Genomic DNA, 66,875 nt, shown 5'->3' on the forward strand with positions numbered 1-66,875 from the left:
TCACTCAAATAAGGCAACACGCCCAACATCAGTCTCAACAACAACGTAAACATAAATAACGGAAAACATAAACAGCATCCATAACCAGTCATGGCAGCAAACAGCGTAATATCATCAACTAAGCTCTGGCCTCCTGTCGCCAGAGGCATCAGTCACCAAACTACCGGAACCTGAAATAAGCATTCCCCAAACGTGGGGTGAGATCTCTAAATAAGAAATCTTAGTAAGACAAGGGGTCCTCAAGGATCTTCCACCTCAAGCTCACTTACATGTGCAATAAAAGTTTAAAAGCAGATATCATCTTCAGTTCTAAAATAATGCAATGCAGCAGATAATCATGTCATGTGTGTCAATTCTATTCTACTGGCCAGAGAAATGCAGGATTTACATACGCCAAATACCCACACTAGTGCAAGACGCTACTTGCATTCACCCCGGATCACCATATCGTATGACGCTACATACTCAGGCTTACCGTCAAGATGAAATAACACATGCATATTAAAAGCCATTACACATAAAGCTCAACAACATTTCAAATATTCAAAGCATGTAACACAGCATGCATACAACCACACCCCCATGGGACATGGTGGAACCACAACATGGCTAAACCAAGGACACGAAAGCTTACCTTGCAAGCTAACACCCAAGGCCAAGAGTCCATAGCTCAAAGTCCAAACATAGCAGATTCACAATCTGTTATGGACCAATACTATATCAATAATAATGCGACACAAGCATATAAATTAAAGACAACGTCTTTCCTTACGTTTTACGTCTTAAGGCTCCATACCAAGCCATAAGTCCTTAATCACAACGATTCTGACTTCGTTCATTAATTACAGAAGTTCCACTTCATCAATCTAGGGTCCACAAACCCCCAATAGCCTACTGTACACATAGCACAGCCACTGTTCTTCGAAATCCCAGAATATCCGGATATTCCTCGGGACCATATCCGGATATCACATATCCGGATATCTCACTGGAAATATCCGGATATCCAGAATCCCATATCCGGATATCCAATATCCGGATTTCCAAATCCCATATCCGGATATCACATATCCGGATATTCATCGGGCAGATATCCAGATATTTCACGACAGAATGCAGAAACTGCATTTCATGAAGATATCCATCAAGGCTAGGTTTTTACCGATTTTAAGCACCTAAACATGCATTTCTAGGTGTGTTCAACATTACCCAACAAAAAGTTATCATCTTTCAGCCTTTAGATGCATCAAGCTTTCATTTTTAAAGCATGGAACTCAAGTTCAAAGGTTGGTACACATACCCCAACTCAAAACAGAAGAAGATGTTGCTCTTTGGAGCTCACAATCAGCCCCTCAAGACTGACTCAACAAGGTGCACGAAAATGGATCAACAAGCTTGGACCTTTCAACATAAAGGAAGCTTCTTGGACCTCACAATGCCAAAACAAAGGCTCCCACAAACAACCAACCCAAGTCAGCCTCAAAACCTCACACACAGCAGCTCTCTCAACTCAGAAAAGACCAGCAATGGAGTCTCAAAGCTAGCTTTCACCCTCACCAAGTGTTTCCCAAGTGAAAGTGTGAAGAAAATCAAGAAAGGAAGTGTCTTGGACCCAAAATGGAGAAGAAACCCCAAGGAGCAGCCAAGCTGATCAGCCACCCTCACGCAATCACGTTCAAATCTGTTTTCTAGGGCATTGTGCCCTTAGAAATAGGTATGTATAGTCACTTACCCGATTAACACATAGTATTAACTTTAATTGCTACGCTTAGTATTTTATTCCCAAACTTATGAATCTGAAACTACACATTTTTCCAAGAATTATCATATTTTTCTTATAATTTTCTTAGCACTTTTCCGGTACGCGCTTTTCCAAGCCAGTACCGGTTTCTAGCACCAATTCTCATTATTTGGACTTGAAACTCGTTTTACAAGTCCTACATATTATTCTAGTAATTATCATGCACTTATTATAAATTTCCGGGATACTTTTTCAGTACTCATTTATACCGACTAGCAGAACCGGTATCTGCACTTTTCTTCCGAAAAATGACTTTCAGCATTATTACTCACTTACTATAATTATTAAAGCCTCATAATAATTATTAGGGTCAATTATGGAATCATTTCCTATTTTGGTGTCTCACTTAGAGGGTGCAGTCGCCCAAGGGACAGGAAGGAAGGAGGGTTGGCAATGACTGGTCAGCAAGGCTGACGTAGAAAGGGTAAAGGGGGGTTTGGGCCCAAGTCATTGTTGGGTCACCCAGATGTAGACCATCCGGAACAACAAGAAACTCTAATATCAATAATGACTCACTCGTAAGACATGCTATCTATATATATATATATATATATATATATATATATATATATATATATATATATATATATATATATATATAGATATACCATAAAGATGTATGCTCATATAGCATGTGTTAAAAGTAATTAATGGTTATTCCCTCTACCAGCAGACGATAGTAGAGAAGGATCGAGAGTGGTCACTGATATTTAGAGCCGTGCATGTGTTGGATAATTTGGAAGGCTAGGAAAATGCCTTTGCTTTCCAAAACCAATCTTTGGGTCATTTGGGAGAATGTGCAGGCTGCGAGGAACATGCTCCAAAAGGCCGGATTGTTGGACCAAAGTCATTTTGTAGTTGACTGATTGGTGAAACAAACATTAAATCTGCAGGAAACTGAGGAGTCCACAAGTACATGGAAGCGCCTGCATAACGATATAGTAGGAGTGGAGCTCCCCCGTCTGTTTAGCACTTAGCTACCTTGACTTTCTCTTGGTTTTAATTTCTCTTCATGTCAAAAAAAAAACACATGCCATATATGGTCTTTAATAATTAAGCAGTGGCATTTGAAGAAAAAAAATTTATACCAAATTTAGCAAGGAAAGTTTTAATTTGTAATTTGGGCAGAGATTTGTGTGAATTCTAATATATAGAGCCCAACAACCTCTTTTAAGTTTGAAGATTGTAAGATATCATGTATGCATTGTAAAATTAGTTAAAACTATGTATATTATATCGAATCATTATAATTAATATCTATATGTGTAGAGAGAGATTAAGTGTGGACTTTCACCCACATAATTCTTTTTACATTTATTTTCTAAATTTCAAGTTGATACAGGAGCAAGTTTTGTCATGTTTCTCCCAACAAAACCCTAAACTTATTGCTTGGCTCAATTTCAAGTTGTCATGAGAGCGAGTTTTGTTATCTTTCTCCCAACAAAACCCTCAACTTATTGCTTAGTTCTTGTGTCCACTATGCCACGGTCTCTGGTTTCTTTTTTCTTATCGCGCCTTAATACTCAAATTCATTTCTTTAACAGGTAATCCATCCATTTTATATTTTTCTTTAGCTATGACAATATTTTTTTTACTTCATCTTACCTTTGTTTTTGAATCTTTCTTATGTGTCTATTCTTTTAAGTCCAAAGCCAAAGCATCGTTGTCCCATCAAGATTCACAACTATTGGGCAGCAACCAAGGGAAGCCCAATTAAGGGAGACTAAATTCACACATGAAATGGGCCTACGAACCAGTGTTTAAAAATTCGGAGTCACGGGATCACTATGCTGACGCAGTTTTATATATTAAAAAATATAAATATATATATCCTATATGAAAATATTAAAAAGAAAATCACCAATCATCAAAGATTCAAAATATCCTTAACATAATTCACCAATTATAACCACAAGTCAATATTACACCACCTAATTAAAGTATCAAGATACCAAAGTACAAAACTCATATTCTAATGATATCAAATTATCAAGATACCGCAAGTCTAGGTCGTTTGGAGAGAAGAGAACAATTAGATTTAGGTTTGCAAGCATTTTTATTTTTATTTTTTAATAAAACGACGTTGTTTCATGGAATTTTCTTTTTAAAAAAAAACATGCAGTGACCTGACCCCCTTTGACCCGGGAGTCGCTGAAACTCGGCCGAGTTTTGGGGATCGATGTGCATATAGGGTCCAACTTGTGACCCCAACCCTCAGAGGGGAGGGTCAGGGTTGACCTGGGTCAACCCAGGAGGTGAGGTGGGGTTTTAAAACATTGCTACAAACCCACAATAAAAAGTCTAACACCACATCTTAACCCAAAATCATAAGGGATTGGAGTTATGAGTGCTTTCACTTATATGTGTTATACTTAGCCTGTTCCTTTCCAATGTGAGAATTTTATCTCTCACACTTGAGTTTTCAACAATATCCCCCTCAAGTGTTGAAAGCTTTTTCGAGTATTAATGTGATTTTACCAACCAAAAGTGGGTCAATCTCTTGATGCAGTATATGGGTTTGTCCAACCTACAAACCCGAAAATCAATCATCATCTCCAAATACTAAGTACGCTCATCTAATTTTAATAACTATAAATGCTTTTAATAATATTTTTCCTTTTGTGAACCTAGCTCAATTCATTTCGTTGCTAGTTATTTTATATCTTTTTTATTATTATTTGACACAAAAAATAAATGATGAAAATAATCTGACTGTCATATTAATGACATCGCTAGAAGTAGAAAAAACTCAACAGAAAAATTACAATAAAGCCCCAAAACTTTATTTATGATAATCTGAACTGTCATATTAATGACACCGCTAGAAGTAGAAAAAACTCAACAGAAAAATTACAATAAAGCCCCAAAACTTTATTTATTTTTATCATTATATTGTGGGTAAAATATATTTGTTGTCTATACATATGATGATTATTTCCAATTTGGCTTATATGTATTTTATTTTATTTTTGGTGAAATATATGTAATTTTTTTAAATTCAATTTTCTATGCAATAGTATTTTTATTTGATTTTTATCGTTTATCGATATTACAAAATTATCTATTAAAATTACAACATATTAAAATATAAAAATTAAATTAAATTAAAAAATGAGTGTTACATATAAAGACAAGGAATAATATTTTTTTCTGTAACCCTTATTTTTAATTTAATTTTTTAAATTTACAATAATTCTATGTCAACTTTTTAATATTAGAACAGGTTGAACAACGATAATATAATAAAGATAAAATTGAGAAAAAAAGACATATGGAAATTGAATTAAATATTTATTTATATAAATATTAAATTAATAAAAGTAAGGTGAAAAATATCTTAAAATATATTTTATTCTAAAAATACTCTGACACAAAAGGCTAAATATATGCCCATAGTACAATTTCACTAGTTGCGGTGTAAATGTTTTTCATCTAAGTGAAGATTTGAAACCAATTTGTACATGTACCTTGTTTAACCTACCTAGGTTTTTAATTACCTTGAACTAAATCGTCAAATCGTCTATTGGGCATAATTGGTACCCATTCTACAAATTGGTAGATACTCTCTCGTTGAAAATTGTCAATGGTGTAATTTGACATATTAGGCTCAAATTTATAAGCCTAATAAATCTTTTCAATTAGACAACTAACGCTAACCTAATACAAGAAATAAAATAAAAAATTCAAACAACGGCTATAAAATGACTGATCATCTTTATTACAATGCACCCTTTAACAGAGAAGAAGTCTTTCAATACCATCAGCTTTCACCCCATGTCAAAATTTTCAATGGCAAACCACTTTATTGTTGGATAAGTGACTTTTTTATTTAGGATGGGGAAGAACACCTAGAGGGAGGTGAGTAGGTATTTCCAAATTTTTCAAATGTTTTTTACAAGTAGATCTATAAAATTTGTAAAGTATAGACAAAGTTGAACTTATCAATTCAGTCAGCACACTATCACAATTAGATTGACTGTTCTCAAATAGTTTTGTTAATTCAATTCAAATAACAGTCACACAGTTATAATACTTTTGCTATTTTTACTTTGGTCTCGATATGCCATATTAATTTCTATATGATGTTTAACAATAGAAAATGTACCTGGCCTTTTTATAGGCAGAATATATGTGCAGTTAAGCTTTCTTAGAAAAAATGTAAACAATTAATTTCCAAATATCATAAAGATTAATAAACTATTACAGCAGTTTATAATACCAGAAATCAGTGTTACTTTAAGTCTCTAAACATAAAATTCAGAATTTAAACCAAAGAGATAAAAGACACACAATATATCTTGGTTCACACCCCTTAGTGCAATGGGATGCTACGTTCAGACTAGTAGCCGCAGATATTTGATTGATCACAACAATAGCGTTTGACAAGCACACAACACACATGCAATCAATCAAAATATCTAAAATCTTCCTAGTGCCTGCAATGCTCCAAGCTCTAAGAATTCTCTTAAGTCAAACTTAGGAGTTCACCAACTCCTCTCACGCAAGAACTCCACACGCCCTAGTGGATTCTTGAATCTCCGGGCCTTGAGAATTAGTCTTAAGCCAAGCAAGAGTTGTCAACCCACTTGGTTGCACCTAACACACCTAGGACAAATTTTCACACACACAAACATTTAACTTTAATAACCAATACAAAATTTTAAATTTGTCACAAGTGAATTAACCTAAAAATACAATGTCCTATCACACTAATTATATCAAATAAGGCACAAACCAAACTCCAAGATAATATGATATATGCAGAAAATTAGAACAAGGATATATGTATCACAATCTCTAAAATTTTAGTATCAAGGAACTTGGATATATCAATATCAAACTTCTAATCATTGGATACTAAGTAAATCTTATTTAAACAGAATATGCCATACTGAAAACAGAAAATCAGATTTGAGATCCTCAATCAAGATTCCTCAAAATTCAAAAATATTCTAGATTAAGCTTCTAAACAATGAACCATAAGAAAATATGAATTAAACAGAATATGCCTCAATGAAAATACAAATACAAATTCAAATTCAAAATGCTGAATCAAAATTCCTAAAACATATGACTCAAAGAATCTGGAATTTTCAGAATAGAGGATTCAAGTCAAAGATTAACAAGAGGATTAAGTTGTTCAAAATATATCTCAATGAAACTCTAGAATCTTTGTAACAAAGAACTTGAATGTGTCGCAACTAAATTTCAAAACAAAGAAACAATGAAAGAGGTTCAAGTTTCTAGAATATACCAAGAAAGCTTCAAAAGTCAAGTTTAGGATGTTACCGCAAGAGGCTTCAAATTTTCAGCAGAGAAAACATATTAGAATTGATAGGTTCTTGATCTTTGATGCCAAGAGAAAGTGCTTCCAATACCCAAACTTGAAGAACAACGAACAAAACTCCAAATCACACAAGCTTGACTCAAAAATCGATCAAGAAACTCACCAACAATGGTACTAAAGATTTAAGGTTCAAGAGAGGAAAATTGTTGATGAAGATTTGGGGTTTCTTTGAAAGGACTATGAAGAAAACAATAGGAATCACTCTCAATTGCAAATTCAGATCTTACACACAATGTAGCTTCAAAGGTTTGGTCTCAATAATGATTTTCGTTCATAGGAATGGTTCAATTTTATAGAGAATGTTTAGAGAGAGAGATTTTTTCGGAGTGAGAGAAGTGTGGTTTGGAATTATTAAAACAGAGAGCAGAGAAACATACTTTTAAACAAACTTTCATGACTGCTCGCGGGTATGCTCGCTTGAGAGAGCAAGCACACTACTCACGAAGTATGTTCGTTGATTCGAGAGTTGCAGTGAGGAGCAACATAATTTTGCCTCTGCTCGCGGTTGAGCTCACAGAAAATGTTTGCTGATGCGAGCTTCACAACAAGGAACACCATAAAATCATACTTCAAAATTTCACATTTTAAATCATACTTTTCAAAACAAATTCAATGCATGTTCATCAATATCAACACTCAAAGTTATCAAACAACAAATTCACATAAATATAAGATGCATGACATGTTATGCAATGGAGCTTGGGATAATGCTTAGTGATATAACTAAGTGAGTTACAAAAGTATCTAAAGACATCTAACCCAAGGTTGCTTCACATCTTCAATTTGAGTTCTTCATTAGGCTATAACATCTTTAAAACCTTCTTTAACATGTAGGAAGTCCTTCAAGCACTACCCTATTTTCTCAATTTCTAGGATCGGGTTCTCAGAATCTAATGAATCTTTGTCCACCATTGATGGATCAGGCTAACTTGACCTGAATCGAAGGGTGACTGAGTAGAGAAAAAGCTCAGTGGCCATGTTGCGACTTCGGCAAGTGCACCGGTTGAAAAAGTAATAAAAGTGTATGTGAGTACGAGATCGTTCCCACGAAGATTAGAATTCAAGCACTAGTTCACTATTCACGCTTTATTTAGACAAACAATTACAAGAATCTTTAAAGTAAAAATAAAAATAAGCACTACCCTCTTTTCTCAATTTCTAGGAGCGGGTTCTCAAAATCCCACCACTAATGAATCCTTGTCCTTCATTAATGGATCAGGCTAACTTGACCTGAACCAAAGGCTGACTGAGTTGAGAAAAAGCTCAGTGGCCATGTTGCGACTTCGGCAAGTGCATCGGTAGTAAAAATAATAAAAGTGTACGTGAGTACGAGATCATTCTCATGAAGATTAAAATTCAAGCACTAGTTCATTATTCACGCTTTATTTGGACAAACAATTACGAGAATCTTTGAATTTAAAATTAAAACTAAGCAATAGCATAAAATTTCAGAATTAAAAGCAAGTAATTAAATGAAAAGTTCTTTTGACAATCAAGAAAAAACGTAGTTAGGGTTTCAATTTCTCTCAATTTTCTCTTTATGTTATGAATTAAATCTTTATGTAACTGCCCTTAATATAAACATAAAGTATCAATTGGGTTCCATCTATTCCTAAATACATAAAAATCTAGCCTAGCATAGCTAAATCAAAGACAAGAGAAAGCAATAAAGATTCCCCAAACTCCATTGGCGTGATGGTGTTGTGAATCCTCAATGCTCCCAGCGTGTTCTTGAAATCAACCCGCTCCTGATGTTCCACAGCATGAAGGACGCGCTTCTATGACCAAAGTAGGATTCAATATTCAGAATTGTCAAAAGCTATTTAATGGTTCTGAAATTCTCCTTTTATAGGTGTCAACTTCGTGCCCTAAATGAATTCCACAATTTGGGCCTTAAATTGGACCGTGTTAGCGCACTAAAGCGCTGGTTAGCGCGCTAAACAAACATTGAAGCACTGCATGAGCGCACTTTAGCGTGCATTTTGAAAGGAGAATTCTTCATGATAGAACGTGTTAGCGCGCTGGAGTGCGCTCTTTCAGTGACATTTCAATGTTTCTTCAGCATTTGCGCGCTTTCGCGCACTGTAGAGCGCTTAAACACACTCTCCTAGTGGTATTTGGCTGATTTTGCTTCATTTGCTCGCTATAGGGAACTAAAGTGAACTCTTCCATTCTTTACATTTGCTTCTGGAACGCGCTTTATGGACTCTTTTCATCTTCAATCTTCCATAAGTCCTTTACTTCATTATTGCTCAAATTTATGTCAATTTACCTTCAAAATCAATAAGAACAAGTTATGTTAGATAATTATCCAACTTTCATGCTTTTTCACGATAAAACCTAAGAATTCATGCTTTTGACTATGTAATTTATATAATATTAACCCTAAAAACATGATAAACTAAAGGTTTATCAGCCACAACAAAAGGGTGTGGTTTCGAAACCATTTACCAACTTCTCTTGGCTATAATGATGAGGCAAGGGTCACCGAAAAAGTGATGAAACTTCAATTGTCCATGTATCATCATCATCATCACGACCTAACAAAGGTTGGTAGCACACTAATCAGTGCTAAAATGAGAGAGCTATTGAATGCTCAAGTAGAACATGTTGAATCCATCAGGGGCCTCCTTATGAAGCCCTATTATCTCGACTATTCACATCAAACAAGACCCACCATTAATCAACCTAGACCTAAAACCTTTAGTCCTTTTCCATTAATGCCTGCTTATTTAGCCAATGGCATCAGTAAAAAAAATTGAGTGAAATCATAAATCAAACCAACAAAAACATTAATGATTACCCTGTTCCTTATGATGCTAAAATTGATGGTGATGATCGAATCCGCAACATTTCCTATAAGAAAAACAGGCCATACACATGCTCAAAGTGCAAGCAAGTGTTCCCAATCTCATAATTCTTTGCAGGACGTGTGATTTCTAGTCACTACAAATATGAAACCAAAGCTCAGAGAAGAAGGAGACTCAATACTGAAATCTAGGCTTGCAACAGGTTAATATCTTACTATGACATTCTACTTCAGCATTTTGATATTTAAAAAATTAATGAGTATTGCACGTTTGGAGTCGCGTTCCTGTTCATCCCCAGTGGAAATTCCTAATGATACCAAACGAGTGAAAAGGATTTTGTATGAACTCAAATTGGTCGGGCCAAGTAATAAGAAGCCTGTGACCTCAAACACCCGACATGTGTTTAAATTCTGTTGGAGCCATTATGTTGAGAATGACTTCTCTTAAGCCCAATCCAGTCCTAGAAGATTAGGCTTCATTTGCCTTATCTTTTTCTTCCCACTGTTCTAGATTCTTTTGTCTTTCAACCGGTCCCCACATGCACTGTTGTGAAACAAGTACTTTCAAGTTTCAACAATGTTGAGATTAAGAGGCCTTTCTAACAATTGGCTATTATAGGGTTTGAATTTTTGTCTTCCCTCTGTATCAACGATGCAGCACAATATTTCATTGACTAAAGAGATGCAGCTACACACCAAAATAAACTTTTTTAAAAAAAGGATTAGGTAATGAAACTTCAGGATTTTTTCTATCTGTATTAAAGTTGTTTTGATTTATCTCCCTTTATATCTATATTCCAAGGAATTGTAATGATGTTACTCATAGGACATCAATTAGGCCGAAAGCATAGCAATAAGATGCGAGTATTTTTTTTTCACCTTATCAACAATATTAAGTTCCTAAAAAGTCTTTTGGCATGCTTTTTAAAAACAAGGTTTAGTGACAACTTGAAACCAAGTTGAAACATCAACATACCGTAATCCCTTTTACTAACTTGAGCTATAGTAATACTTTCCGTCTTCATAACTCCACTATTTTAAGAGGATTTGGTGTCTTCTATTGCACTCTTATTTTTTCTTAATAAATTATTATTTTGCCCAAAACTCAAAATGTAGCGTTTTGATATCCTGTCAACAATGTAATGTTTTAGGAAACGCAGCCGATGCCAATCATGAGCTTTCACATTTTGCTTCCTTGTAAACCAATTCAACATCTTTCTCTGCTCCTTCAGAACTAAAATTATCACTGACGAGAACAGAATGACGGGATTCTCCCAAAAATATATGTAATATATGATTGAAGGAATATAACCAAAAAAAAAAAAGGAAGGAAAATTTATGAAAGCATACTCTTCCAACGCCCCAAATTTCACCACGAATATTACATTCCAATTAAAAAAAATCACCTAAATCAGGAGAAACCTCAAGAGTCACATTTGCCTTCAAGAGGAATCCCCAGTTTCTTCTATGTTGGGTGAAGAATCTGATTCTTCGGCCAAAGATTCTAGCATGTTTATTACTTCAGACGTATCATCCAGATAATACTTAGCTTTGCTTGGTTTTTGTCCAACTGTGCAAGCAAATACAGAAGCATTGGTGGAAAGAATATTTCTTGAGATTGCACCACGAACTATTTCAAACATGTCCTCATCTGATCTGTCATCACCAACACACAGCACAAAGTCAGCTTGTTTGTCAGTCTCAGCCATTGACGAAAATATCTTTTCAGCAACTAAGCCTTTGCTCACATCCTGCAAAACAACAGACAGGCCAATGGTATCAGATGAACCAATCCCTTCCCGAAAGGGTGCCAAAATTATATCTTTTGGTTATATCTTTTCAGGCTCTGAGAGTCTGACCTCCTGACTTACGATAGCAGTTATAATAAAGTTCATGATGCAAAGCACGATTATTTAGCATATTCATTGTGAAGTTCATGCCAAGATTAAATAGTAATAAACCAGCCGCCATAAATGGCAGCGAGAATTAATAGTGAGTTGAAAATTATAACCACCAAACTATTCCAAATAACTCCTCCAACAGCATCAATAGTATGCAAAAGAACAGGAGGCTTCTCAAATCAGAGGAACATCAGAGGAATGAAAGAGAGAAATTCCAAGGCCCTGTCAGATACATCAGATATTTTCTAGAATAAAATAGTTCAGATTCCGGGGTCCAGTGGATGAAAAGTTCTTTTATTATATGCTTGTAGTATTCCCAAGTAAAGTTGTCAGAACGCAATATTTTGTCTAAGTTCCACTATATCTTTTTCCTTTTTTGTAACAAAGTTCAGCCTTACCTATAGTTCTACATCAAAATATTTCCAAGCTTTATGGTTGCGCTTACCACTATTTCTTGAACAAATTATTGGCAGTAGTAAATAACACTACAATAATAAATAAGAAAATATAATATATATATATATACGAGAGAAGTTATACTTACTATCTCTTTTTCTTACTACCTCTTACTATCAAATAATAACAGTTGATTTATGTCAATTTAACGATTATAATTTATTGAAAATTAATAATTAATTAATAAGTATGACCCAATAAATTACAACCGTTAGATTAACAGAAATCAACGGTTAAGATTTAGTAGTAAGAGGTACTAAGAAAAAGAGGTATCTATAACCTTCCCTTATATATATATATATATATATATATATATATAGAGAGAGAGAGAGAGAGAGAGAGAATCCTTTGACACCAATGTCAAATTTTAAATTTGACACTTCATCTGATAGCCGTTAGATAAAAAAAGATCAATGGTGTCACATGCTTGCAAATCAAAGTCCTTGATCTTTTTTTATCTAATGGTTCTCAGATGAGGTGTCAAATTTGAAATTTGACACTAATGTCATTTTAATTAAAACTAATGTCTTTCATTTAAAATTTAAATTAAAAAAAAAAAATCACTCACTTTCTCCCACATGATTTCCATTGTGTATATCTTTCTCTTACTTAAAAGGACACAATTATATTTCCTTTAAAAGGAAAAACACCAAATCCTATGTATATATATATATATATATATGATAATAAAAATTATAAATAAATAAATTTAATGTGGAAGGGTAGAATGTGTGATTAACTTTTGTTAATAGTTTTTCTCCACTGCATCCTAAGATGAAGCGCTAGTCAATCTATTTCACATTCCATTAAATTGTTTTACCACTTCCCTAAGTATAAGTTTTGATTGATCCCTTTCTTTATTTTAAGGGAGGGAGGGAGGGAACCAACTTAACCCTTACTCCAAGTATTATATTTGGTTAATTATTAAAATCACAGTAACAATTTTTTTCTCACCAGAGTCTAAGAGTCTTCGAAAAACATGCCCAAACCATCTCAATCTATATTTTCTCATAATTTCTTCCACTAGTATTACTTCAACTTTTTGTCGAATACCTTCCTTTCTTATTTTATCCATCCTTGTATGACCATACATCCACCTTAATATCCTCATTTCCACTACTCCCCCATTTTATGCTCATGTTATTCCTTTGTCGGACCACTCAGCTCCGTATAACATTGGAGACGTTACTAATATTCTATAAATTTTCCTTTTAGCCTAAGAACTTTAGGATCATTCAAAAATCCCGATGCATTTCATCATTTCATCCAAGCTGCTTTGATTTAATGGCTAAAATCCCCATCAATCTCCCCTCTCCCTTTTTGCAAGATTGATCCAAGATATATAAATGCATCTTTCTTGGGTACCTCCTGTCCCAACATATTCACAAATTCTTAATTTCCGTATCTAGTCATAATGAGATCGCACTCCATGTATTCAGTCTTACTCCTACTTATCATAAATCCTTTAGACTACTTAATAATATCAAAGTACTGAAAGAGAAATTTCAAGCCCCTGTTAGGTACGTCAGATTTCTAAGACTACGATAAAATAGGTCAGGTTCTTGCGTCCAGAGGACAGAAAGTTTGCCGATTATATGCTCATAGTAAAATCAAATAGAATTGTAAGAATACAATATTCAATGTAAGTTCCTCGATATTTTTTTCCCCTTTTTTTGCAACAAAAATTTCCGCCGTACCTATAGTTCCACATCAAAACATGTCCAACCTTTATAGTTGCGGTTTCCGCTATTATCTGAAGAAAATAATAAAGTTGCAGAAGCATTAACGAGCTCTCTGCAGCTCACACAAACCCTCTTCTTATTGAGTGCATTCGGATGGACTTTTTTGTGAAAGAAGTTGCTTTTTTCCAAAAAAAATTCCTTTTATGTCATTTTATGCCTTTGGATATAACTTAAAAAAAAGGAGAATTTAAAAAAAATTAAAATAGTATTTTTTTTTTTTTGTAGAAGTCATGATTCCTTGCTTCTGAAAAATTCAAAAAAAAAAATTGAAAATTGAATTTTATCCAACTCCACTCCAACTACTCCACCCCACTACCATCACTCATATACTCTTTTCAGTAATTTTATATATAAAAAGTGTTTATTAATTTTAACATCCAAATAACTTTTTTATTTAAAAGCACTTTTTATGTATTCCATCCAAACATAAAATAGCTTTAACTTTTAAAAAAGTCATTCTAAAAAAAAAGCTATAAAAAGTCCTTTTTTTTAAAAGCTCATCCAAATGAGCTGTAAGATATAATCTGTAAAGAGGCGGATTCCTACATCAGAAGTCAAATCTAGATGGTAGAGGTTATCATTGTTTATTATATGCTATCTAAATAGGATATATATTTGCCATCAGAAAAATATTAAAAGTAAAAGATTCAGATATTTACCTGCGGCTTTACTTCAACTATAAACTGGCCACTCTTCACAGCAACAGGCTCATTGGCCAAAACGCTTTCTAGATGATCTAACATTTCCTTAGCCTGAGCAGATCCAAAACCAAGGTCTGCGTCACGGTATTGCCAGACCAAAGCACTTTCCTTTCGTTCGATGCTGGAACCATCAGTTGCCTCTGTATATAGGTTCATTACAGGTTCAGCAATCTGCATCCATCCAAATTCGGAGCACTTACCGCAAACTTCCCATTCTCCACTCTGAGACCATCTGAAAAGTGCTCAAAAATTTCAAAAAAAAAAATCGCCATGTTGTAAGAGCAGATAAAACAAGACAAAATTTAAGGATTCGGTGACAAGAGAGAACATTTGAGAAGTTATATATTAGCAAAGTGCAAATATAGCTTCTAGATTTGATTAATCAGCAGATCCTGACATGGAAGAGATAGCGAAGAAAAATATTTTCAGCAATATAATACCACTCAACATGAATTTCTCCCTAGCATAACTGCCAGAAGCCAATGTTGGTGTTCTCAACACTGGTTTAAACTAGAGTATGATGACCTATTAATAGCGTTTGCAGAAACATATACAGTTGGTTTGCAAAAGCACTTTCATCCTCACCTAATGATCTTGGCTAAACTTTGGGAATAAAAGGAAGCTACTATAATTTGATATATTCAGACAAAAAGAGATGCCAGTCTCCAACTTTATATCATAAGTTCATACTATAAAGGTTAAAATATGTTACTGTGAATCATGCAATGAGTAATTTTTGAGCAACTAAAACTAAGCATAACAAAAAGCTGATGACATGTCACAGAGAGAGAGAGAGAGAGAGAGATCAGACCTCAAGAAGTACCCATGTTCTGCAGCAATTCCAAGTTTTTTACAAGGAAGAAACCACTGACTTAAGCTCTCCCTCCCCCTTCCACTAACAATGAAAACTACATTTTTGGGATCTGCACTGAGTATTTCTAAAATAGAGAGGACCTCCTTGCTCGGACTCTTATTAATGGAGTTCTGTGGCATCACAGTACCATCATAGTCCAACAAAATGGCTCTACTCCTTGCCCTTTTGTATGCTGAAACCATAGCATCAATGGAGAGCTTTCTAAAATTAGGGTCAAGTGCCACAACTCTAAATCCAAAGCTGAGACCTATTCCCCAACATCTTTTCTTTAGAAGGTCTGTGCAAGCCCTTTCCATGTCTTGCAAGAAACTACGTGACCAGTAAGCCACATCATGAGTGCTGACATACCGGTAATGCTTTTCATGTCGCAACTGTTTCTCTCCATCACCCATTGAGATGGCCTCGTTCATTGCCTCTGCAGTTGCTTCAACATTCCATGGATTGACACGGATAGCCCCACTAAGTGATGGAGAGCACCCAATAAATTCTGATATTACTAGCATACTCTTCTTTGGCTCACTGACATTGGAACATGATTCAGTACTAGATATTCCCTGTCTACAAGCGATATATTCATAAGGAGTTAGGTTCATCCCATCCCTTACAGCCGTGACAATAACACACTCTGCAAGTCTGTAAAAGGCAACTTTTTCAGCAATTGAAACCGACCTATCGATGAAAACAATAGGTTCATAACCAGGTCGCCCAAACACTCTGTTGATCCTGCTGCAGCTTTCTTCTATTTCAGTATGTATCTCCTCTAGATGTATCCCATTACCCCTTGCAGGATTAACTATCTGGACCAGAACAGCTCTTCCTTGCCATTTGGGGTGTTGTTTGAGCATCTGCTCCATAGCCAAAATCTTCAGATTTATGCCTTTAAAAATGTCCATATCATCAACACCAAGCAGGATGGTTTTTCCTTCAAATTGCTGTTTGAGCTCCCTTATCTTACATTCCTCATCTGCCATTCTCATAACTGATTCAATCCGTCCCATGTGAATCCCGACAGGCATAATCTTGATACTGATAGTCCTTCCATAATATTCCAATCCTAAATAGCCCCTCTTTGACTGATACTCCAAACCCAACATACGACTACAACAGGAAAGGAAATGACGAGCATAGTCAAAGGTATGGAATCCAATGATATCAGAGTTTAGTAGAGCTTTCAGTATCTCTTCCCTGACCGGAAGAGTCCTATATATCTCTGATGACGGAAATGGGCTATGCAGGAAAAATCCCATTTTAACCCTGTTAAAACGCCTTCTTATAAAGGTTGGCAGCACCATCAAATGATAATCATGAACCCAAATATAATCATCTTCTGGGTTTATTATTTCAACTACCTTCTGAAAAAACAGCTTATTTGCCAGCACATAGGCTTCCCACAAAGCCCGGTCGAAACGGTGACTTTTATCTGTTGAAAATGGTAACATGTAATGAAAAAGAGGCCATAACTGCCTTTTACAGAAGCCATCATAAAATTTTGTCAAAACATCCGGAGGTAGAAAAGTAGGGACGCATTTGAATTTCTCCAGTAAGTACTGTGACACATCATCCTGTTCAGCTGGATCAATGTCAACACGCAAAGACCCAACATAAAGAACCTCCATCTCTTCCGGAAGACCATCCTTAAGCTGTAAAAGCAAGGAATCCTCATTCCAACTAAAACTCCACCCGTTGTTGTCCTCTTTTCGCTTTGCTTTCAAAGGTAGCTGGTTTGCTACAATGATCATTCGATCAGTAGAAATCGTTGATGGATTATCAGAAGAAACACTAACTGCCTGATCATCATCCAGCTCTGTGACAATCCCGGGGACACTCATAACCCTCGGCATCCGCCTCCGTTCCCTTGGCTCCCTTCCCATTGCCGGGAAATTTCCGGATGCCAAATCTAAAAGATTGGTATACGACCTTGACATCATCTTTGCGTTTTCCTAAAATTCACAATCCCACAAAATCCCGTTTACTCTGCAAAATTGACATAAAGAACAGCAAACACAAACCCATTCATCATTGAAGAGACAAAAACAACCAAACTCACAACCTACAAACACACACACACTCAAACATCAACACGTGATGACAAAATTCAAGAAGTCATAATCAAGAACACTAGTTTATTGTACATGCACATAATTACCAGTTTACCAAAATGTAGACAAGTCACACGCACAGACATACGTGGTAATTTGGTAAGAAATATTCCAATCTTACGTACTATGCAAAAGCCCCAAATTCTTGACCCCTAACATGGGTTATATCACAATGAGCATAGGAACAAACACCCTTTATGAGAAAAAACAAAAAAACAAAAAACAAAATAAAATAAAAAAGCATTATACCAACAAAACCCCGACGATTCCCGTTACAGTAAGATCGAAACTCGATTAAAAAACAAACACAGATAATTAAAAAAGAAACCTGTTTTTTCCCCCTTCTTCAAACCAATACAAACATAGGGCACAGGAAATTGAGAGAACGGGGAATTGAAAACAGACCTTGCGCGATTGAAGCAATGAGAAGCGATTCCTTATTGTTAACAGTAGCAGGTTTGAGCTGAATTAACTGGAAAATTAGCAAAATAACCCAAAAAAAGGAAAAACTAGGGTTTCCTTATTTGCAAGATCTCCCTCTTTTTCTTTCTCTTGCTCTCTTCTTCTTTCTCTTTCTTTGTCCGTATTCTTCTTCTTCTCCTCACACGAAATGAAAATGAATTACGAAATATAAAACGAAGAATCACATAATTAATATAATATTTTACACATTGATTATTAATTGATGTATATATCATATATGTATATTCATATGAACTTAGGTGAACGGAAAATATTTCAAAAGTTTTAAAATTATTTTTCTATCTCTCTTCTTTTTCTTTTTATTTCTAAAGCACAAGTTAATCGTGGGCTCTTATCTGGAGTTTCGTACGGTGCCAGCTAGAGTGACTAACGTGCTTGCGTCACCGACCAATAAGAGGTCGTTTTCGCACGTGTTTAGTTTAGGAGGGGACATAGACCGTAATGGTAATGATTGGTGTGGCTTAGAGTGGCCAATGGGGATTGACAGTGAGAGAGGAAGTGGGTGAGTTTATCGCAACTTTATAAGAAATTGGATAAGGTTCGCCAGCCGAGTGAGCCGACCCACTTGCCAGCTGGCAACACCCGGCGCGAGCATTGTCCACGCGCTCTGCACGTGCTTTTGGACCTGACACGTGCTTTAGTAGTACGTTGGCGCGTCATTGTGTTGTACCAACCGCGGACAGGGGTAAAATCGGTAGCGAAAGTTTTTGTGAAGTGGAAAATCACCGCAGAGGGAAAAGGTGAAACATTAGAAAAAAGTGAAACATTAGTATCAAACATAATCATTAGTTTCCCCAAAAAAAAATCATTAGTTCATTACATTTACCCATTTCGTTGAATTTATTTGTAATAATTCATCAATAAATAAATACTATAATGTTAAGATTAAAAAAATAGCCTAGAACCTATACTAACACTCAAAACATGCATGCAAATAGATCAAAACATGCAAGTGAATAGCTTCCATGAGATGCTACATTTTTTTTTATTTTCTGCTCAAATTTTAAAAGCAAAAACTTTACTATATGTAGAACCAATCAAGTTATAGTTAATTTTTTAAATTAATCCTAAGAATATAAGGATTGACCCCTTCAGTATCCTTATTTTATTTTAACTAAAGGTAGCCCTTCAATACTATCGTTTTTCTTTTTTTCTTTTTCTTTTTTTGATATCAATACTATCATCCTTATTCTAGATCTGTAATTGTTTGCTCCAGACCACTGTTAGGTTTGTTAAATATGAGACACGTCTGTATCCGAAAAACAAATTTATGAGACACCAGTGACGTAAGTCATATTCCCAACATGTAAAAAGTCAACAAAATGAAGAAACATGAGCCAATCGGATCCTTCTTCTTTATTTGTTTTTGACAAGCATGTCACATTAAAATTATTCCTTGTGTGTAAATAACATAGGAATAAAATTACTTGAAGTATTTTATAATTAAAAGGTCTTATCATCCTGTAATAAAGAAAGAGTTTTATAAGAGTTATGTTGTAGGAAAAATGATTGTGTTATGTTATAGAGATTCGTTTTGCGTGCCAGAGTTTTTTTTTTTTTTTTACTGCGGGCCCCACAAAATATTGTGTGTGTAGGAAAATTTTTGTGATCATGTTAAATGTTAAATGATAGATGATAAATCCATAAAGAAAAGGGTCTTGCCATGGACACTGAAATTGCTTGTGAACACAACAACGTAATTTAGAAGCAACACCGCCACACCATAAAATAGAGAGAGAAAAGTGCACGTTAAATACTAGTTTTTCATTATTATTAATTTTTTTTAAAAGTGACTGGTATAGTTTTCTCTGTTTTGTGAAACGTGTCTGGCATACTTTTTTTTTTTAATGAAACGTGACTAGTGTAGCTAAATGAAAAAATTTCCAGTACTCATGTACTAATTTGGACTTATTAAAATTAGAAAAACATAGTTTATCTAAATATATTTACTTCACTTATTTTATTATCATTAATATTATATGAGTTTCACTTATTCAAAACTTTAATAATGCATTTGTAATAAGTAAGAAATTTTTATCCACACCAAACAAAGAAGAAGAAAAAAACGAATTTTTTATATATAAACATAATGTATATAAATTATGTAAATCAAAGAAATACATAACTTATACTGCAAACACTCAATTTCATCCAAACCAATAAACCACATTACACGTTGATATCGGGAATTATTGCCATATTGTAAAGCAACTTTTGAAGCATTTGACAATTAGAAAAAAAAAAAAAAAAAAAGCTAGATATATTTAAAGAAAAATAGAACCGTAAAAGAAGGAGTTCCTGAAATCGCAACATCAAGCATGTAAGTAGCTTTGGCACAGCAAGCTAAAGCTATCCTCCACTCCACTGTCTAAGTGATTCAACAATGTGTTATTTCCTTTTAAAAAGAGAAAATTAAAAATGAATTTTTCTGCAATGAGGATAATTTTATAGGATAAAATATTTAATATAATTTCCTGAAACTCTAGAACTTGTTTGCTATTAAAAACAATTTCTAGATAAAATTGATTGGTAATAAAAATGTTCAATAACTTTATTTTATTTTTTAATGCTTTCCTGTCATAAAGTACTATTGTATCATACTAGCATCCCTTAATTATTAACCGAGGAATGCTACTTATATACTTTGAATTTAAATTTTACATGTATACGAAGACTCTTTTTTTTTTTGGTAAATATGTATATGAAGACTTAGAATGTAAATCTTATTGAAATTTCAAGAATATCAAAGTATATAAACTACTAAACCAACTCAGTCATTGATTTCTTTCAATTTTAAAGTAATAATTTACTGCTTCTCTAGCTTCTATTTATAAAAAAAAATATTACATGCCAATGGTAAAAATTAATATAGTAATGCTTTGAAATTATGTTTTAAAGTAATATTTATGATTTTGAAATATTTCCATGTGGAATGCTTTGAAATTATGTTTTTGATAATTTATGATTCATTTATTATTATTATTATTTTGAGGGTATTATAACTGTTATCGAAAAAATTTAGGTGTGGCAAAATGGATCGACACAACATGACACGATACACATTCGACATGAACACTAAACCGCTCAATCTATACACGTCTCATATTCGTTGACGGGTCAAAAACTCGAACCAGATACGATCAATTGCATGTCACACAAGTCTACATGACACAATACGAAAAAAATTGAAAATTATTTTTAAAAAAAAATTAAAAAAAAATTGTAGAAAGCTAGCAAATTTTTTATCCATAGGATTTTTTGACGAAGGTGCGTAAAGCTTCATTGACGCAGCAACCACACCTTCCGAAAATTGGACAAATAATGAAGTCATCGGGTAACAAAGGGTATACTTGTGCAACAATCATACTCAGGCTAAATTAGCTCTATTTTAGTGTTATTCACTATACAATATAGTGAAAGGGGAAATGGATGAAAATTTGAAAAATACCTTATTACAAATAAAGCCAGCAGTTCAGTAAGAAAATGAGAAAACCTAAGGAAAACAAAGTTATAAAAATTAAATATAACCCTAAAATAAAACAGAGCTATAAAAATATTTTTTTTCCTAACCCAAAGCAACATTGTTTTTGGGTAGAATTTTTTTTTTTTATTAATATACAAGACGGCCTAATTCCAAAACAAATAGAACAAGCTTAGATAAAAGGCGTAGCAATAAGATCCCTAAGGAAAATGACATATGGCATCAAGAATTCGGATAAAAGAGGGCTAAAGAGCTAGTATATGAGTAATATCAAGAGGAGGTTGCTATTTTTGGATTTGTTTAAAATATTCATTGTGATCCAATCCTTGATATTCCCATTAAAAAATATTAAGCAAATGTTGGCTGAATGTGTCAAATTTATCCAAATTCTTCATGCTATGAAATGAACAGAGTAGATCGGGGTGGATGACAGTGAACCCACAAGCTTTAAGACAAATGACTTTCTTGAAGATAAATCTAGCAGACAAGCGAAAAAAAATAACACAGACATAGCTCTAAATATTCAAAAGACTTAGTGAAATATCTTCACTTGTTTGTATTATTTCTTCATCTTCTTCTTTTTTGAAATAGTTTTGAAGAGTAGTTAATGAAATGTGTGTTTTTTATTTTTTTTTATTTTAAAAATTAAAGGTCCAAACACAAAACAAAAATAACTAAAAAGTAGATGTAATTTTTAGAATTATTTTTACAAAAATAAAATTCAAACATACCCTCAGTGGCCTTATTTCTTAAACTTCTACTCACTGTTTCAAAAGATTATTTCCAAGCACCATACATGAGGCTCTTACAAATGAATAATAAAAATAATCCCTCTGATTGTAAGTTCATATATATATATATATATATATATATATATATATATATATATATTTTCAAAACTAAAAATTCTCTCTTTATGGTTTATAAGATTTCATACCTAATATGTAATGATTCAATTCATACGTATCTTGTGGCTGACAGATTTGGAAGTAAGCACTAAGATTAATAGATCAGCATGAAAAATTTGAAACAAAATTCCAAACTTACTATTATTATGCTAAAGGTGTGCATAACAACCATTCAATTCTCTAGCACTGTTTCTAAAAAGAAACAATTCTTTTCTATTTTTGTGCCTTAAAACAATTTCTGAGAAAAAAAATGTGTTTGATAGAATGTTTTATTTTATTTCGAGAATAAGAATTGTGTTTGATAACACAACAAATAATATAATAAAAAATAATTGCTATTAAATATAAAAAAATTTCGGATCATCACTTTCCTTTTCATATGATGTGGTTGTAGTGGTGGTGGCAGCAGCGACGGTACGGTAGTGGTGGTGGCAGTGACGTGGTGATGATAGTGGTGGTGGTTGTGACGGCAGTGGCTGCGACGATGAAGGCGGTAATGGTGGCAGCGGCAGTGGTAGTGGTGGGGATGGTGGTGGTGGAGGTGACAACAGTTGCTGCGACAATGGTGGTGGGGATGGTGGTTGGTGGCGACAACAATGGTAGCGGTGGCATGGTGGTGGTGGTTGTGATGGCATTATGGTGGTGGTGGTGGTGGTGTTAGAACAGAGTTCTAAGGAAAGAAAGAAACCAACAAATGTATTTTCTTATTCGATTATAAGCCTCAATGGGTCTCTTGAATTCTTATACAAGACTCTGTAACTAACTCCTATTACAAGAATGACATACAATAGCTAACACGTAACAATACATGTGACAGTAGCTTATACACACACGTCAGCTTGCACTTTCTTAACACTACTTACAAATTAATACACCAAAACAACTAACTACTAAACTCCTACTTACAAATACAACAGAGCAACTAACTCCTTACACGTAACATTACCCACCCCTACAAAATAGACCTTGTCCTCAAGGTCCAAATGAGATAAAAAAAAATTCACTCATCCTTACCCACATGGTAGAGGCAGTATGTCAAGCAGCTTTTTATTCTCCATGGACAACTCAAAATCAGCAATTGTTCCAGACACAGGGGTTTGGAAAATAGGTTTGGTTAAGAAAACATACTTTTCGGTGACCTTGTAAGGGGCTGGTGTAGATTTGCATGTATCCTTTTTTGTAATCTGCTTGCCAAGTTTCTGTTTTTCGTGAGCAATCTTGAGGTTTGCTTTAAGAGCTTCGGTTGATGAGTTGTTATGGCACGTTGTGATCTTGCAATCCTTTATTTGTAACAGCATGGTCTCATTGGCAGTCGATCTGACTATCACCGGATCATCTACAAATGACTCTACATGATACTCATAATGTGATTGAGAATTTTTTTAGAGGCAGAGCTAACTAATTGATGAAACATTGATCTTTCTGATTGATGTAATTGAAACTAATCAACATTCCTGATTGACCTGAGCTCCAGTAGACAATTATGATTGAAGAACTCCTTGAATGTTAATCTCTCATCAAGATTTTGACGTAAAAGGCTTTTGCAAAGATCCAAGCAATCAAAATGTAGCTCTTTTAAAGCCTTTGGTGGAAAATGCAGTTCAGTACATGCCAAAATATTTTGAAAAAGCTGCAATTGACTATTTCTATCAAATGGCGGCTTCCCAATCACTAGCTGATACAATATTGCATCAACACTCCATAAATCAGCCTTGGCATCATACTTTTGAATTTGAATTATCTCTGAAGCCATGTAATAAGGTGAATCACACAGTGTATCTACCAACCCCTGGGGTGTGAAAGACCTTGCAAAATCAATATCCCCTATTTTTAGAAAAGAAAATCATCCAGGGACCCAATAGAACAAGGGGTCAAATAGCATCATGGACCAAGACCTTGTATTTAGGCTAGGCATTTCATTAAACATGTGGTTGGCATACTCATTCTTGGCAAGATTGGACAGCAAGGGAACGTTGAAGATCCCCCCAAATTTGGGTTTCATCATTTTCTTCTCAAAGCCAACCCTCGCAAGTGCATACTCAGCTAGCTTTATAGAAGGAACAGAGAGGCAAGAAACTAGGACTTCAACGACACAAAGAAAATGAAGAAATAGAAAGGCAAAAGACCATATGAAAGAAAAAAGACCCTTGATATTATTGGTATTGTAAATGAAAAGAAATCCTCCAGGATCCCAAAAGAACAAAGGGTCAGATATCATCACCCTACCAAATAGAAAACATGCATTATTTTTCTCGCAGCATTTATCTGAGGCAAAAAATATGACCTTGAAGTGAGATGTATCATCATGGTTCGTCATTTCAGCAAACACCTGGTGTGCATAACCAGATAATTTCTGCTCATGTGCACTGACGTTATTGCTTCATGTGCTAAGCGACTCAACTGAATGGACTGCTCCTTTGTTTTTTTTAGATCTTCTTGAGCAAGATTCAACTGGTTCTGCAATTCTGAACTCTTTGCAACCCTTGGGGTTTGTGTATCTGGTGGAGAGGAGGTGGGTCTCGGTGAGTTCCGCTCAACCACGGGCTCTGAATTCAAAAATCGTGGTGATCGTCCCACAGAGATATGCAAATTTTGCAAGGAAGATGGTGATTCTAATTCTGAATTCCATAGCTCTTTCTCCGAAAATGAATTATTTTCCTTCGATTCAGCCATTTTATTATTGGGTTCTTCATTTTCTTCTTCATTCACATTACTTTCTCCTCTCATTGTGTCCACCGTCCGCACCAAAACGCCATTGCCGAAGGACGACTACTGCAAATCCATCAAATCAAGCGAGTCTACAGCATCAAACGAAAACTTCTTGGGAGCATGGTAGATTTTCTTGAAGCAATTTTGATCTTGCGTTGCACTTGCTGTCACAACATCAATACCCAAAATTGCAGCATGAATTTGCTGCAACAGATTATTGATCTTGGAGAACAAAGCTCGATCTTCAATAAGACCTTTTTCCATTCTCGTTAAAAAAAATGACAAGTTCACAATGGTGAAAGCACCAATGTTAGAACAGAGTTCTAAGGAAAGAAAGAAACCAACAAATGTATTTTCTTATTCGATTATAAGCCTCAATGGGTCTCTTGAATTCTTATACAAGACTCTGTAACTAACTCCTATTACAAGCAATGACATACAATAGCTAACACGTAACAATACATGTGACAGTAGCTTACACACACACGTCAGCTTGCACTTGCTTAACACTACTTACAAATAATATACCAAAGCAACTAACTACTAAACTCCTACTTACAAATACAACAAAGCAACTAACTCCTTACACGTAACAGGTGGCAATGGCTACGGTAGTGGTGGTGATGGTGGCAGTGGTGGTGATGGTAGTGGCGGGGGTGGTGTAATGGTGGCGGTGGTGGTGGTGGCGGCTGTGACGATGGTGGTTGCGACAATGATAGTGGTGGTTGGTGACAGTGGTGGTGATGGTAGAGGTGGCGGTGGCAGCAGTGGTTGCGATGATGGTGGTGGTGGTTGATGGCGGTTGTGGTGGTGACAGTCACGGTGATAGTGGTGGTGGTGGTAACGGTGGCTTGATGGTAGTGATGGATGAAGGTGGTGGTGATGGTGGCTGTGGCATTGTGGTGGTGGGTGGTGGTGACGACGACACTAGTGGTACAACGGCGGCGGCGTCGATGGTGGCGGTGGACATGTCGGGATGATGGTGGTGGTGGTGATGATGGTAGAGGTGGAGAGTGATTGAGAGAGATAAGTGTTTCTCATTTTGTATTCGAGAACAAAAAAACAGAAATTTTTTTATTCTTTTTTCTATTCCCCCGCACAAAAATTAAATCGGTTCATCCCGGGATAAAAAAAATAAACCGATTTTATCAAACGAGTTTTATATCCATTTCTGTTCCCGTAAACAGAAATTAAAAAAAAAATTGATTCCAGAAAGATTGTCATGCATACTCTAATTAAACTGTTTATGATCTTGGTGCTACATTTTAAAAAATTTGCTAATATTCTGACCTTCGAACTTTAATTAAAAAATTGGCTTGAACACATTCACCAAAAAAAAAATTTGGCTTGAACTTTATTTTTATGGCAAAATGTGGAACTACCATAAAAAAAACAAAATTTAAATTCATCATACTGTGAGAACAAAGATCGATCAAGCAAGGATGATTAATAGTCTAAACGGAGAACACCAGTAATAATTAAATTACATTTTTGTTTTCTTTTTAGAAATTAAAAAGAAAAAACAAAAATGAACAAATTAAGATTGAAGTTGATGGTACCTTATTGTGATGCATAGCACTCACTACAAGTGAGAAAGTAATAAGTGATGTCCTAATTTTACTCTTTCGAGTTATATCCCATTACGAGAACTAACGAAAAACAGAAGAATAACTACAAAACTATACTTAGTTATAACCTATGAAGCACCGACACTTCAAAAATCCTGACGTGTCGTGTCCGACACTTTCCGACACTCTCGGACACTTCCCGACACTCCAATACACTTTATAGAAATTCAAAAAAAGGTTCAAAGGTTGCGTTGCATTGAGTTTTTAGTTTTAACTATTAGATTCGTTTGATTATGATTATCATTTTATTGAGTTTAATATAAATATTTGGGAAAATTTATGAATATTATAAGTTTATATTCATTTTTTTTGTTAAATTATTGTTTATTAAATAAAATATACATTACATAAATTAAAAATATTAATATCAAAACGTGTCCTAACGTGTCAAAATCTAACATTTTTTAGAATTAATGTGTCAGAGTATCATATCGTATCGTGTCACGTACCCCATATCGGTATCTAGATAGATTATAACTGCATTACGAGAAAACTAACTGGCTAACAAATCAATTGTGAAGCATCAACTGCGCACGTGTACAACTGTACTAATAGTTATGACCAAAGGCCACAACCACAAAGAAAACACCTCTAAAATTCTTTTTTCTTGTAGCGAGAGGCTACCACAAGTTCAAATTATTTTAACCCACCTCATTTATTTTTACCTCCAGTGAAGACACTTTTACTAATTAACACAAAAAGCGCAAGTTGTAAGCTTATTTTATTTTCGAGATGTTAGTTTTAATACTATAACCTGAAGGAAACATGTGGCTGATCTGAAAGTACTAAAAATGATCCACTTGGTACTACCATTCATGAATGTATCTTTATTTCTCTTTTTTAATACATATTCTATAATGAGATTTTAAATTTACGATTTAACATTTTGATTTAGATTTTTATAAAATTGGTATTAAAATATTAAAGTGAAAAGAATTTATGTTAAAAAATTAATTTAGTTTAGTTGATAAAGTATGAGCACAACTATAATATTTGAGTCTCACTCTTAGAATTAATAATTTTCACCACCAAACTAAAACAAAAAAAAAAAAAAAATTTCCCTCAAAATCATTTCTTGTGCCTAATAGTTGGTTTTTCTACCAGTATTTTGTTAGACATGTTTGAAATTATTGCAATCAGTATTCACCCCTCAAACACAATTAATTAATTCTATAGACCGCAGCCACAAACCAAACAGGTTCCTTTATCATCGTGTTTTCCCGAAGATCATGATATCATAAGTCAACTAATTTTGTTAAAAAATGTGTAATTGCTTGAATACAAAAACGTTGTTATTTCACCAAACATGAAGATTGCTTCTAATTATATACTCTATTAAGAAAAGAAAAAAGAAAAGGTAAAATGCGTTTGCTTTATTTATTTTATGAAACACTAGTCAAGTCAAAGAAAAGGGAAAAAACAATTTTATTGCATATTGGAAATGCATATAAAAAGAACAATATGGAAAATTCAACCTATACAAGTAAGTATATAGGGTAGTGTTACCTGTTCGGTCCTGGATAAACAAGATGAAAGAAAAGAAAGAAAGAAACTAATTGCTACTTGTTCGGTCCTGGATTGACCGTATTGCTATACCGTGAGGTATGTGCTCAGAGATAGTGTATACCAGGTGTATACTAGGCTTATAGCCGAGGTCCCAATCACTGCGCACAAGCAATAGGCTTATAGCCAAGGGGTGGGTGTGTGCACAGTGTGGACAATATTAGTAAATAGGTTAAAAGTGTGTACCTGGAGTTCTTAAGCTCTTATTTATAAGGATTACCTTCCTAGGCTTGGGCCTTTTGAGCTCCCCAGATTGCATTAGAGTTCAGCTCCCTTTCTGTTGAGATGTGATCATTATCTTGTGCCCTTCGACTGTTTAATGTTGTTGAGATATTCATGAATCTACCTCTTAGTAGATTCTTAGGTGAGTAGTTGGGATATGATATTCATATTCATAACACTACCCATAACAGCATTGACCACGTACATGAAGGAACAATTAAGAACATAAAGGTGTGCATGACAATCTTCCCAAAACCAATTTTTTTTTAATTTCTATTCTTGGGAACAGAAATGGATAGGAAACTCGTTTGGTAAAATCGGTTTATTTTTTTGTTTTCGGGATGAACTGGTTTAATTTTTGTGCTGGGGAACAGAAAAAAGAATCAAAAAATTTCTGTTTTTTTTGTTCCCGGGCACAAAATAAGAAACATCTTATCTCTCTCAATCACTCTCCACCTCTACCATCATAACCACCACCACCACCATCATCCCGAACACGACTGCCGCCACCATCGTCGCCGCCTCCACCATCGTACCACTAGTGCCGTTGTCACCACCACGATGTCATCGTCACCACCACTTACATGTGCAATATAAGTTCAAAAGCATTATATCATTATCAGTTCCAAAACTATGTAGTGCAACAGATATCTATGGCATGTGTGTAATCACTATCTACTGGCCAGAGAAATGTAGGAATACGTCTATTCCCTACATGTAGTACAAGGAACACCGCTTGCACCTCACCCACAGCCTCACCCTCTTGTATGTTCCACATACTCAGGCTTACCGTATAGGTGGAACACCTCCATGCATATCAACAAGGCACTAACATATAATAGCTCAACAGCATTTCCAAAACATCAAAAAGCATGTAACACAACATGCATATACCATATCCCCATGGAACATGGTGGAACCACAACATGGCTAAACCGAGGACACGAAAGCTTACCTCTAAGCTAGCTATCCAATGCCACAAACTCAAAGTCCAATCACAGCAGATCACAATCTGATATGGACCAAATATAAATGAATAAACATGTACCACATGCATACAATTAAAGACAACGTCTTTTCATTACGTTTTCAAGTCTTAAAGCTTCTATCAAAGCCACAAACCCTTAATCCCATGATTCTGGCTTAATCCATTAAAAACAGAAGTTCAACTTCATCAATCTAGGGTCTACCAACCCCCAATAGCCTACTGTATGCACAGCACAGCTACTGTTCTGCGAAAATCCAGAATATCCGGATATTCCTCGAGACCATATCCGGATATGCAATATCCGGATATCCAATATCCGGATATCCCAAAACCACATATCCGGATATCCGGATATCTGTTCGACAAATATCCGGATATTTCACGACAGAATGCAGTTTCTGCATTTTCGTGAAGATATCCCTAAAAGGTTCCCTTTTTACCGATTTTAAACATCTAATCATGCATTTCTAGGCGTGTTCAACATTACCCAACAAGAAGTTATCATCTTTTAGTCATTAGATGCATCAAGGTACCATTTTTAAGCCTTAAAACTCAAGTTAAAGGTTGGTGATCATACCATAGCTCAAAACCAGCAGAGGGAGATGCTCTTGGAGCTCAACACAGCCCCTCAAGTCTGACTCAAGGAAGATGCACGAAAATGGCTTCACAAAGGTTGGTTCTTTAACACAAAGGTCACCACTTGGACCTCCAAAACCAAAACCAAGCTTCTCTCAACTCAAAACCAACAAGTCAGCAACCAAACCTCCCTCACACAGACTTCACAACTTAGAAACAACACCACAATGCAGTCCCAAGGCCAACCCTCACCCTTACCAAGTGTTTAAAGGAAAGAACAAGCATCAAAGGTTAATGCTTGCTCAAGAAATGGAGAAGGAAGCTTAAGAACACTCTTTCTGGTCAGCCTCCAAGAGAAGCCACGCAGCTAAGTAGTTATCTAGGGTTGTGTGCCCCTTAAGAGCCATATTTATAGACACTTACTCATTAAACACACAGTATTAACTTTAATTGCTACGCTTAGCATTTTAATCCCAAACATTGGATTATGAAACTACATAATTTTCTAAGAATTGACATATTTTTCTTATATTTTTCTGAGCAACTTTCCGGTACGCGCTTTTCAAAGCCAGTACCGGTTTCTAGCACCAGTTCTCATTATTTGGACTTGAAACTCTTTTTACAAGTCCTACATATTATTCTAGTAATTATCATACACTTACTTTAATTTTTCGAGATACTTTTTCGGCACGCATTTATACTGACTAGCAGAACCGGTATCTGCACTTTTCTTCCGAAAAACGACTTTCAGCATTCTTTATCACTTATTATGATTATTAAGCCTCATAAATAATTATTAGGGTCAATTATGGAATCATTTCCTATTTTTGCATAATTAATTAATTAAATACCTTAATTAACGGTGCGGGTTCTTACAACCACTCTCACTATCACCGTCACCATTACCACCACTATCACCACTACCACCATCAACCATCACCACCATCATCGCAACCACTGCTGTCACTGTCACCATCGCCATCACACGCCACTGCCACCACCCTCATCGCCATCACTACCACCACCACCACTATCACCAACCACCACTACCATTGCCGCAACCACTACTGTCACCACCACAATCGTCATCACCGTTGCCGCCACCAACCACCACCACCATCGTCACAGCCATTACCGTTACCACCACCACCATCGCCACCATTACACCACCCCGTCACTACCATCACGACGCTATCGCCACCACTACGGCCACCGACACCTACCGCCACCGCCGCAACTACTGCCTCCACCACCACCACCATGATGCCTTCACAACCACCACACCAACCTCCATACCCACCACCATTGTCGTCACCTCCACCACCATCATCCCCACCACTACCACTGTCATCGTCGCAGCCACTACCGTCACAACCACCACCATTATCTTCATCACGTCACTGCCACTACCACTACCGTACTGTCGCCGCCACCACCACCACAACCACACCATATGGAAAGGAAAGTGATGATCCAGAATTTTTTTATATTTAATAGAAATTATTTTTTATTATATTATTTGTTGTGTTATCAAACACAATTCTCATTCTCGGAATAAAAATAGAACATGTTATCAAACACATTTTTTTTCTCAGAAACTGTTCCAAGGCACAGAAATAGAAAAGAATTGTTTCTTTTCAGAAACAGTGCTAAGGATTAGAATGGTTGTCATGCACACCCTAAAACCCATTTCCCATTAACCCACTCATGATGAACCCTTATATGAGAGGAGGGTAATGCCATCTCTTCATGTGTGGTGGTAAAAAATACGTAGAAGCGAGAACCAGTTCTGCCAGCGATGGAACCAACCCACCAACCATTCTTGTGGAAAGAAAGCATCGATTTTCTCATAGAACGCAAATTCAGAAGCGTGGAAACAAGGTGGCACGGGACGGAGATCCTCATAATGAAAGGTCTCGGTGAGAGGTTGAAAGTCGTTATTGTCGAGAAGGTTCTTGTAGCGAACAACGTAGAAGCCATTGCCAATGTAAGAAACAATTAAGCTTCATAGTATGAACCAAAAAACCCTTCTTCTTTGATGCAAACCTCAACTTTTTCGCCTCTGCAAAAATGAACGACCCCCTTCTGCGGCGAACACATGGTTGCACAAGATTCTCCTTCAAGTTTCTTTCTAGTTCTTGCAAAGTGAAATGTTGTGGTTACTTGTGAATTGTGATTGTGGACAATATGGGTGTGCATGACAATTATGTTCCTGTTTCTAAAAAGAAACAATTCTTTTCTATTTTTGTGCCTTGGAACAGTTTCTGAGAAAAAAATGTATTTTATAACATGTTTTATTTTTTAATCCGAGAATGAGAATTGGGTTTGATAACACAATAAATAATATAATAAAAACATTTCTATTAAGCATAAAATTTTTCCGGATCATCACTCTACTTTTCATATGGTATGGTGGTGGTGGCGGCGGCGGTGACATGGTAATGGTAACGGTGGCAATGTGGGTGGTTGTAGTAGTGGAATTGTGGTGGTGGAGGTGGTGGTGACGGTGGCAGTGGCGTCGTGGTGGCGACAATGGCAGTAGTGGTGGTGGTGGTGATGGTGGCGGTGACGTAGAGGTCGTGGTGGTGACAGTAATGGTTGCGACGATGATGGGAGAATGGTGCGATGGTAGTGGTGGCAGTAGTAGTGGTGATGGTGATAACATGGTGGTGGCGGTGGTGTAGTGGCGACGTGGTGTGATAATGGTAGTGGCGGCGGTGGCGGTAATGGTGGCATGGTGGTGGCAACGGCGATAGTGGTTGTGGTGGTGACGGTAGTGGTTGCGATAATGGTTATGGTGATGACATGGCGATGGTGGTGTAGTGGTGGCATGGAAGTGGTGTGATAACGGTAGTGGAAGCGGCGGTGGCAGTGGTGATTGCGTGATAATGGTGGTGGCGTGGTGGCGGCGGCGGCGGTGACAACAGTGGCTGCGACGATGGTGATGATGATGACATGGTGGCGGTGGTGGTAATGGTGGCATGGTGGTAGCGGCGGCGGCGACGACGATAGTAGTGGTGGCGTGGTGGCGGTTGTTGATGGTGATGGTAGTGATGGTGGCGGTGGCATTGTGGTGGTGGTGGTGGTATGACGATGGTGGCGATGATTGTGTGGGGATGGTGGTGGTGGTGGTGGTGGAGACTGGAGAGTAACTGAGAGAGATAAGTGTTTCTCATTTTGTACTTGAAAAGAAAATTAATTCTTTTTCTGTTCCCCAGCACAAAAGTTAAACTGGTGCATCCTAGGAACATAAAAATAAATCGATTTTTCCAAATGAATTTTCTATCCATTTATGTTTCTGCGAACAGAATTTAAAAAAAAAAATTGATTCCGAAAATGTTGTCATGGACACCCTATGTATAACGTCTTATATAGATTAGGGGTGTTCGCGGTCTGGATGAGATCGATTTTGGAAGAAAAAATCATATGATTCAATCCCTTCGGTTTGATCATGTAATCATCCATTCGGTTTGAATTTTATTTCAAATGCGATCCGATCCAATCCAATTTTTTTCAGTTTGGATTGGATCAGTTTTCGATTTTTTGTAAATCCTTAAATTTGTTTCATAATTATTGTGCAAATAGCATCTTTTGTATATATTGGTTTAGTAAAAAAAAAAAATTGAAATACAAAAAAGATAATATATATATTTTTTTTTTTAGTAATGAGATATGAAGCTCTACACAAATAAATTTTTTTGATAAGATGTGACTAGATTTTTTCTTGGGTTTAGTTGATGGGTTAATCGATCTTGGGTTTAAAAATTTTTGGGCTATGATTGGGGAAAAACCCAAGTAGGTAGAGTGGAATTAATATATTATATCGGTTTGGATTGGATGGATTTTCATCAACCAATCCGAAAACCAATCCAATCTAACTAAAATTTTTGGTTTTTCGATTTATTTGGTTATCGATTTTTTGATTCGATCATCGTGATTTGAATCGGTTGATGAACATCCTTAATATTATAGATGTTGTTTTTATGGTAGTTTAATTACTTTTCCCCCAAGTCAAAGGAAAAAAAAACAGGTTTTGTAACCAACTGTTTCTTTAATCGTTTGGTACGTGGATTTTTTAGGATCTTCGGGAAACTGAATTTTTCTAAATTTTTAATTTTCAGATATTATTCTAAACTGAATGTTTTCATCATATTTCTGAAAATCGAGATTCTCGGACAAATTTTTTTTTCTTCTCTACCAAACGCTCCAGGGTTTTCGTTCTAGGCATAGAAAATTGTTTGGTGCGTGATTTGTGATACTATAGTATTTCATTATAATATATTATTTACAACAGCATTTAAATTATTTTTTAATTTAATAATTTTAAAAAAATACATATATGTCTTTTATGTCAAATTTATATTATTCACTCTCCAAATTTTTTAATCATTTGTATTCTAAACTAACGTTCCTTGTTCAAAGACATCGGCACAACTTTGTTTAGTGAAATACAGAGTTCACAAATAATCTCTTTAATCTCCTTCATTTTCTCTAAAATATGTCAATAACTGTAAATTTCCTTTGCAGAATCCTTATTTATTATTATCTTTCCACTTTCTCTTTTCAACGCTACTCAACTGTAGCTTTTTTATGGGCAGTTTCATATTCACATGATATGAAATTGGAAATAACTTGAAATGTTTTTTTTGTCCCTTTTGTGTTTCCCTATTATCTCCAAAAGAGAAATAAATAAATAAATTGGAAATAACTTGTTGTCCATTTGTTTTCTTTGACGACCTATTACTTATCTTTCTGTTACGTGTCTTATACAAATTGCGATATATAACGAACCTCATAGTTGTTGCTGTAGACACACCTAATACAGCAATTTTAGGATAACTATCGGATTGATGTAAGAAATTTAATTTAGAAAAGGGATATATTTTTCTTATGTTGTAGGAAAAGAATTATCTCATGTTGTAGAAATAAAAGTATAAGTGGGACCCACATGTAAGAGGAGAGAGAAAAAAAAAAGTGGTGGGACCCAACCCTTTTTGTGTGTGTAGGAGAGATGTTTATCTCATGTAAAATGAGATAAACATAACCCTTTAGAAAAGCTATAAAATCATTGTAACATTCCAAAATTTATTATTAAAACAACAACAGAGTCACCGTTAATTTTATTTGATTTGGGAAAATGGAAAAAATAATTATTTAACAAGTTGGCCTTTAAAATTTAAAATCAAGAGGAGATTGATTTTATAAAGAGAATAGTGGAATATTAATAACATTATACCCCTAATATTTTTATTTAAAAATGAATACCTTTATTTAGTTGTGAAAATTGCTAATAATTTTAAAATATTTATTTAATCCAAATAAAATGAGATGAATAAAAATAATATTTACAAAAAATAAAGGGACAAATTAATTTCCACCTAGCTCGTGGTTATATGATTATTACTTGACTTCATGTTATTTCAAATTTATCAATTAAATTCATTGTGATAATAAAAATGTATCACTTAATTCCCTGTAGTTTCAAAATATCACATGTACCCATTGTGATTATAAATATTTATCATTTAAGTCTCTTGTGCTCTTATATATAGGACGACTGACCACTTTGCCTCCATTTTTTTTAAAATTATCATTTTTCCCTTTTTTTCAAATTAGATATCAATTTGTCCATATGTGACTTGTTTACGGACACTTACTCAAGTAAGTGACTCACTAACTGGAGTAAGGGTGCATTTGTATTGACTTTTTAAAAAAGTCTTTTTTATTATTATTTTATTTTAAAAGTATTTTCTATAAAAGTTATAACTATTTAGATTTTTTAAAAAATATTTGACTTTTAACTTTTATTTTTTTTAAAACTAAAATTTTTAGCTTCTGAATTTTTGATTTTTTTTATGACTTCTGTTTTTTTAGTAAGCGTTCAAACAGAATTTTTTGAAAATTACTTTTTTTTTTAAAAAAAAATAACTTTTCAAGAAAAAAAAAAATCATCCAAACAAGTTACTCGAGCATAAGCCTCCATGGCTGGGGGAACTCTTTTACTCAAGTAAGTGTCACACAAGGGCAACCTCTTTTTAAAACCATTTGTTGGCGGAAGAAGGTTAAAACACCATTCTCGTCCCACCTTCCTCCTTTGTCGAAAAAGATAAATCGTGCATCCCAATGTCAAAAGCTTCAACAATCGTGTGGAAGTGTGCTCTTCATCTTCAATCCTTGTTTTTTCTCCGGAATAGAGTATGCTTTCGATGGTATTTGGGTGAAAATCCCAAGTCTGAACCCTAACCTCATTTCCTAATTTTTTGATTTTTTGTTTTTATTTGTTGTTGATGTATTTTAGTTTGTTTTTGCAGCTTTCTATTGATTACTTATGGCTGATAGATGACCCTTTAAGCAACCTGGGGTGGAAAGGCGTTCCATAACCCAATGGAAATTGCATATGGGTACTTGTTCCTAAATGATTCGACAAAGCATGCTCCATTTGTGTCAGAGTTTTTACACCAAGGCCTATCGAGCCAAAGTCCTTAGCTTCAACATTTTTCTTGACCAAGGATTTTGATATTGTCATGGTGAATGCCTTATGCCAAAATTGTCTCTATCTACTGGAGACCTGACATGCACAATATGCAGCATTAATATTTTGCTGATTGTTGAGATGTGGATGAAATTTATGGGTTTAGATTTTGATGCTGATGATGCTATTGCCACTTATGACGGGAGTGTTATACCACTATTGAAGGTTATAAGCATGCTGATATTGTGCTTAAGGCAAAGAGGTGTGATGTTAGGCTTGCACAAAACACATAATTTGATGTGGGTTTGTTTACGTAAAAAAAGTTGGGATACACCATCCAAAAACTAGCTCAAAGAGTGAGAGTGTTCATGAAGGCTACGTTAGTTGCACATATAATCAATGTGGGGACTATATACCTCAACACGCCCCCTCGCACGAGAGCCCATTGGGCTTGAAGAGTGAACAATGCAACAGGCCCAGCCTACTGTGCTGAGAAACGTCACAAGAGAAAGTAAAACTTGGGATACACCATCCCAAAAGCTAGCTCAAAGAGAAGAGTGGGAGTGCCCAAGGCCTTATAAACTTCACATTAGTTGCACATACAACCAATGTGTGACTATATATCTCAACAACTTATTGTGGATGCGTGCACAAGAGAGGATTCAAGGGGCTAGGGTGGGCCGTCACCCCTAAAATTTGAAGAAAAAAATAGGTAGTTGGAAGAAGGGCATCACGAGTTGATGGAAGAAGAGAAAGGGAGAGAAGCAAGGAAGAAGGTGAGAAAGCTTGCTGAGATGGCCAAAGTGGCTGTGCAAGAGGGTGGATCATCGACTCCAACCACAGTGAGTCACCAATCCTCCAACCTGCTTTGCAACCTTTCTCCGTGCTCTGCAATGTTCACCTCATAACTTATCTTTTTTTTCTATTTCTCATTTGTCAGATCAATCATTTATCTTTGATTTCAATGTAGAAGCACTCCTTATGACTCTGTTTTTCTTATTTAGGGTTTTGAAATTTTGCTACCATTGATAATTGTTGTGTTGTGTCATATGATTAGTATGCCTGCGTATGCAAAAACTTGCATATATATCTTGAGAACTTGGTTGGTTTTATTTTGGTCCTATATAATTATGGTGTCAATAGCTTCTGCCGAGTTCTTTTGCTCATATGTATCAATTTTATTGTCCTTTTTTTGGCGTTCTTGTCCTATATATTGCTTTTCATTCATCTTTGGATTTTATCATGAATTTAGGGCTGACGAGGAACCTGTTGATTAGAAGAGATATCTTGAAGAGTCTTGCAAACCGAAATGTGTAAAACCATTACTTGAATGTATTTTTTTAAAGCGTAGAATTATAAGCTGCATCATTTAAAGATGAACTTTATTCTTAAATTAAGTGTTCAATACAAAATTCTTTTAAATTTAAGTGATTGTTTTAATCATTGTGTATAACTCAGATTATGGTCGGAGAGAGGAACAAATATTTGACTTTTCGCCCTCACAAGAAAAAATCGTGGCTCTGCCACTGTGTACGCATGTTGTTCTATATCATGACCCGTATTATATTCCCATGATTTCATAATCACAAGAAGGTGCTAGAGACTGACCTGGTTGTGACGTGGGCAATACGACATAATGTGCAAGTCAGCCGGAGACATTACATTTGCTGCATTATGCAGCATGCTGCTAAGAAGCTCGCGCTTTCGTATACATTCCATATCTTCATCGTTTTAACATCATTACTAAGGTAGCACCTATTGGAAGTTTCGTACTTGGCTATCAAGCGAAAAACGTATTGGATGCCTTGGAGCCCAATTTTTGATGAATTTTCTCTTGGGATCGTTGTATCTAGTGCTACATTTGATTTACATTATTTTTCCTTGATCTTCAAAAATTAGATCACTGTGATCTTCAAATTGCCTATTGTTGCGGTAGGTAGACGATTGCAACATATATTTGGGAACTTGAGCTCATCTTTGCCATGGATTAGGGTTTGGAGATAGGTTCGGATTTTTGCACAAAAATTCAAAAATCTAAGGGTAATAACAATAATTTGATAAAGGTGAAGGTTTGGGATGATAGAGTGAGTTAAATTGTTAGGCTAGAAAGAAGATAAAAAAATGAGTGGGAATTTGTGATAAAAATCGTGGAGGAAAAAAATATAGGTGAAACCCTAATCATAAGCCTCTGAGCAACAAATGCTCTGGTAACTGAGCTAATAACTGTCAGACAATGACTTGGTCAATGGGACAAATTGTATATATATATAGGGGGATTGACCATCGTGCCACTATTTTTAAAGCAATTTATTATTTTGTTCCTCTTTTTAAACTATATATTAATTTTGAGGTAGGATCTTTTAACACTAGTGTCAAATTTAAAATTTGACACCTCACTTGAGAGTCATTAGATAAAAAAAAATCAATGGCTCTGATTTGTAAGCATGTGACACCATTGATTTTTTTTATCTAATGGCTCTCAAGTGAGGTATCAAATTTCAAATTTGACACTGGTGTCAAAGAATCTTACCTCAAAATTAATATATAGTTTAAAAAGAGGAACAAAATAATAAATTGCTTTAAAAATAGGGGCACGATGGTCAATCCCCCTATATATATATGGATTTTATAAGAGTTATGTTGTAGGAAAAGTGATTGTGTTATGTTATAGAGATTCGTTTTACGAGCCAAAGTTTTTTTTTTTTTGCTGCGGGCCCCACAAAATGTTGTGTGTGTAGAAAATTTTTTGTGGTCATGTTAATGATAGATGATAAACCCTATATATATATATATGTGAAGTTTGTAATTTTTCTTAATTTTTATCTTATATTACCATATATTATGATAATATTATTAATTAAAGTCTTAGGCAAAACCTAAAAAACCATATTAGTCTTTCTAACTTTCTTCATTTTCCATTCCAGTTGATGTCTCTCTTCTATTCCGTCCAGGGTTAGGAGTTGTCATGGTGCTTTGTTGCTTTAGATGCCGTAGCATTTGTTGTCAATTAACTTTAATTATTTGTCACCTTAGTTTCTTTTCTCTTTCTTTTTATTTTTTATTCTCTCTCTCTTTCAGCTAAATTTAAAGTTAATTATAGAATAAAATATAATTATAGAGGCCATTCATTTATCTAATAGTCAATAAACATACTGATTTTTTTATATTCAAATAAATTTAAAAATAGAGAATATAATTAATATTTTAAAACTAATTTTAACTCTATTTATTTTAACTTAAAATTAGTTTTAGAATAACTTAAATTTATATAGTCTATCTTAAATAATTCTAAACTAGTTGTAAAAGTTGTCAAATTGTCCTTAAGAATATACCCATCATTAAAATTTTAATAAAATCTAAAGTATAATATACACATCCTTACTTTAGTGAACCATTCTCTTTCTCCTTATGCTTAGGGGTGTTAACGGACTGAGTCGAGTTAGATTTTGGTCTTAAAAAATTAAGTTTGTGTTTAAATATGTCAGACTGGCCTAGCCTGTAACTGTTATGAATATAATTATCGACATGTGACTTAATTTATTTACAAAAAATAAAAGTCTGGCTTAGCCTGTTAAAAAAAGATAAGATAACAAAAATTTATTCAAACAAAATATACAATCAACAACACTAATAATTCCACAAAAATTCATATAATAATAACAAGATTCACTACTAGAAAAAACTTGTATAGCGACGGAATTGCTATGGAAATTCCGTCGCTAATTTCATCCTCGCTACTACTTTCCGTCACAAATTCCCTCGCAAACGATTTTGCGAGAAAATTTGCGACGGAAAGTAGTATAGAGGATGAAATTAGCGACAGAATTTTCATAGCAATTCCGTCGCTATAGAGATTTTTTCTAGTAGTGATTGTGCACCAACAAAATAGGAATCGAAAAACATTAAATCGCCTATCAGAGTTAACAAGATCGTGCATACATCATAGCTTTGGAGGGTTTGATCGTTCTTGAGGATCTGACCCTTGTAAATAAGACGATGTTGATCGATGACTTGAGTTAGTAGTGAAAATTAAGTTAGTATAAAAAATATAAAAAAAGAGAGAGTTAGTAGGCCATCTTGATGCGCTTTAGGGTTCGTTTGGTGGACATGATAAGATAAGGGTAGATATGATATGGGGCTGATAAGCCTATATCATGTCCTGTGTTTGATGAGCACTTGATTAGCAATCTGATAAGATTATGTAGGAGGAGAAAGAAGAAAAAAAAACAAAATATAATGCAATAAATGCAAATATACTGGGTAGCGTGGGGATATATTGGGTATCCAATATTGGTATCCTATCCTATTGAATCATAACCCAGCTCCCCCATAGGATAAGAAATCATGTATTGGATAGGATAAAATAAGACAATAAGATAAGCTAATCATATTCTATTGACCCATCAAAAAAGAGATAAAAGTAGGATATGATAAGTTATCTTATCTTATCTTCTTTATCATGTACTCCAAACAAGCCCTTAAGACCATACTTTTGAATTGAAGTCTAAGCTTTTTTATTAAATAAATTTTTATACAAGTCTAATCTGAATCCAACAACTAAAAATCTAAAATACACAAATCAAACTAGACCTACACGAGCCGAACTCTTTTAATACCCCCAAACTTATGCTTAACACTACTTTTTTTTGTTTCTAACAAAATTACAAATATAATTAAGGGAAAGATACAGTACCAATCAATTACTGTTACTACTAATCAATTTCACCGTTAGATCAATTATATTGATCCAACGGCTATATTTATTTGCATCTTTGTATGATTATGATTCTTTATATTTAATATGAAAATATTAAATATAGAAAATCATAACCATATAAAGGTGAAAATAAATATAAAATATTAAAAATATGTAGAATCATAATCATACAAAGATGTAAATAAATATAACCGTTGGATCAATATAATCAATCTAACAGTAAAATTAATTGAGAGTAACACTAATTGATTTGTTGCAGTATCGTATTCTATTTCGTATAATTCACCCGTTACTGTATCCAAAAAAATTCCAATTTACCAACAAAAAAATCCCTCGTTTTATTTACTCTCTCTCACAAAACTTTGGAATAGTTTAAACTAAAAGGTGCTGTTCACAGCACCACCACCAAAGCACAAACTAAGATCCTTCTTCTCCCTTTCTCTGTCTCTTTGGTCACCAACTTTTTTGAACTTGTGAGAGACAAAGTTGTGAAGGAAGGGATAGAAACATGGCTGGGTACAAAGCTGATGATGAGTACGATTACCTCTTCAAGCTGGTTCTGATTGGTGATTCTGGGGTGGGAAAATCGAACTTGCTTTCAAGGTTCACGAGGAACGAGTTCAACTTGGAGTCCAAATCCACCATAGGGGTGGAGTTTGCAACAAAAAGTTTGAATATTGATGGGAAAGTCATCAAGGCTCAGATTTGGGACACTGCTGGGCAGGAAAGGTCTCTTCTTTCTTAATTTTGATTGATTTGTCTTTCTGGAAAATCATGGGTATTTGACTTTTTGAAGAAATATTTTATTTTTCTCTTTTTAATTTTGATTTGAGCTGTGACTGTGATTGTTTCTTAAAAACCCTTGTTGTTTTAGTATTGGAAAGTGTGATTATTTGGTTTGATTTTGATGAATATTGAGTCAGATGTGAAATACTTTTAAGTTGGGAATGACATGAATATTATTTATGCTTTTTTGTCAATAAAAGAAACAGGAGCCTGTTATATTATTTGTGCTTTTTTGTCAATAAAAGGAACAGGAGTCTGTTTGGATAGTTCTCGATGATTTTAAGAATGTTACTTCTCTTTTTATGTATGGTTAACTAGGTTCCAGTGGCATAGCGAAGTATAGTTGTTTTCTTTTTAAAAACGAGTTACTGTTTATTTGAGTTTAGTATTGATATAAGACACTACTGTGTAATGATGATTACCTTGGTATTTTATGATGTATAAACTAAATTTTGTAGACTTATGAAGCTTGCCTCCATAATGGGGTGTCATTCTTTAGTAGTCTAAACTTACCCCATTCTTATTTTCAATTTAATCATTTAAAATTGCTTGACCTCTGTGTAGTAAATAAGCCTATTTGAGATGTTATTTAAGCTAATTTTGCTGTTTAGTACTGGGTGTTAATGCAAAGGTAGAAAACTTGGATTTAAGCAGACACTTGTAAGTCACATGGATTGATTTGTATACTTCAGCATTTTCTATAGACTACACATTAGAGAGAATTTTTTGCGAAATTATGATCAAAAGTTAAAAGCATGATAATAATTATTTGTTCACTAAGGTCAAAACATGCAAAATCACATCTTTAGTCCTTTCAACTATTTGGAGTGGATGGTATATATCTTAAATTTAATACTTTCATGGTCTCTCACTTCTTCAACAACTTTTCCGTACCATTTGCTGAATATCAGTTTTAGCTTCAGATGCTCCTCTGGAATTGGAAATCTGAGTCAATATTCAGTTCTCTTTTTTTCTTATTAGGTCAAATGTTCATTTTGATTTGTTCTCATGGCAAACCTTGGAGTGTATTCTAGCATGTTGGCACTGAAACTTTGACTCTGAAGTCTGAAACAAAATAATATCTTTCTCATTTCCTTCTAATTTGCCTAATCTACTCTGTCTCTCTTCCCCTCTCGGGTTTGCTAGTTATAAGTTAAAAAAATACAAGAAGGAATGAAGGATCAAGGAATAAGAAAATCTAGAAAAGGACTTACCTAAACTTCTACATTTTTAATATTATTGCATTGGTCAGCGTATTACTTGTGCCAATGGACCCTTTGATTGCTGGTACCATGGAAACATTTTTGGTTTCTCATAGATATTTTAACGTGGATCTTGATCTAGTGATTTGCTTGGTGATTGTTAAGTTGAGGTCGGGGTTATTCTGGAGATAGTGTTCTTCTGGCTGCAAGGTTCTGATTTGGTATGTTCTGTGGAGTTTGATTATCTGTTTGTGCCTAATACAAATACAGATGGTGTTGAATATTATGAAATCAATTTGATGAGGATAGTCCCTTGGGAACTTCATCACTTCAGGCTTTTGGATTTTTTGCACATGTTAACCTCTCCGAAACATAAAAATCTGTAGAGGGAAAAGTGTCCACTAAACCTTTTCATTTTACCATTTTCATTGAGAGTATGGCCATCATCCACATATAATTTGAAACTTATCATTGTTGCAGTACAACTGGAAAAAGGCACAGTTGCTAACTTGCTATTAGTATCACAACATAATAAGGTCAGTACAAGGCTGAACATAATCAGATGGTCTCTTTTTAGTCCTTTTCCCCTTCATTTCCCCTACTTCTTCTTGTCCCTTTCTTTTTTACTTTTATTTATTTATATATACATATATTTTTATTTTATTTAATTTGTGTATTTTTATTTATTTATTTATTTATTTTTATTTTTATTTTTTATTTTATTTTATTTTATTTTTTTTAATCGTTTTGTATCTTTCTTGTGGGTTCATCTACCACCGACCCCAATTAATTTGGGATAAAGGTGTTGTTGACGTTGACGTTGACGTTGACGTAAGTATCATTACATGCAATGAAAGTTCTGATAGCCTGATACAGTTTTTGGATGGGTGTGTAAGGTCATGAAGGGATATATCCTACACTGGAACAATAGCATATTTGATCTGTTATTGAGTCATACTGTCATGTAAATTTTATGCCCTAACATGTTTGTGAAAGAAAACTCAGACAGACTACTTAAAAGTTTCTATAGATTGATATTGTACTGTCACACATTGTAAAGCCAAAAATACTGTCTTGCTGGAAAGATGAAGTCTCACATGTCTCATTGGGAATCCATTTTATTGACTTCTTTATGGAAATGAAATCTTGTTTAGTGCAAAGAAGTTAGTAGTTATTTATGCCAAACTTAGTCTTCTTTTAACACTTTTTTCCTTAGAGAAACTTCCACTTCCACCAAGGTATTTCAGCATTATTCACAGTCTTGCCTCTTCTGGGATTGTTTCCTAGGATAAACTCTCAATTGAGTTACATAAAATCTCCAGATGGAGTATATTTTGATTGCCTTCACAACATTTCAGCTGGTTTCAAATGTGCATGTGAATCTTGCAAATCTTATCTTTACCAGCTATATCTTCCACTGTACAGATGTTTAATACCTACTTGGCGTGGATATGACTTGGATGCTGATAATTAATTGTTTTATGTGTATACTATCAGAATATTTATCTATATGTATGATACGCTTAACAGATAAGTGGAGGATAGAGGGTAGGTGCTGCTCACTCTAGTGGCACTGACTCCCACTAATGAATTGGAGATTCCTAAATTGAATTGCCATCCTCTAAAATCAGTGATATGATATCATGGAAAGAGAAAAAACAAAATGAAGAAGATAGTTGGCTCTCCATCTGGTTCTAATGATATTCACATCTATTCAATGATAGCCATATTGTTTCAGCCAAACTATATTATGCTGAGGTTGGTCTAATATGTGAAGTAGCATACTCTAATGGCCTAGTGCCTACAAGAAAAAGGATCGAGGATGAAATAAGTATGATAAGAGAGTGATTACCATTATAGCTGTATTCCATAGGTCTTTGACATTTTTCTTGTCTCTGCTTTACATATTTGGCTTAGCTTTTACTTTTTGTTTTATGTTTGTTTCTTTATTCTTGAAATAAGCTAGTCAACAACTGGAGAACTGGTAATGAGGTGAAAGCAAAGATTGGCATAAAATTGAAGTCAGTAGAAGCAAGGCTTTTAGTTTTTCTACTTTTAATTAGTTGCTTTTGGTGTATGCTCTTTTCATTTTGAATAACTGTTAATTAAATTATGTAAATTTGAAGGTACCAGCTAGCTTAGCTGGTAAAGTTATTTGCAGTGGTTTACAAGGATCTGGGATCAAATCCCGCCTTCACCCATCCCCTTCCGCCATGTGCATGAGTAAAAGCATTTATCACTTGAAATCTAAAGGGTTTTGTGGATCAACTATCTACAAGAAAAAAAATTATGTACATTAATATACCTTAATAATTGTTGTATTAAGTGTATGCACACTACTCAAAAGTGGCAATCTACAATAGGTAATAATGTACCATATCAGAAATGCGTAGTAGGTTAATGATTTTAAAAAATTTCTGAATTCCTTTAACATGTCCATATATATTTCCCTTGTAGGTGATTAATTATTTGAATGATAAGCATAGCCTCTCAAGCTACTTTGTCTGTGGAAGTTCACTGTGCAAACCTTGTATATGAGCAGCTTGAAGGCATCTTTCCTTGTGCTCCAATTCCCCCCATAAATTCTATTTAGGAAACAGAAATGACACCATTCTATTTAATGACATGTCAATGATGAAATTTGTTGGGTTAAATTTTAATGAGATAAAATAGAAAATAGAAAATAGAAATGTGAAGAGTTTTCTGGTGAAGAGTCATGTCCTTAGGTTTGTGTTAGTGGACATTAATGAGTTTGAAGTTATGTCAGTTAGAATATTAATGAGTCAGTTATGTCAGTTATAAAGTAATGAGGGTGTTATGTGTGGAGTTATGTTGGTCAGTTTTATAGCTTATAAATAGCCTTTGATAGTTTGTATGAATTGTAGATCAAGAGAAAAAGAGAAAGAGCAAGAAAGCAAGAATAGAAAAGAAAAGTTTTTTTGTAGATACACAAGTCTGATTGTCTCTTGCATCTGTGTGGATATTCAATTCTATCAAAATTGACTGGCTAATTTATGATTCAATTTATTCAAAAGTATAATAATACCTCACTGAGGGTGGGCTTTGGAGCAGCAGTAAGGTCAACCTCCTTGTGACCAAAAGGTCACAGGGTCGAGTATGCAAAACAACCATTTTGCAAAAATATAAGGATAAGATTGTGTACAATTGACCCTCACCTCTATCTTTGCAAGTCAGGGAATCCTGTGCATCTAGGTTTGCCCTTATAAAGTAATACCACACAGAAATGGTTGTATAAGTGTCTTTATTATGGTGTAAGCTACTACACCCAGTCACTCAAATTGTGTGTTTCTGTAATAGGTACCGTGCTATTACTAGTGCTTACTACCGAGGAGCTGTTGGTGCCTTGCTTGTGTATGATGTAACACGCAGTGCAACATTTGAGACTACTAGTAGGTGGTTGAGGGAGTTAAGGGATCACACAGACCCCAACATTGTGGTCATGCTTATTGGAAATAAATCAGATCTGCGACACCTTGTTGCTGTCTCAACAGAAGATGGAAAATCTTTTGCAGAGAGGGAGTCTCTCTACTTCATGGAAACTTCTGCTTTGGAAGCAACCAATGTTGAAAATGCATTCACTGAGGTTCTTACTCAGATATACCGCATAGTGAGCAGAAGAGCAGTTGAAGCTGGTGAAAATGCTAGTTCTTCAGCTGTCCCATCTCAAGGACAGACAATAAATGTGAGAGAGGATTCTTCAGTTTTGAAGAGATTTGGATGCTGCTCAAATTAGATGCTTTATCTGTGGCAAGGTGGTTTTCATAGAGCCTGTGTCAATTTGTAAATGGTTCACATGTGATTGGTGATATAATTCTGTAGAATAAGGCTAGTCTTACATATTGTTTGCAAAATGTTTACATGCTTCCATATGCAGGATTTATGTTTCTTAAAACATTTAAAACAAGTCTTTTGTTTGCCTAAATTCCAAAGACATTTGAAACAAGTATGGTGCAAATGGGTTTACTTTTATGTTTGAATTACATCTTAGAGGATAGAAGTGTCTGATTAGTGATTAGCTTTTTAAGAATGTTAGTTAGAGCATAATGATTCCTTTCCGTGATGAAACTATAAACATGGTCAGCATTAGAATGAAAATTCAGTGTCATGATGGTTATGATTCTTTATATATCTCTAGTGTTTTCATGGCTAAAGTTTTATTGAGACAAGAATGGTATGATAGTAGATTTCAAGTAAATTGTGGTGAATATGTACGTTAAACCTTATTGTACTATTTCCTTGTATCTCTTGCTGCTATCGGCTTATAAGCAATTCGTGGCGTTTGGTTGAGGAGAATTTTTTTGAAATCTAGGAAAATAGAATTGATAGGGAAATGGTAAGAAAGTGAGATATATAGGAAAATGTAAAAAAGAGTTATTTGGTGGGGAAAAACTTTGGAAAAATTAGGTAAATTTTAGGGTATGTATGTTTGGTTGGAGGTGAGATATAGATGGGAAAACAATGTTAAATTACTAAAATAACCCTGATTTTAAAATGTGAAAAAAGAGCATAGCTGTCAAATTTGCTTCTACACAAGGGTATATTGGTTACACAAAATTTGCTTTAGCCGTGGTTTTTCAAAAAATTACATACGAAACAGCTTTCCAAACAGTGGACAAAGCGTCTTTTTCCTAACAATTTCTCAAAACCCATGCATTTTGGATCACTAGTTTTTTTATCTGAATCCATCTAACCAAACATGTCTTTTTTGGAATCCACACTCCACATGCCAAGGAAAATTGGAAAAAGAGGCTTGCCAAACACCACCTAAGTGGTTTAGATAGATATATTGTACATCTTCACTGAACTTTGTATAGCTGTTTTCTTTTTTAAATGTTACAAATTTCTAGATTATGGAATTAAGTTAAAATATATTTTTGTTCCCTACTAATTGAAATCGATTTTAAGTTTCAAACTTCACAAAATTGTTATTCAACAGCGAAAAATAAGCTTAACGTGTACGTACACACTTTTATACCGGTATAATAATAGGGTTTAAAGTTTCTCATGTTACAGAAGATAAAATTATTTTTTGCATACACGTAAAAATATGTAGAATTTAGTTTTTCTCTTCTTTTTTTTCTCATATGGCCCATATGAGCTTTATAGATTTTTATGTGTGTTAAGGAAATAATTTTATTTTCTATGACATGAAAAAATTTAAACACATAATATATATATATATATATATATATAATATTGTTTGTTATGATAGGCTATTGTGCCTACTCCTATATATATATATATATATATATATATATATAATATTGTTTGTTATGTCATATGATCTAACATTATGTTTCACCTAAAAACTACGTCATTTGAGATTCAAAGTTTCCATTCTATTTATGGGGAGGGCTATACTCACCATCACGTAAGTTTACCACCTTTAACACTAATCTCATAACTGTTAGATTAGAATTAAATCTAACGACTCATAATTATTCCTTATGATTCTAATTTTTTCTCTCACATTCCCCCCCTCTCTCTCTAGGTTTCCATCCTTTCTCTGTCTCTCTCTAGGTTTGGGAATCACCTCTTCCAATGGCACATTAAATGTCAAAAGTCTTTCTTTATGCTTAGATTCAAAGTCTTCTTTTTTGAATGACTCGTAGCGAGCACTTACTGTTTGATTATATTTCTCCACAAATACCTTCAACGTTGTTCCAGACGTAACAAATCCATCAAAGAATGAATTTATACTTTCATTGTGCTAAGTAGTGTTCATACCATCAAAGAAAGTAGATCTGTTAAATATTGGTACCCATGACGATCTAATTGAGTAAAATACATGCAACTACTCATTTCCAACAAGACCACACTGAACAAGAAGATTTTGCCATCTTTTTTCAAATTATTGAGTGCTCGTAGAGCTCCATATACACCTATTTAAATGCTTCTTAAATGACGTGTGCTCATGGTAAACATGAGATAACTTCTCTAGAAACTTTTTCATGATGTGCCACACACAAAATCGATGCTTGGTCTTTGGAAAAACTTTGGAGACTGCATTGCTAATTGTCATGTCCTGGAATTCAACGGCATGAGTAAGTGTATAGTTACTAATAAATAATCATATTTGAGATAATATATGAAACATCGAAATAGAGTTTGTCGAATTGATTATACCTGGTCCGTAATTACAACAACTGGATATTTCCCATTCATTGGCCGTAGCCACTCTTCAAATAGCCGTACAAAAGTATCCTCAGTTTCATCTTGTAATATAGTACATCCGAGTAGAAGCGATTGCATATGATTATTTACACCGACAAATGGTCCAAATGGCATATAATATTTATTAGTCCTATATGTCATGTCAAATGTTATCACATCCCCAAATAGCTCATAAGCATGTCTAGATCTTGCATCAATCTAGAAAAACCTCACCATACGATCATCACCATCTCAATTGATGTAATAAAAAAATATGGATTCAGTTATTGATGTTTAATACAATAATGTAGCACACTTGTGCATCTCCGTCATCATATATCCTTCTCCTTATATTTTTCATATGAATATAACAATCTCTACTGTCAAACCCCAAATCATGATATTTAAGATGGTGGCTACCTTTTCAATAGGCAAACCCGCCTGATTTAATTTTTCTATCAACATTTTGCAGGAGTAGGCATTTTTTTTGTGTGATCTCAGATATGAAACACTTTTTGGAGAAAGCAACTCATGATTATAGTTGTCTATGAAATATATGATTCTCCACGTATTTGTATTTTTATTTATGGAAGCCTTGAGACAAGCTTGATGTCACATGATGATGATGTTCTCCTTGATTTAGTCTAAAACAATTTACCCTCATTTTCTTATTTTTTCAGTTATGGATGACCCCCTCTAATACATGTTAGCTTTACGTAGACATTCGTTCCCAGATTTCAAAACCTCTTATGCTACCAAATGCTGTATATAATTCTACTACATCCTTTCGTTCAGGAAATTCCATTCAAACCTCAATGGAAACATTAGTACTCTTTATCAGTGACAATGGAATGACATTCGACATATCATTAAGCAAATCATTCGATATGTCATCTTCCATTTCATCATGCATGTCATTTCCCACTCCATTATATTCCATTTCATTCGACATGCAATCGTCACTGAAGTTAATACAATCGAATGGATCATCTTCCATGTTGACCTTCATTGAAATAACATGTAAATATTAAAGAATAAAAATTATGGTATTATAAAAACAAAAATATGACAATGGATTATATATACAACATATATTAACATAGGAAATAACATCTGGCATTTTAAAGGATATAATCTTATATCATTTTAGATCCTAACTGTTGATTTCTGTTCATCAACGGTTATAATCTATTGGGTCACACTTAATGGGCCAAATTTATTATTAATTAATTAATAATTTTGTTTCCCTTCATTTATTAACATTCGCGTTCAAAGTTTCCATTTTTCTATTTTGTTTGTCCAACTCAATTACTTTATCAAGTATTTAAAGTTACCTATTTTAACACTTTTACTTTAATGAAATATGAATACATAAATAGATTATAATAAATAAATAAAATGAAAAACTTTTAACGCAAATGCAAATTTTGAACCCAAAACAACGCCGTTACTTATTCGGTCATACTTATTAATTAATTATTAATTCCTAATAAATTACAATCGTTAGATTGACAAAAATCAACAGTTAAGATTTGACATCAAGTTTTAATACCAGTATGAAAAGATCATGTTCCTATAAATATATATTCACCTAAATTATAGGATGAAATTCAGCAGCATGTGTTTAAGGATCTCGAATTCTTTCTATTCGGACCAACACAATATAAACCAAACTTTAAAAACAGTCCCATAATTTTATTTGGTTTATTCATGCGACAATCAATCAAAACTTAAGGTTTAAATTTTAATGCCCTGTTTAAATTTGAATATATTTTTACCTGTTATATAATTTACAAATCAAAATGCCCAAAACACATTTTTACCTTATTAGTTTGGGATTAGTGTTTTATTTTTTGGTATAATTTGGAGGTATCCTCATACAATTTCTTCCGGTCACCTTGTTCTCAGAGTACAGTCCGGAAGACTACCCCTTATTGGAACAACGAGTGCATAGTGTTTATGTTTTTAAAGTACATAAAATTCTGTCATTTTAGTCAAAACTATTGTGTTTTATGGTGAGAAAAACAAAAACCATAATAGAAAAAGTGAGAGATTTTTTTTAATTTTAATATTAAATTATAAATAGTAGTTTTAACTAAAATAACCGTCTTTTTGAGGGAATAATATTTTTCCCCTTTTTTTTTTTTGTAAATAAAGAGGGGCTAAGCCCCAGAAACAGAAAGAAATTACAAATCAGAAACTAACAAGCTAGACATATTTCTAGCATCAGCAACTATAAGTTCCATCAACTGAGGATGAGGATCTTTAAAAATCTTCCCTTTTAGTATCTAGGAAAAGTGTTTGTTCTGTGATAGAAGATAAAATTATTACCTATAACCCTAAAACAACATCGTTTTGGGCTTTAAAATTAAAAATAAGAAGTATTTTGAAAATTTAACATTCTATGTATATATAAAAAAATTAACATTCTTTTTATATCATGAATTTTATTAAAATACCCTTTATCATTAAATCTTTAATCATAAAACCATATCACTTTGGATTACAAGAAATAATTTTATCTTCGGAGAAACATCAATATCTTATTATTATTATTAAAGGTAGGATATTCATATATTACTTTTTTTCTAATTTAATCTATTGCCATTTGCCATCCACTTTTTTCTATTATTATCTATTATTATTATTAGAGGTAGGATATTCATTTTTTTTACTATCAATTTACTATTACTCTAACAATTATTTGATCAAACTTTTCAAAAGAAAAATGAGAATGAATTAATAATAGAAAAAAGTAGTGGCATGAATACAAGGGGGTGTATTGGATTGAGATTTCAAATGATTTTAATGGATTATATTTGAACAAAAAAATCTGTTGGTATTGAAAAAAAGTCATGTGGTATTCGATTAGAATTTTGAAAGACTATTTTAGAATCCGTCCAAATCCGTTGATATTCAATCAGGGTTTTAAATAATAGAATCACAATCTCATGGTATTCAAAAATTCAACGATTTTAATGAATTTTCTATTGGTGTGAATTTCGTGAGACTTTTTAGTGAAAAATATAAATAGGATACCTCTTTCACAATCTCACCCTAACCTTTAGGATTTCTTGAGATTTCTCTACTGCAGTGTTTTCTTCTTCCTTTGGCATGTTGACCCGCTCGAAATCGAGTTCCGCCATAGGAGCTTCATCAAAACTCAAAAATAGCATATTATTGAGCGATTTTCATTACAAACCCATAAACAACAAATCAATGAGATTTTAATATAATCTATCTCGAAAACAACATATTTTTGAGAAATTTTGGAAGTTTAAAAAGTTATTTTTCAAGCTATGGGTCACAGTTTTTCTTGGCACAAAAAGATGTGATTTTTGTACTAAAAGTAATATAAAATAGTGAAAAAATAATAGGGAACTAAAACCCTCAGATCAATTTTCATTTTACATTAATGAAACAAACAATACCAATTTAAACAAAGATTAAGATTTTCATAATATTAACCCTATATTTCGTAACAATACATTCATGAACGAAATTTCTTCACTATAGGAAAGATTTCAAACAATTGTTTGTCAATAGATAACTAAAAAATTATTTTTCAAAAGCCCCAAAGCAATTTAAGGTTTCAATGTATCGATTGAAATTTTTTTGAGAAATTCTCTAAACTTTCATATAATAAAATTCAAAAATTCAAATTTGAAATTTTCTTAGATTATTCAATGAAAATATGCATATTATATATGGTTAGAAAACTCTCATCACATAGAACAAAAACCCCAAGATTTTCAAGATCAATTGCAAAAAATTCCAAACAAAAAAATTTATCATGAACTTTAAGTTCTATATGCAAAATTAGAATTATTTTAGTAATTAAAAAAATTGAGTTTTATAATCATATATGCATAGCTTTGATACTAAATGAAGAAGATAATTTTTAACCCATTGGTCAAACCCAAGAGCATAAACGAGAAAATGTTAATGCATGGAGGACTAATATAACTTTAGATATATGAAGAGTTGTTGCTTAATAATTTTGAATGTTTGTTAAAAATTATATTATGTTTTACTGATTGAGAAAATTATATTAGGTTTTACTTTTTTTTATTAATTTCATTGTATTTCTTTGTTATTTTTTATTGACTCTTGTAATTTTGAATGTTTGTTAAAAATTCATACGATTTTTTAAAATTTTATAAATCTAATTGTCCTTTCAAATCTTATAAATTCTATTAAAATTCTTTAAAATTCAATCTTATGAAATCTTGATTGTAAAAAAGGTCTTTTAATTTTTTTTTTCAAGTCACCAATTCTAAAATATCTTTTAAAATCTGTAAGATTTTTTATCTCAAAAAAATCTTTTAAAATCATAATCCAATACCCCTCTAAAATGCTCGATGGACCCGCCAATTGTAAATTTTTTAACGATAGCTGGGTTGGATTCATGGGTTATATAGTGATGGGTTCGGGTTGCGTTACTTGTTAGGGTTTCCTCTATTTTCAAATTTCACCTGAGTCAAAAACCCTTCTCCCTCCGGCATAGCCACCGGCGACCTCATTCCTCACTGTGTCGGACGCAACCTCATAGCCCCACACCATCGGACATCGTCGGCGCTAAGCGGAAACCGTTTGTAAGTATTACGTTTTGCCCTAAGCTTCCGAAGCCTATTTACATCAAAAGCCCCAATACTGGAACTCTCATTCTCTTTACCATTCACACCGTTATTACAACTCTTCAAGTTAGAATCGTTAGCAACAACAAAATGACCATTCTCTAATTTACGTCCCTTTTCGCTGTCACCGTCATTTTTCGAAGCAAAATCACTCTTCTTCGTTTCCGATCATTTTTCAAAGCACCGTAATTTCTTCGAACAAAATTGTTAGATTTAGCAATGAAATAGAGGAGTTTTGGAATGATTAGAAACAAGTTTAAACTAGTTTGTTTCCGTTGAAGCTTTGATTTTTTCATTGTGAGATGTTGAAATCTTGTTATTGTTTACTTCAATGTGGCCTTTGTACTCTGTAGGGAAGGGTTTTTTTTAGTAAAACACTGCCCTTTCAGTTGAAAGGACGTAGTGTTTTGTTCTTTAAAATGACAAACACTTAAACTTAATAAATTTCCTTCCCCTGAATCGGGACATCTATTTTGTGCTTGATGAACCAAGATTGTTAACATATGAAGGATACGTGTGTTTGTAATTAATGGAAGTTCTTTGTATTGTTCTTTTGAGAAAATTTAAGGTGTTTGTTTGGGGTTGAGATAAAATGAGTGGAGCAGAGAAAGGATCAGGAACCACGAAAACCCCAGCAGATTTCCTCAAATCCATTCGTGGCCGCCCAGTTGTTGTGAAGCTCAATTCTGGTGTTGATTATCGAGGTTGGTCACTCTATTTATCACTTTTAACAGTTTCTTTCTTTTGTTAATGGAAAACCTGATTTGGTTGATTGGATGAGAAAGAAAGTTGTTTAATCTAGTTGTGATTAGTGTTGGATTTTGAGCTCAAATATTGGTTTAGATTCTGTGTAACTTTAAATTGAACCAGCCAAAATTTATAGCATAGAAAGGATACCATATGCTTATCTTTTTTTTTTTTGGATATATCAAATGCTGGGTGCTTCTTTTCTTATAGACAGCATATTTTAATTTACATTATTTACAGATGGATGATAGCAGAACTCAATTAAGTAACGATGTAACATTTTAATATGAATGAATGAAATGAGTTGTTTATATAAGTGGTTCAAGCAGTATTGATATGCATGTTGCACTTTTTGCTTTGGATGAAAGGCACCTTGGTCAACTAACTGGCAAAGGCTCCAATATCCATACTCCATAGGAATGAAATAGTTGAGAAGATTTTTGTTAATGATATTTTTCCAAAATTCCCCCCTATGAGAGAGTAGTTGAAAAGGAATTGAGTATCACAGTGAGTAAACGAGGGAGAGCAGTTGAAATTACAACCATCAAATTATTTCCAAGTCCATATTTGATGGCTTTACATTGAGATTGCATATTGGTGTTAGTTGTGCACATTTTCACTTGTATTTGTCATGTTATGCTTCTATGTGCGCATGAAATAGGTTCACTACTTTTGGTTAATGTTGCAGGTATCCTGGCTTGTCTAGATGGGTATATGAATATTGCAATGGAACAGACAGAGGAGTATGTCAACGGGCAACTGAAGAACAAATATGGTGACGCATTCATCCGAGGGAATAATGGTACTAATGCTTGAAATACAATATTCTTGATTCCAATTGGTATTTGATTTTAGAAATAATTGGAATTTTCTTTTCTTTGACACAGTTCTATACATCAGTACCTCAAAGAGGACTCTAGCAGAAGGGGCCTAAAGAAGTACAGGAATCCAAATTTATTGGTTTGGAAGACGCATATGACTTTTTAATAGCTTTTGTGGACTGCCTTATGTTACAGCTTTTGCCAGTTATTCTGAAGCTTGTTTATTTCTTTCTTGTCATGATAATTGAGTAGCTATGGTTACATGTTAAGGCAAAAGGGAACGACCAGCTTGTAAAATGCTTGTTGACATATTTTAGCAAAATATTTTAGCCTGGTTTGAAATTTAAAAATAGTAATAGTTAATGCTCTCTCTTTAATGTTGTTTTAATGATGTGTTGTACAATATTATGTTTAAATCATTTTTGGGGAGCTCTTGTCCTTTGTTTGTTTTTGTGTGTTGTTTCATATAAATTCTGTAGAAATGTTTGTCCCGTTAATAGTGAGTGATTTGAGGTTATTTAATGAAGACAATGTAGGATTTTACTCAATCATAGAGAGTATGAAAAGAATCTGTTTTTAGCATTCCTCAGCTTGTCCACAGGTTATTACATAGCTTAAGGTGACTAATGTGAATCATTCCATTGGGAATATGGTATTATTTATTGGCTGGAGTCAGAAATTATGGGTATTGAATGTAAAACCTCGAGCAGTGGGAGGTGGTGTCGTATTGAAACCCGAACTCTTTGATTCAATCCAAATCCATCATCCATATGACCTATGAATCCAATCCGAACATCCTTACAAAATATACAGTTGGTGCGACGGGTTAACCCCTCCCAAGCTACATGAATTGATTTAAGAAAATGGGTTGAATTATTAAATTTTTACTGGTTGAGAATCTCTTTAAAATTAAAATTAATATGAGCCAATGCACCGACTATAGGTAAATGTGTTTTGGGCATCTAACGTATAGATTAAATAATAGGTGAAAAATATTCAAATTTAAATGTGTTCGGTGTACAGTGTACTAGCCCACGTAATTCATGTGAACATATGGGTTGTTAGTCCATAAATGAAATGTAAATTTGAAAATAGCACAACATAATATTTACTTTTATGATTTGACAAACTTCTAGAGCATTTCAATATGTTTGAATTCTATTTTCAAAAGAAAAAAAAATCCGTTTGATAAATTTTGTTCTGTAAAAATTTTAAAATTATAATTTATTTTTTAATTTTTAGAATCAAATTTGAAGAACATATTTAAATTATTTTTGTTTTCTGTTTTGATTTTTAATTTTAAAATAAAATAAAATAAAATAAAATAAAACACTTAATTCATTAACTATTGTACAAAATAGTTTCAAGAACAAAGAAAACAACAACACAATCAAATAGACTCTTATTTCCAATTTTCATTTCTAATTTATCATCATATCTCCACGTCCTTTGAGTGCAAGAATAAATTTTTATATAAGGTACAATACAAATAAACCGTTTAACTAGTGTGCTCAGTTCCTCGTATTATCTGGTCCAAAAGTTATGAAAGCAACACTAATGTTTCCATTAACTCTAGTATAACTTCTTCCTTCTTCTATGTTATGATGGTACAGGCTTCAATTATTTATTTACAAAGGAAAAAATTATTTTTTGAAAAAAGAGGAAAGAAAATCATTTTTATGTAAAACCTCTATTTTTTTAAATTTTTTTAATAGTAATTTACATTAAAAATATAACAATAATAAAAAAGCTAAATAATGAACTACTAAAGTAAGGTAACATGAATGGTAAAATAAATATTTAATTTTCCCTATATCAAATTTTCAAATGCACCAGATTTTCATGCGGTGAATTAATATATATGCGCAGAGCTGAATATTGAACAGAGAAAAAGTTACAGCAGGGTTGCGTTATCCTGCGGTGCCACCGCACTGAATCGCGCTGGACCTCACCGTGTTCCCTCGCCGGAAAACCGATGAACACTCCGGCAACTCGCCGAGGTCAGCGAACAGAGACTCGTCTTCTTCCCTCATCGCCACCGCCACCGCCACCTCCTCAGCCTCCCCGCAAATCGGACTTTCCAGAACCCCGGCGGAGGCCAAGTCATCGAACCATTCAAATTCGCTGCGGTGGTGGTGGTAGGCGAGCAAAACCGCAGAGTCGCCGGCGAGTTCGAGATCGGGATGGCTCGCGGAAGCCTCGGGCTCCTCCTGTAGGATCCCGGAGATGGAGTCGGCGGCAGTGGTAACAGTACCGTCGCTTGAGGAGGAGGGAGTGGCGGGATCTACGGTGGTGGAGCGGGACCTAGCGGCGGGGAGGGAGTGGTTGTGATCGCAGGCGTAGGTGACGATGAGCATAGTGGGGTCCACACGGCTTCTCTCAATTTGCTTCCTCGCGGGACACCCCTTTGAACTGCTGCATCGATAGTATGCCCTGCACGTGCATATTCACACGCTCACGTAAATAATCTTATATTATTATTTGACTACGGAAATTAATTTACTAAATGTAATTAGTAAACCAAAACCATTTTTTTTTTTTACAAATAACTCAATGTAAAAAAAAAATTCAGTTGATTCAACATTGAAATTTGTTGCATGTACACTTTTTTTGATATATAAAGCAAGTATTTATATACATAACTATGTTATATGAAAGGGTTTTAACTATTTATAGGTAAATGAATAATAATAATCTTGTCATTTCTTATTTTATTTTTCTCACTAGTTAATAATGCTCTTGTCACAAAAATATAAATAATGGGAAATATATTTATTCTTTTGAAGGATATAGAGTTATGTCATTTTAAATAAGAAAAAAATATAAATTCTTTTTTTTTGTTTAAGATTTAAATTAAAAATATACCCACTTTTTTTTTCATGATTTTTATTGTTTGTGTCTTTCTTTCATTTAAAATAATACAACTTTATATCCTTTATAAGGACAAAAATCAAACCCATAAATAATTGCATGAATTTGTTTATGTAATGTTGCACAAATAAATAACGATTTTGTGGATAATTGAATGAGGAGAAAAACACTATCCTATAAATTAAATAACAATGAGATAAACTTCTCTTATTCCGGAAATTTAATTACTTTTGAATAAATGCTTGCAACTAGTTATATCAAATTTTCATATTTCCTAAACCGATTAAAAAAAGTTCTCTTACAAAAAAAAAAGAATCAAAGACAACGAGGGTCTTCTGGTTCCACATTTTTATACTCTTTATCTCATTTGTCATTATCATGAACGCATCTAATAAGTTCCTTACAACGGCGATAATGCCACAACCACAAGGCCATTTTAACATCGCCGCCTTCAACTTCGGCGGCAACGGCCTGTAATATTGTTTGATTAATATCTAAAATAAATTCTCTCTTAATGACAAAATTAAGCTAATTATGATTTATTTAGCGCGAAAATGAGGCTTAAGTAAAGCAATTAAGGTAAAGGAGGTTTAAAGGTTCCATTTTCCATATGTACCTAGGATAAGGGGACCCTTTGATGGGCTTCTGGCCGTACTTCCTCCAGGCCCATGAATCTGACGGTGGATATGTCTCTCCTTTGCTCTTAGATCCATCCACGCCATTGATCGGTATAGTCGCCACCCTCTTCTTTATCCCCCTCCTATGTATATTATCACAAACCCTCAACCGTTAACTTCCCAACTGAAAAAACCAAAAAAAAAAAAAAAAAAAAATTGAAGAAAAAAAGAGAGAGAGCATAAAAGCTGAGACCTTTTCTTGGGTGATGATGCTTCAGTTTTTGAATCATCACCGGAGGTGGAAGAAGCAGGCCCGGACTCGGGCTTGGGCTCAGTGACAAATGATGGGTAGTTGTTGAATCTAGGGCTCATGATGGAGGAGTAGGTGCCTTAAATTTAGAGATTTGTGTGATCTTTTCCTTCGATTAGATTAATCGAGTAATCGATCAACTGATAATTTTTTTAAGGAAATATGTATAATTGATCAATATGATGACTTGCTACAATATATGGTGGCAGAATTGCATCAGTGTAGTTCTAGTGTGAAAGTGGGAAGGGTGCAAATTATGAAGTACCCTATTGATAAACATAGAGGGATTTATCTGCTGGAGCTAGGTTCATGATAAGTTATTGAATTGGTTGGGTTGTGTGTGCATGATTAGGTTTGTAGAATAATAGTGGTGCAAATAATGGTTACATGGATTGTGGTATTTTAAAATTGTATAAGGTTGTGATTGGTGACGGAGAATCCAAACAGAGAAAGCTCTAACTAAAGTGAAATAGAAATATAGAATATTTGTATGGATTCCATTAAATATATAGACGAAGTTATTGGTTTTATTATTAAAACAAAATAAAAATCAATATAAAACTGGACTGGCCGGCTTTTTGTTTTTTAATAACCCTTCCCAGTTTTGCTTTGATGTTGAACTGTATGCTGTAGCGGAAATATTACTAATTAACTAAAATAAACAAGTCAACATTGGTAGATATATATATATATATGACTTATCGTTTTCCAAGCTGCTTGAGATGATTTTATCTCCGGCTACTAAATCACAACCAGTGGCGAATTCAGGAAATTAATGAAGGGTGAGCACTCAATAACTTCAAGTACATATAGATTTGGGTCTGGTCTGAAACGCGACTTGCGAGCAGCTGCCGGCTGGCTGGGTCTGGTTGAGATCTAGATCTGGACGGATTGCGACTCAACTAGACCTATGATGGACGAAGAAGCAAATAATTCCAACTTTCAATAACGGAGATTGAGATTTGAGAGGAGATGAATCAGTATGTAAATGCAAACGATGGGTCTGGAATAGAGCTCTCTGCTGTTAGGTTTGGATAATGAAGATGGAGGAGAAAAAAAAACTCACGGGAAAATAAAATAGAAGGAGGGAAATTAAAGGGGTAAGATATCGTAACAACCAACTAGGGTTACTACCAATCAATTTCACTGTTAGATCGATTATGTTGATCCAACGGTTATATTTATTTCTATCTTTATATGGTTATGATCCCCATATTTAATGTAAAAACATTAAATATGGAAAATCATAACCATACAAAGGTGAAAATAAATATAAAGTATTAAATATGGAAAATCATAATCATACAAAGATAAAAATAAATATAATCGTTAGATCAACATAATCGACCTAACGGTGAAATTGATTGGTAGTATTATTGGTAATAACCCTAATTGATTGTTACAATATCGTACCCCAAAATTAAATTGGAAAAACTTGAATTTTAAGAGAAGGGTATTTTTGTATTTTCGTATCATATTTCAAGGGTGGGCACTTGCCCCCCTTCTCTTGAACCTAGATCCGCCTCTGATCACACCAGTACAAAGATGGATAAATGGTGATAAAAGAAGAGAAAGAAAAAGAGAATTATAACCATTCAAAGGTGAATCAATTAATATAAGGAAATAAATAAACAAAACGACGTAGTTTTGGGGTGGCCGGAGATAAATTTATCTTAAATTGCCGGAGAAATATTTTTTCCATATATATATAAGGAGGAATATTAAGAAGTCTTATTATTTATCTCGTTAATTTCTGTTTACTTAATGATTATTAATTTCAATTAAATTATAGCCATTAAATGAACATAAATAAACACTTGAGATGATGAATAAGATTTCGTAGTCCTATACGCTGAAGTCAAAAGATTTCTCTCTCTCTCTATATATATATATATATATATATATATATATATATATATAAAAGAAAAAGTTCATTTACAATTTTTTTTTTTAAACTTTTACAAATTATACTATGTACTCCGAGAAGTATATAGTGTAACATAGTGTACTTCTGGAAGTACATAGTGTAGTTTGTAAATAAAAAATTTGTAAATATAACTTTCTATATATATATATATATATATATATATATATATATATATATATATATATATATATATATATATAAGGTAAAATTATTTCTACCACCGCTTTACGCACTGTTCTGTTCTTTTGCTTTCATGTTGAACTATATGCTATAGCGGAATACTACTATTTAACTAAAATAAATAAGTCAAAATTGGCAGATATTATATATGAGGAGGAATATTAAGAAGTCTTATTATTAATCTTGACTGTTAATTTTTTTTATTTAATGATTATATTTTATTGAGTTATATTAAATAATTAATTATTAATTTTAAATAAATTATAATTGTTAGATGAACATAAGTCAACGGCTGAAATAAATAGTAAGATTTCGTAATCTTACACACTAAAGTCAAAAGATATATATGACAGGTTCTTTTTATACCAGTGTAAGACTAATAAGTCTTACACCGCATCTTAACCGTTGATGAACAAAAATCATTGGATGATATTTGTAGTGTAATTAATTATTAATTAATTAATCTGTATGACTTCTTAAATTATAACCGTTCGATGCATGAAAATCGAGTGTAGAATGATCGTGATCCTATATATGTTTAGGGTCAGGGTCATTTTACATCAATGTAAGTTACACTTTCAATCTTAATCATTGATTTGACGGGGATCTCTCATATTGTTCATGTATTTGTTTTATAATTGCATAAAAAGCCTTATTTTAGTTTTTTTTTTTAAAAACACTAAAGCGACGTAAAAAAATAAAGGGTCTCAATATCTATGCAGATATTCTACTTCCTTTGCTGAATGATTAAATTGTTTTGAAACCAAGAAAGAAAATATAAATGTTGATTGCTCCGATTCTTTCGCTTTCACGAGTAAGCAATCACAAGCTTGCCTTGCACGTGTACGTACGCAAGTGGTTGTTTATGATAATAAAACTATTTTTCTTAGGTACTTAATTAATTAATTACCATAACATTAATTGTGATATGACGAAAGATTATTAAAATGCTAGGCCTGACATGAACTGATGTATTGGTTATTACCTTGTCGTTGGAATAAAAAATGAAATTATTTGATTAATCATGTATTTTTGTTTTCCTTGGCCGTGGGGGGTGAGAACCTGAGAAACCAAATCTGAAGATAAATATTTTCTTATTAAGAAGTTACAAAACCCACGGAAACTGGTTTGGACCTGGACAAAGATAGCCAGATAAAATGAAAAAATGAGAGACATTAAAAAGGGTTTACGCAAATTTTATTAATTTTATTAGAAATAAAAATAAGGAAGTGAAAATCACATCTCATTATACTAAACATAAATATAATATATATTAAACATAAAGATTATTAAATAATCATCTCACCTGAAAATCTAAACTATTAAGTGAAGATTAGTTTAGTGTTAAAAATTTCATAATTAAAAATTTATAATTCGAAGAATATGGAGGAGTGTGAATTAAATTCGTGACCACTTAATCACAGAGTCGGGTGATTATGGTAGGTGAATGTCACTTTAATAGTTTTATATTAGATTTTTTTTAATAAAGATAATTAATTAATTTTGTATCCGGATGTTAATCATGCTCTAAATAAATTTTCTTTGCTTACCAAAAAATAAAAATAAAAATTCTTTATTAAATATTCAGAAAAAAAACTTATTTAGAGAAAAATTAAGAAAGAAGAGTTATTCCTATTATTTATTTATTTATTTTTTTGTCTATTTTACTGTCTTATTTTTGTTATTAGAATTTTATGGGAGTAGAAGTAGTGTTTTCCCATCTTCTGTTATGAGTAATTTTTTGGTATATATGTCAGTATTTTATTATTATTAAAATGTTGTTTTAATTCCTTTTCTTATTTGCAGTGATAAAATATTAAGCTTTAAATAAACATGAGTCTTGGAAGCAACCCTATTCATTGTATGAGTGATTAAATATAAGGGATAAGAGACATATACTTCCTTAAATATATACTGTAAATGGAATTAATGATGTAAGGAACATGAGGGATTAAATTAATTTGACCTGTTGTATAGAGCTCGAAAAGAGATTTTCTTTTGCAATATCGAAAACTTTGTAAAAACAAACATTGTTTTTAACTTTAAATGCTGATAAAAAATCGCATGAATATAACTCAAGATGACAACGAGAAACTTTAATTATTATTATTATAAAATTGGTCACAAAAAGAAATATACCTTAAAAAAAATCTACTTGCAGTTGCGCTTAAAGATCCATTATATATGAAATTAGTTAGTCGGTAGGGCCAAAACTGGAAAGGTAACACATGCTAGTCCTGATTATGTAATATGAGCTCGGTTGATCCTTTAGTTTTGTTTGAAGACTGGGTTTTTTTACCATTACAATGCAAAAAAAAATTAAATTTTGACAAATTATTTATTAATTTACTAATTACAATGTAAAAATCGACGCACTTATTACGTATCATGCTGCTCTGCAAAATATGTGCTATGGAATATGTGTGACTTGAACACTTATTGTCAAAATAACTGTCTTGAATTATGTAAACTTTTACACACATATTTGTCGTGCACAATTTATTCGTATTAAATAGATAAATATTTTGGCATTTTGCTTAAAAAAATTAAGCGGATAATATGTTTATTTATTATTTTTCATTGTTTGCGTCAAAAGACCTATCACTTACATAATTATCAGCTACAAAGACTTTGTAACTAAAATACAATCTTGAAGGCGGCGTAGGGGGCGGCTCCATCGGTTTGTGTGACGGTCGAACAAAAATATCGTGGAGTTTTAATTAGACACGCAGCTCCAATATTTTTGCCTCCTCCATATCTAGGGGTACAATACTTGAAGGGAATCAGCTTGTTCTAATATCTTCTTTAATTATTGATATTGAATATTTAATTATTGATTGAATTTAGAAAACTTTAAATACTTATTATATAATCAACCATTAATAAATATCTTTACAACTTACTATTTTTCAATGAATTTTTTATCATTGGATTTATGTGAACTTTATTGACTATATAAGTCCTATTGTATTATACAATTTGTATAAATTCAATAGTAGGGATGTTTAGTTATGAAGAATTTTTTTTTTCATGAAAGATGTAAGGATTTCTATTCTATAATGCTATACAGATGTGTCATTAATCCTTGTCGCCAATACTATACAGATGCATGGGGTCATGGGGCAGGTGGCACGAAATAATGGCACTAATGCAACTATTCTTCCATTTTTCAGTCACGTCAATTTTTTTTTCTGCCTCGTTTTCTTCGTGTGTATCAGGGATCTTTCCTTCCCATCGAGAGAACGTAGTTGGATTCTATATAGATAAGCCTTCATGGGCACTGTCAAACCAATCATTGGTTAAATATCTTTCACGCAGCTGGCACTACTATTACATAATTTATATTATAGCTATTGAATTAGCCTTCATGAACACGTATGTTTTTTAAACGCAATTCTCCCCAGTTTAAAAAATTGTAATAGTCTTATCAGTACATTTATTAGCAAATCATATCATATTAAAATTATAGTTTAACTTAATTTAAATTATTTTATATTTGTATTAGGTTATAAATAGTAATAATTCAAGATAGATATATTAGCAAATCATATCATATTAAAATTATAGTTTAACTTAATTTAAATTATTTTATATTTGTATAAGGTTATAAATACTAATAATTCAAGATAGATATCTGAGCATTCGGATCAATTTTTTTTTTCTTTTTTTCTCTTCTGTAATAGTGCAACGCAGTCGCCAGTCGATAATGTGAAGCTTTCATGATGGTATATCACTGATTCACTATATCAGTCCGCGAATTGGAGGATATGACATTCCTCTGCATGGTCTATTGGACGATTGTTAGTTTGAGTGCTAAAACACCCACACCTCTTAATAAGGATTTGCATAGGTCGAACCGAACCGAATTTTTTGAAAAATCGAATCGAATTGGTTTAAATGGTTCGGTTCAAAAGTGGTTCGGTTCGGTTCAAAACTGGTTAGATTCAGCAGTGGTTCGGTTCAGTCGGAAGCGGTTCAGTTCGATTCGGAACCGGTTCGGGTCGACCCTCTTTTGAAAAGAAAAAAAAGTAAAAATTTAAAAAATAAAGTTATAAAAATCAATTTGGTTCGGTTTGAAAACGGTTCGGTTCAAAATGGTTCGGTTCTTAAACTGGTTCTAAAACCGGTTCGGTTCATGAATCGGTTTTTAAAAACTGATTATTTTAAGGGGCGGTTCGGTTCGGTTCATGGTTTGGTTCAGTTTTTTGGTTATTTTGCACATCCCTACCCTTGAACATGATTTGAATACGCACAATTCCCATGTGCGACTTGTGGATAATATATCCACTTTGCAAACGCTATGATGCACGATCCCAATGACCCGTGCTGCAAGTCACGCATAAATCCTATGTTTGATTTGAACACACACACACCCCTACCATGCTTCACTTGTGAATTGTACATCTATAGTGCTACAAAGCTTCAACGCGCTTGCCAAGTGGTGTGCAATGCAAGTCACATATAAATCCTATGCTTGACTTAAACACGCAAACCCAACATGTTTCACTAATGACACCCTAATCCCAAAACACAAAATCATAACCCTAATCCCAAAACACAAGTCCTAACCCTAAACCCTAATCACAAAACACAAGTCATAACTCTCCAATGTGCTAAATATGGCACCAAATCATTACTGATGGTGAAGGTCAAATTACCTTTTGTTGATTCTCATTGCTCATTCCGTGTAGCACATCTAACCGTATGTAAGGTTACGAAGATATGAGTTAGATGTACAACCACATAGACGAGTCAAGGGCAATCACCATAGAATTCCGGCAGGGAATGGAGAGTTTCATAGACTTCGCACTAGAACATAAAACAATCTTAGGGCATTTGTTGCGGTGTCCTTGTAAAAAGTGCAAGTGCAAGCAATTGTATCATCTAGATACATTGAGGTTGCATCTATGTAAGTACGGGTTCATGCCTGATTACTATTGTTGGACTAGTCATGGAGAATGTCATATAGAGGTTCCCCATTGGTCGACATACACTCATATTATGGCAGTGGTTGTTAACGAGATAACTATGACCAACATGAGCAGTTGATCATGGATGCTGCAAGTCCAACTATTGACACATAACTATAAGGTTACACTAATGAAAATGAACCATTTATGCCCAAA

At 33.7% G+C, this 66,875-nt stretch overlaps 4 protein-coding genes across 5 annotated transcripts; 2 read left to right on the top strand and 2 right to left on the bottom strand.

Moving 5' to 3' along the window:
* Nucleotides 1-11,232: 11,232 nt before the first annotated feature.
* Nucleotides 11,233-18,298, bottom strand: LOC133307918 (probable alpha,alpha-trehalose-phosphate synthase [UDP-forming] 7). The gene is made up of 4 exons (XM_061508479.1): nt 18,136-18,298; nt 15,569-17,605; nt 14,716-14,989; nt 11,233-11,708 (listed from the first exon to the last, which is right to left on the bottom strand). Exons 2-4 carry the CDS (start codon nt 17,557-17,559, stop codon nt 11,400-11,402), a joined length of 2,574 nt encoding a protein of 857 aa, XP_061364463.1. The 5' UTR covers nt 17,560-17,605; nt 18,136-18,298; the 3' UTR covers nt 11,233-11,399.
* An 18,387-nt stretch (nt 18,299-36,685) lies between these two features.
* On the top strand, nt 36,686-47,465 carry LOC133307926 (ras-related protein Rab11E). Of its 2 annotated transcripts, XM_061508496.1 has the most exons (3): nt 36,686-36,695; nt 42,002-42,206; nt 46,784-47,465. In XM_061508496.1, the coding sequence occupies exons 1-3, from the start codon at nt 36,686-36,688 to the stop codon at nt 47,217-47,219; spliced, it is 651 nt and encodes a 216-aa protein (XP_061364480.1). In that variant the 3' UTR covers nt 47,220-47,465. The 2 variants fall into 2 exon arrangements, with proteins under 2 accessions (XP_061364480.1, XP_061364479.1); XM_061508495.1 differs by lacking the exon at nt 36,686-36,695 and having other exon boundaries at nt 41,849-42,206; nt 46,784-47,464.
* Nucleotides 47,466-54,076: 6,611 nt separating this feature from the next.
* LOC133307933 (sm-like protein LSM36B) lies at nt 54,077-56,234 on the top strand. Its single transcript, XM_061508506.1, has 4 exons — nt 54,077-54,234; nt 54,845-54,980; nt 55,712-55,825; nt 55,911-56,234. The coding sequence occupies exons 2-4, from the start codon at nt 54,869-54,871 to the stop codon at nt 55,955-55,957; spliced, it is 273 nt and encodes a 90-aa protein (XP_061364490.1). The 5' UTR covers nt 54,077-54,234; nt 54,845-54,868; the 3' UTR covers nt 55,958-56,234.
* A 1,367-nt stretch (nt 56,235-57,601) lies between these two features.
* Nucleotides 57,602-59,840, bottom strand: LOC133307934 (probable WRKY transcription factor 69). Its single transcript, XM_061508507.1, has 3 exons — nt 59,586-59,840; nt 59,332-59,475; nt 57,602-58,277 (listed from the first exon to the last, which is right to left on the bottom strand). The coding sequence occupies exons 1-3, from the start codon at nt 59,702-59,704 to the stop codon at nt 57,755-57,757; spliced, it is 786 nt and encodes a 261-aa protein (XP_061364491.1). The 5' UTR covers nt 59,705-59,840; the 3' UTR covers nt 57,602-57,754.
* Between the last annotated feature and the right edge of the window lie 7,035 nt (nt 59,841-66,875).

Source organism: Gastrolobium bilobum, unplaced genomic scaffold (assembly GCF_033153095.1).
Source record: "Gastrolobium bilobum isolate Gb01-03AN ecotype WA unplaced genomic scaffold, APGP_CSIRO_Gbil_v1 utg1697, whole genome shotgun sequence".
Taxonomy (NCBI): Eukaryota; Viridiplantae; Streptophyta; class Magnoliopsida; order Fabales; family Fabaceae; genus Gastrolobium; species Gastrolobium bilobum.

Coding starts and splice junctions, on each gene's coding strand:
- LOC133307918 (XM_061508479.1), bottom strand. CDS start 17,559: ATGATGTCAAGGTCGTATACCAATCTTTTAGATTTGGCATCCGGAAAT. Junction 14,990..15,568: donor GAACATGGGTACTTCTTGAG/GTCTGATCTCTC, acceptor AGCACTTTTCAG/ATGGTCTCAGAGTGGAGAAT. Junction 11,709..14,715: donor TAGTTGAAGTAAAGCCGCAG/GTAAATATCTGA, acceptor GTTGTTTTGCAG/GATGTGAGCAAAGGCTTAGT.
- LOC133307926 (XM_061508495.1), top strand. CDS start 41,986: ATGGCTGGGTACAAAGCTGATGATGAGTACGATTACCTCTTCAAGCTG. Junction 42,207..46,783: donor GACACTGCTGGGCAGGAAAG/GTCTCTTCTTTC, acceptor TTTCTGTAATAG/GTACCGTGCTATTACTAGTG.
- LOC133307933 (XM_061508506.1), top strand. CDS start 54,869: ATGAGTGGAGCAGAGAAAGGATCAGGAACCACGAAAACCCCAGCAGAT. Junction 54,981..55,711: donor TTCTGGTGTTGATTATCGAG/GTTGGTCACTCT, acceptor TTAATGTTGCAG/GTATCCTGGCTTGTCTAGAT. Junction 55,826..55,910: donor ATTCATCCGAGGGAATAATG/GTACTAATGCTT, acceptor TCTTTGACACAG/TTCTATACATCAGTACCTCA.
- LOC133307934 (XM_061508507.1), bottom strand. CDS start 59,704: ATGAGCCCTAGATTCAACAACTACCCATCATTTGTCACTGAGCCCAAG. Junction 59,476..59,585: donor GCATCATCACCCAAGAAAAG/GTCTCAGCTTTT, acceptor TAATATACATAG/GAGGGGGATAAAGAAGAGGG. Junction 58,278..59,331: donor AAAGGGTCCCCTTATCCTAG/GTACATATGGAA, acceptor ATGCACGTGCAG/GGCATACTATCGATGCAGCA.